Genomic DNA, 55,451 nt, shown 5'->3' on the forward strand with positions numbered 1-55,451 from the left:
ATGGCATGAAATAATAAGCATAATGTGACTTGACATAACATAGCATGAGTTGACATAATTTGAACTGAAACTGAAACTTAGCTTGATGTGACATAAACTTGAAACTTGACATGAACGTAAACTTGAACATAACATAACGTGAAATATGACTTGAACATGAAATACATGAATTTGAAATCTTATTCAATAGACTTAATCATAAAGTGTCCATACGAGTGCTACACGGGTCCCCTTGAGATGGGTACTACATGGGTCCCTTTGAACAGTGTGTCCCTGCCAATTACCGCATCACAACATAGGTGTCTATATCAGCTATGAGTGCGTTACTACGTAGTCTACAATTGCTGTGGCCCCACATATTCTACGTGTCACAATTGTTGTGTCTCATGTAGTGTATGCTCCACAATTATTGTGGCCCCGTGAATTGTTTGTGCCACACTTATTGTAGACACACGTAAAATAAAATGTGGCTCCATCGGCTTTAGTGTCTGGAGCGCTTCGGTGACCAGCTAGTTAGGTCTCATTCGCAACCTATTGACTGTACTTCGCCAACCCAAGGAATTTCACACCTATTTAGACACTCCAGCGTGAACAAAGAGTTCCACTAGGATATTACTTCATCCTAGTGCTTAGGGTCATGATTGACATGAATAACTTAACAAGACTGTTCTCGATACACAAACTGTATTTGAGACGGAATGACATGAATACAAAGAGACAGAAATCTTGATGTAGCATAACGTGACGTGAACGTAAGATGACAGACATGACATACTTTAAGACATGAATGTAACAGGAGACATTTCATAATATGGCATACATGTGACAGACAATATTTTGTAACATGGCATAACATGTAACAAACAACCTTTTGTAACATGGCATAACATGTGGTAGTGAATATTACGTCACATGACATACATGTAACAGATGACATACGTAATGTGACAGGATATATTGTATACTTGATAAGTATTTCGTGACAGAATAATTTGTTAAATAGATAAACATGTGATGACATGTCACGTCATGACATATATAACAACATACGAACATAAACTGTAGTTCGCTTACCCATCACACATATACAGTAAACTAATAATAAATTAAGAGCTAACTTACCTCGATAATCGCGTTCTACGAGAAAAAGTGCGAAACATGAAGAATTGTAAGAAAGTATTTTAAAAGTTAGAAATTTAATTATTAATAATTAGAAATGTGAAAAGAGACAACTTAGAGTAAAATTATCATTTTACCCCTAACTAAAGGATTTCACATCCTAACACCAAAAATTACAAAAATTTACATTCTTCATGTAAATTTTGTCCTAAACTCAAATATCAAATTATAAAAATTTAAAACCATTCACAACTATGAAAAACTCACTATGGCCAAAACCTACATAGGCCATTTGTCTTGATTTTGGTCGCAATTCTTTCAAGGTTCAAAACTTATGATTAAACCAAAATTTTGTAACAAAAATCTTCCTATCCTAAGTTTAAAAACACGCTTAAAATATCTATTAAGAAAAATCTAATCATCAACACCAAACTTTTTGCAAAAAGACCCAAACTTTTTAACAAAAAGTAAACCCTTAGATCACAAGTTTTGACCTTAATAAAAAAATCTCCAAGAATTCCAAAAAAATCAAATCTTATTTCTAACATATTCATAACATCATCCTAAGATCAACCATGTTTTTAAAACATCAAACAAAAGTCACAAAAAATCACAAAACAACACTAAGCTTTTGGTTTTAAACTTAGTCCAAAACAGAAACTTTTCTCTCAACTAACTTTGATCAATCTCTTGATCTATGGCTTAAAGACGTAATCTTCAAACTAAAACATCTCATGGTTTAAAAAATGTGTCCTAAAGAAGTCCAACCATAAAACTTAAAATCACATGGCTAAAATTCAATAAAACATGGATCTAACCCAAAAACATCAAATCTTAGGCATAATCGAAATCCTCTTGCATAGAAAATCATATCTTTAAAACTAATATTAAATATCTTCAAAATAATATCCTAAAATACTTAAAAGGGGTAAAAAAATGGCCACTCAAAAAGACCCAAAAATCTACCCGAGAGAGCTTTTTTGGGTTTTCTCTCTAAGAACGGGGGGACGACTATAGACTCCTGGAGGGGGAAGTTGTGGGTTTGAATGACCATTGATTGGAGTTAGCTATGTGACATAAAGTGGAGAATAGTGAGGGGCAAGGACTGCCTGCAGCAGCTGTGAGAGATGGAGGTTGATGGAGTGGATTTCTCCTTCACATCAAGGCACTATTGGGTACAGTCAATGGCTGTGGATGGTCTACCATATGGGGGTAGGAAACTTCTTCAAGAAGTTTTGCCAAGGTGGCCAATTTGGTCTTGGTGGGCCCCAACCAAGTGAGCTTCAATTTGGGGTTTAGAGGGGGTTTGGTTAGGGTTTGAGATGATATCAAGCCCAAAACTAATTTTTCTAGGCCCAATCAAATTTTCAAGGTTTAAAAAGTTGGATAATGATGTCATAATAAGAATTTAATTAATTAATATTATATGAAAGTGATTTAATCAAGTGATTAAACACAATGCTAGAAATCAGGTTAGAAAGGGTTTGGAGGCCAACTTTAAGGTTTGGGAAACCGTTTAAGGTTTCAATTTCAACCAAACTTTTGGGGTTTCAATTGGATTCCAACCATTTAGGATTTCGCTAGGATTGAAACCTTCTTTGGTCTGGCACAATTGGGTTGAATAGATGAAACAAAGTTTTGCTTAGATGGCATGATCTCGCACCTTGATTTTCTTCACAAATATATCTAATGGTTCCTCTTTGTGCTAAGTGTCTAATACCATTCACTATGTGTGGCTAAGATCTTGCTAAGTGTCCGAATAAAACTTCTCTAGTCTAATTTGGACATTCCACACTGTGATTTTGAAGACACTGTATTGGGTGCGCTTATCGAGGTTACTATTCACTCCAAAAAAATGCATTAAAAACTTAGTACTAAAAAATTCTAAATATTCATATTAACCTAGAGTGAAAATTGTTTACCGAAATTTAACCCCGAAGTGCCCCTAAAAATAATTTCACAATTTCCAACAAACGTTTTGTCCGGAATTATGAAAATGAGCTCTTACGCCGTAAAATCCTAGATAATCTATTGAGTCTAATGACTTAGACCATAACGCATTCTGACATTTCTAACTATTTCAAATAATTAAATTCATATTTCTAGCACCACAGTGAGTGATAACACTGATTATGTTGACAGATTAAAATCTGAGCGATTGGTCGATTCGTAAAAACTTATGAGATTTTCACGAAATTCCTAAGGTCAATAGAAATTCTACCAGTGAATTTCTAGTGGGCTGTTACATTATACATTAGTGTTACATAGTAGTAATAGTTAATAATATAGTGTTTACATATACAAAACTATTATTAGTCAATTTAGTCTATTTATATTATAGTATAAACATATTATTTTATAATAATTTGCTTATACTAGTATATTATTGAATTTAATTAACTATATAAGTTATAGTTATATAAAATATATATGATTAATATATAAAAATACATATACTTTTATAAAATATGTACAATATTGGATTCGGAGTCAGCACATCGCCACCTTTGACTCTGACTTTTTTGGTTAAGAAAACTCCGACTCCGACTTCAACTTATCGAAGTCGGAACGGAGCTGGAGCGAAGTCGGTGTAGAGTCAGAGGCAGAGTCAGATTTTTGAATTTTTCCTCAACCTTGTATTAATAAGCAAATGGTTTTTACAAAAGATGCGTATATCTTTTCATCTCCAATAGTTATTCATCTAGAATGGTAAGTGATAGATTGCTTGTTGAGTTCTGAACTTAGTATCCACATATTTCACAAAGGTCAATAAAAGAATATATCTTAACAATTTTTCCAAACAATTTGTCATTCTATCTAATTTGAACAAATCTCATAAAAACATGTATGACAAAAAGGAAAAATGCTAAATATGTTTACGGCAAAATTATAAAAAATTTACTTCTTTACATGTTAATTATTAATACATTGACCACTGGGCATGCTCCTAGGTAAAATTTTCCTTTTTAATTTTTTCCATATTTCTTATTCATATTTCTTATTATTTTTTAAATATTTTAAATTAATAAAAAATATAATTATACTAATAGTCGTTTTAGTATGTAAAAAGAAAAAAAAATTAAATAGATGAACTATAAAAAATGAGACTGCATAATAACATTATTAAAAAAAAAAAAATTCTCAAAATTTATCGCTACACTTTTCTTGTACACACACGAGACAGAGAGAAGAAAAGACGGATGATTCTGAACTCAGCTATTGCCATTGCGATGGTTGTCCCTTGCAGGGCTCCATTTAGGCCCATGTGCTTAGCCTCCAATAGCAAGACAGATCAGCTACGTGCCCAGCTCGATCATCTTCACTCGGAGGCAGAGAGAACCAGAGTCAAAGGTACGCATCCCTGCACGTCTCTACTCTTTCATCTCTGATGAAAATAATCTATACCCACTTTCCTTTTGAATGTCGAGGCACTCTCTTCTGCTGTATTTTTTCGTATACTTGTTTTCTAATAACTGAGTGATTCCCTGAAACTGGTTTGGCCAGTCGACATCGAACATTGTGTTGGTTATTTGGTTTTGCCCCTTTTTATGAATTATTAGCCCTATTATGATTATTCTTTATTCCTTTTCAAGTCATAATCTTGCGTCTCTGACTCAAATCATGAAGAATGGCTTACAATTCTTCCTTCTCTGTTCTGGTTCTGCGTAATAGATTTCTGGCATTGTTGTCACATTGAAACAGTATATAGTGGCAGCCCAATCTTGCTTGACAACCAAGACTCCAACCCTTTGCTTTTGAGACTGGAAATCACCCAAATCAGCTCGGCATTCCAATCATGAATTGGTCTGTTAATCTTACATTTGTCAAAAACAATGTTCCACAATCGTCTAGCAAACGAAGTCAAAGAATAAATAATTAAAGATTTCCTTTTTTCTTCTACGGAACGCAAATAGCATTTCTTTTTTTTATATAAGGAAGAAAAATTTATTAATCCTCATAATTAGGCAAAGCCCTAGTACACAGGTAGTATACAAGAGTAATATACCTAATTACAGCCTACTAGCAAAGAAAGAAGCATACAGTCCTTAAAATTAGCCCCTGCTAATACAATGGCCTTAACCCAAAGTAACAAAGATTGATTAAAGAAATCTCTAATAGCCCCCAAGAGCATCTCTATTTTCAAAGCATCGTCAATTCCTCTCGTTCCATATACACCACATAAGACATACAGGCACCATCTTCCAAACTTCTGCTATTTGACAATTTCCCCGTACTCCAATCCAACAAGCCAAGAGATCCACCACCCTTTTAGGCATCACCCACGCAATGTCCAACCTTACAAATATATCATCCCAAAGAGCCTTCGCCTCGTCACAATGGAGAAGAAGATGGTCTGTTGATTCTCCATTCTTTTTGCACATAAAGCTCCAATCCATTATGAAAATACCACACTTCCTTAGCCTGTCTATGGTTAGAATTTTTCCATGAGAGGCCAACCAACCTAAAAAAGCAACTTTTAGAGGCACTTTGCTTTTCCAAATACGCTTCCAAGGGAAAACAGTAGAAGATTGAGAAGTCAAAGCATTATAAAAGGATCTTGCTGAGAAGTTCTTGTTCCCGGGATGAATCCACAACAGTTTGTACTGTACACCATGCTGCAAAGTCAATGCGTACAGGGTGCTGTATTAGTCAGAAATATCTCCCACTTCCCAATCATGAACTGCTCTTATAAATGGCACATTCCACTGCAGCAAGCCATTTGAAGTATCCATATGATCAGTAACTGAAGCTTCCTTATACAATGTTATTCTAAAAAGAGAAGGAAAAGCCTCCTTGTTATTCTGAAAAGAGAAGGAAAAGCCTCCTTAAGAGCAACCTCACCGCACCAGACGTCAAACCAAAACCTGACCCTAGTGCCTCGACCCACCATAATTCTGAAATTGCAAAAGAAATCCTCCCAGCCCTTCCTTATAAATTTCCAAAATCTGACACTCACACCATACGAACCACGCACTTCATTAGATATCCAGCTACCCCAAGTGCCCATTTCCCAAGTAAGGCCTTATTGAAAATACTCAGCTTTCTTATCCCCAAATTACCACAAGATAGGGGGGAACATTATCCCATTTAATCAAAATGGAACTTTTTCTCATCTTCAAGTCCACCCCACAAAAAATCACAGAAGATTTTTTCCATTATATCAGCCACACCAAGGGGAATCGGGAATAAAGAAAGAAAGTACGTAGGGAGGTTGGATAATGTACTCTTACGTAGGGAGATTGGATAACGTATAACGTACTCTTAATAAGAGTGATTCTACCCCCTTTGGGGGTACACAGGCTCTCTCATGACTTTCCTAAATTATTTTTTTAATGAAATTCATATCATGAAAATTATCTACATGTGAAAGACATTAGCATGGCTTTCATAACATAAGCATGTTGTCACTTACTAGGGGTGTAACCGGTCCAGTTCGGTCCGGTTTTGGATAAAATCTAAGACTGAACCGATATGTACCGGTTTTGTATTTTTCAAAACCAATTACGTCCCTGTTACCCTCCTAAACCGGTATCTCTGGTTTTACCGGTTTCCGGTCCGGTCCAGTTTTACGATTTTTTAAAAATGTAAAAAAACATATAATGAAGTGTTACTTCTTATGATAAAATGTTATTAATAATTTAATATATATATTATGTTTAAAGCATGTGATCAATTAAATTTTCATCTTTAAGATTTATTTATTTATTTATAAATTATAATAACATTATCTTATATATAATTATATTAATAACATATGATCAAATAAATTACAAATGTTCATATTTAAGATTAACATTTTATGTTATAATTTATAAATTATAATATGAAATTATTTCATATATGATATATAATTATATATATTATATATAAAAATTTAATATAAAATTATATATTATATATAAAACTTATATATATATAAATATTTTGTATAATATATAAAATTAATTTTTATATATATTTTTCCACTGGTCCGGTCCCGAAAACTACGGAACCAAAACCGGACTAGATCCGGCCGGTTTTCATGATATAGGAACCGGTTCCGGACTGGACCTGTTCAAAATTGGACCAACCGGTCCGGTTCGGTCCTGCCCGAACCGGTTTTCTGGTTTAAATTAACACCCCTATCACTTACTACAAAAGACTTTGCACGGAGCAATTTACTTGGAGGACTCAACTTGATGCTACAGCCTTTGAGTCCATTGATCATCCATGTGCCATTTGATTCGTTTGAGGCTGAAGAGCTTTATCATGTGATTAGTGGGATGGCTAAGGATAAAGCTTCTTGCCCCGATGGGTTCTCCATGGCTTTTTTCTATTCTTTTTGGGAGGATATCATGAAGGTTTTTCAAAAATAGCATTCTTATGCTATGGCATCCCACATTGATTTCTTTGGGGAGGAATTGGGGTTGAAGCCAAGTTTCATCTTGTTAGTTTGGACAAAGTTTGCTCCCCGATCTCTTGTGGTGGTTTGGGGTTTGAAACATGAAGATCTTTAATAAGGCCCTTCTTGGGAAGTGGTTGTCGTGGTATCATCAAGAGGAGGAGGCTTTGTGGAGGGTGGTTGTTGATTCGAAGTATGGGATTGTTATGGGGGATGGTGTTCTATTGAAGTTGGTGATGCTTATGGAGTGGGGGTGTGACAAAATATTTGAAAAGGATTTTTTTTTTTTTCGGGGGGGGGGGGGGGGGGGGGGGGGGGGGGGGTAGGGACCCTCCAATTACTTCAGATTTGAGGTAGGAATGGACTCTAGAGTTTGTTTCTGGCATGATGTTTGGTGTGGTGCTAGGGCTCTTAAGAGTGTTTTCCCCACTCTTTCAGATAGCAAGTGATAAGTAGGCTATGGTGGCAGATTTGATGGTTAGCTCTAATGCCTCAACATGGTGGAATATTTTTTTACTTAGAAAACTAAGGATTGGGAACTGGGAATCATTGCTGATTTTTCAGTTTTGCATGCTACAAATATTGGTAATGTTGTGGAAGATAGGATGATATGGACTCATATTGGGAGTAAGAGATTGACAGTTTGATCTTTTTACAAGGCTCTTTCAGCTCAACATAGTAACCATTTTCCTTGGAAGAGCATTTGGAGATGCGGGGTACCTCCCAAGGTAGCTCTCTTTGGTTGGACTGCTTCCCTTGGGAAAATCCTCCCCACTGACAACTTGAGGAAATGTGGCCTTGTCATTACAACTGGTTTTACATATGTAAGAAAAATGGGGAAACTGTGGATCATTTATATATACGAAGGTGGCTAGGCTTTTGTGGTATGATATTTTCAGCACGACTGGAGTGGCATGGGTAATGCATAGATTGGTAATGGATATTTTTGAGTGTTGGAGAGGTCTTCGGGGTAACATCCATATTGTTGCTGTGTGGAAGATGATTCCTCTTTATATTATGTGGTGCCTCTGGATGGAGATGGTGTTTCGAAGATTTTTCTAGCTCTTAGTTGTTGCTAGGTGTACTCTGTGTATACTTCATGTGTACTTAAGCTAAGCCTACTTTTCAATCAATAAAATTATATCTTATAAAAAAAACATAAAACGCGTTATTTTTAAATGGCACATGGATCTCATTAAATCGTCTACAAACTAGATTTTCATGACATATTATATAGAAGTTTCACAAAAAAGGGCTTAAATGAGTGGTCAGTATCATAATATATAACTTATACAACACTTCTAAAACACAGTACATTTTACAGTACTCGTTAATGGCATGATTATACCACTTACCTTGTTTTCTACCTTGCAAAATGTCAATCCTTCTGTTGAAACCTAACTAAAACACCCATAATCATTACTATCAAATCCTTTGTACTTATGCTTTGGTTTGAATCCCTTTTCATATATGGTTTTCCAAATGAAAACGGGTCTCGTTGCCTTTGTCTGACAATTTTTTTGTCAAAGAAAATAACTTTTTTGTTCACGGATAATCACATCACACCAAGTAGGATGATTTGCTTCAGATCTAGTGAGCATATGACTTGCTTTTATGCAAATTAGTGTGCTAAATCGAATTTTTCTCTTTCCCAATCTTACTATGATTGACTAGTCTCAGGAAAGATCACTTAGGGTCACTGACTCGAGCCAACAAGGCTATTGTCCATTTCTGTACATTCAGTCGTATATAATTTTTTTTGATAAGTCATTCAGTTGTATATAATGCCGAATGATGTAGGGGCAGGTACAGGATTTTCCAGCAAACATGAACTTGGTTTTCTGTTGACTTTGTGGGCCCTCTAGTCCAGGGTTTATGTGTATTCTATCCAGGGCTTAATTCCATTTTAGGGCCCTGTGGTCAAAAGTCTGAAATTTGGCCTTAATGGGGGAACCTTCAGTGTCTTAGAATGTCTCTAAGTTCTTTTTTGTCCTGTATATATGCATGTTGGCTGTGTAACCAGCTTAGTGCTGGTAACGTTTCACTTCTTGTAACTCCAAGGTATTTTTCATATTTAGGAATTGTATCATTATAAGGATTACTTTATATTTATAATATATATATATATATACACATATATATAAGGATGACCTTTTGGGGGTTAAAAACATGGCAATAAAAATCCCAAAACATCCCTTTAGCATGGTCCAAACAGCAACTCTTAGGAGCTGTCACAGTGCTTCGGTGGTCCGGATCTCACCTTAGGACAGCCAAACAGCCGGTGAACTCGGGGATCACATTACTGCTTTTCTTTTTGCTCTGATTACATTATAAAAGCTCAACATGTCTAAATTATTGCTTATTTTGGTGTGAATCTAGACTCAAGGGTAACCTTTCCAAGTGGGATGAGATACAAAATTCTCATTTTATCTCATCTTATCATTACAACTTTTTCAAATTCACAGACAAAATATAATAAACAATTCAACTTTTTCAAATCCCAAAACAATAATAATATTAAAAAATAATATTTTAAACTTTCATCTAAAACCAAAAGTTCTTATCTCACTATCCAAACCTACCTATTCTTGGATATCTGTTGAAGATTTTCTTTTGTAAAATTCAAGTTCAGTAATTCATTTAGTTTTGCTTTGCCAAAATCTTCTTCAGGCAATTTGAAATTTTTTCATATTATGACAATAGCGACATTGCTCTTAGCGCCAAATATCTAAGACTCACATTGCTTATACTTGGTGACATCATTTTAAAAAAAAGTCATGATGGTTGATTCAGCGAATAGTGCAAGGTTGAGGCTTCTGCGATTATCAGAGGCAGCTGAGAAGCTTCGACGACAGGCAGCTATTAGTGTGCAAACTGGGAAGGAAAATGATGCAAGGGAAGCACTCTTTCAGAAAAAGAAGGTCATGCTAGCCTTGGAGAAGTCAAAGAGCCGAATTGAATTGCTTGATGAGCTTTCCACAAAGCTTAATGAGGTGAATGAAGTGGTGGTTATTATAGAAGATCTTACTGAGCTTTTTATATTGAAGTATTTCCTTATATACCTTTTAACATTGAGTGGGATTATGCTATTAGTTTTGTTATACATAATTCCCCTCTGGCAGAGATGTTATCTAAAATTGAAAGTTTGTGACTTGTTTACTATTGAAGTGGTGGAGCGTATCATACATTAGGCAGAGGGATCCTATCGTGAACCATCTATTTATGATAATATATTTAAAGAGGAAGGATCATGAAAGTACCTATAACTTATGCATTTACTCTACAAGAGATGCGTACCTTTTTCAAATCCTCCATGTTAAAGGAAAATATTTTAAAGGGGCAAAAGAATGCTATAGTTATCAAGCTAAGTTCTAATGATCATGGAGTGTTTGCCTTTCTAAGAAGATTAATTAAGGTGCCTTCAATATGGAGAGTTTCTTGATTGCTTTTAAACCCAGTTTCTGATTTGGAAGGTGATTTTCTGTCAGGTAAAATAGTGTCTATTGCAATGTATTACAATTTCTGTTGTAGATAATGGCTGTATATCTATTGAAATCAAGCCATACAAACTGTTAGCAATTTAGAAAGTGAAAAGAGAAATAGAGAGAGAGAGGGAGAGAGTATGCCATCCAATTTGGTGCCTACAAGGAAAATGGAAAATTCTATATACGTTGCACCTTTATCTAAAAAGAAAAAAGAAACTGATTGATAAATTACGCATGCAGTCAGTGGATCTTGAACCCATGTTCTTACCCTCTTGTCTTAGGCCCCGTTTGGATGTTGAGATGAGTTGAGTTATTTATGAATAGTAGTGAGTTGAGATGCTAGAGTGAATTTTGTGGGGCCCACCTAAGATGAGTTTAGATGTTTTTCGATGTTAAGATGATGTTAGATGTATTTGTTGGAAGTTGAAAAAGGTTATGGGTCCCGCGTGTAAAGAGTTGAAAAAGGTTGTGGGTCCCACTTGTAAAGAGGTTTTGAGTTGAGATGAGTTTAGTAATTTGAGAGTTAGGTGTTTGGATGTTATACTCAGTTTAAAATTAGACTGAACTAAGTTGATCTTAGTTCAAACCAAGTTCCAAACGGGGCCTTAATCTTTTAATAGGAGGTGTCATGAGCTAGAGTTTGCTTATGTAAACTTCCAACCCATCCAACAAGTCATTCTATTTTCTTACTCGCATTTTAAAGCCAAATAATCGGAGGACAACAGTAGAAAGTGAAGGTTAAATATGTCTGAATTAACCTGTTTCACAGAGAATTGTCAGAAACAGCATGTCTTAGTATGACAGCGAGACAGTGGAATTGTACACAAATGCTTTCAATGTCAGCATGTTTATTTAGTGGAAAATCTTCACAATCTATTAAAGTTTTTCCCGAGCTTCTACCTCACACTATGCGGCCATTTCATAGCATGTTTATTAATCCAAAACTCTGGATAAGCCTTAGGCTTGTAACAACTGTTGCCAGAATGGTGTTTGGCTGGTGACACTATGTCACACATGCTATGTGAAATGGGGATTTCATTTGACCTTAGGTTAGAGAGGAAGAGGTATAGGACAGTTCACCAATCCATTGTTGTTCAATTATCCTCCAGGTTAGACCAATCTGGCTTATTTAGATATTAGCACTTATATGTTGACCCAGGTCAATGCAAGTAAAATTCCCTCTAGAGGGTTTCTGCCAGATTTCTGGCCAACGTAAAGAGATTGTTGATGTTGTGAAATAAATGCATTCCGGTATTACTTGGACATGATTGTACACCCAAATAAGATACCTTATCTCTTGGTTTAGATACCACTCCGTACGCTCCCGAAAGTTTAAGTTTTGGGGATCAGATTAGGTTGACACCAGACTGTTTATGATAAATTCTAAATGCTTTTGTACCCTTTTTCGTGTCACAGGTTTTCTTTTATTTTCAGTCTGTATATCTTGGTTTGATCTCTTTCAAGGACATAAACTTTCAGCCTACCATATGATCCAAAGAAGCCTAATTTGGTTTCAGGCGATATCTCTGAAAGAAAATAAGCTGGTTAGAAGTGTTGCCGTGGATCTTGACGATGTTGAAGAAACTTCATCCAATCTTGTTCGGATTATATCACTAAAGCAGGAAAATACAGATCTAAATGAGATCAAAGAATTTGAACATAGTGCTCTGGAGTTTGGTGGTAGAAAAGATTTGCAGCTCTCCTCACAGAGTCAAGAAATCCTACCAGTCGATAACGATCCAGAGGATCTTCAAGCTTCTTCGAGTGTGGGCATTTGGAAAGATGACATCATGGCTGGATTGAGTGGAGTATCCTCTTATAAGGATTTCTTGGAACATCTGGATCAAGAGCTTGGCAGTATTGAAGCAGAACTTCTGACCATTTTGAGGGTCTCAACATTGGTGCTAGATGACAACGATACAACAAAAAATTTCAAGGTGCAGCAAACACGGGAACTTCTTCAGGACATCCGTGGCATGAGAAAGAGGTATGCTTATGACCCTAGAAAACGGTAGTTGGTGTTCAAATATTATGGACATGATGCTTGGACATATTACACCTTGGGAATATTGTTTTCTTTTTGATATATTGGTTATTGATAAATCATTGAGAAACCGAGATTTTTTGCTTACAGAATTGAATGTATCAAATTGACAAGGGTCGAGGCCGCATGATATTTTCATTTCGTTGTACTCAGTTTTCTTCAAGCAGGTGAGTATCAACATAATGTACGAGAAAGTAGCATTTCCAGATAGGAGTATGGCGTGGAAGATGGTGCCATTATTTATTTATTTATTTTATGTGGGTGATAGTGTGAAAGAAACGGATGGACACTTGAGGATGTAGACTCTCAAAATTTCCTGAAGCTTCTGTTCGTTAGACCTCTTTCCCACTAGATGTAACGGATAATACCTCCATCTTGTATCTTGGTATGCTTTGGATTCGTTATCATTCAATTTTGTAGATGGGTGTGCTTCTGGCTTTTGACTACTTTTTAGTTTAGCTCTATTACTTATCCGAAACGCACACAAAAAGAAAAGAAAAAAAGAGAGTAATAATTCCAGATTTATTTGGAGAACAGGAAAAGGACGAGCAAAGATCCATTTGCAATAATAAACATCTCCCAATCTAAGACTTTATTAATCCATTAAATATTATGCATATTGTTAACGCCTAAAATTAGGGCTAAGCAAAAATCCGACAATCCGAATCCAACTCCGCACAGGCTTTGCTCCGACTCCGACTGTCGGAGTCGGAGGTTTTTTCCTCTTGGAAGTCGGAGTCGGAGTCATTGATGAACCGACTTTGGCTCTGCTCTGATCCGACTCCAACCCTCTGACTCTGCCTTTGCCTCTGATTTTATACATATTTTATAAAAAGATCTGTTTTTCTATATATTAATTATTTAAATTTTATACAACTATATCTTATATAGTTAGTTAAACTCAATAATATACTAGTTAAATAATATATTTATACTATAATATATAGACTAAATTGACTAATAATAGTTTAGTATATGACTATATGTAAATATCTAACACTAAACTACTAATGTATAAATATAATAGCATGTAATGCTAATGTATATATAATATACTATAAACACTAAGATGCATAATAACATCATGTAATATTGTAATACTAATGGATAAACACTAATCTATAAATTTATAATAACATATAATACTAATGTATAATAACTAAAGTATTATTCATATAAATTACTAATAGTATTAATTACTATATATAAATTAGTAAACCATTTTAAGCCTATATATTACTATATGATACTATCAACTATTGTGATATACTAGTATTAGACATTAGTGTACTAATACAATCAGTGATATAGTTAGTATAATATTTATACTAATACTATTATATAGTTATACTAAATTAAAATCACTATAACAAATACTAATATATAATTATGCTAATCACTATAACTTATACTAATATAGTTATACTAAAATTTAAATCACTATAACTAATACTAATATAGTTATATTACTATAGGGTACTATTAACTATAGTGATATACTAGTATTAGTATACTAATACTATTAGTGATATAGTTAGTATAATATTTATACTAATACTATTATATAGTTATAATAAATTAAAATCACTATAGCAAAAGTTTAATCAAAAGTTAGTATGTTACTTGTTTTATTTAGTTGTATTTTTTTTTATAATCAAAAGTTTAATTAGTTTAGATTGGAATGTTGAGAAAATTGAAATTTGAAAGCCCACAATTTTTTTTTTTTTTTAAAAAGTGGGTCAAATATGAAGTTAAAAAAGACAAAAAAATAAAAAAATAAAAAAATCTGACTCCGCTCCAACAAGTCAAAGTCGGAGTCGGAGCGGATTCTGTACGTCTCGGAGTCTCGGAGTCAGAGGTCGAATTCGACCTCCGACAAAGTATGCGTCGGAGTCGGAGGTTGGACCCTCTGACTCCGAAATGGTCGGTGCTCAGCCCTACCTAAAATTGTACAACAGTTTGGAAGGGAGGAAGGAGTTATCCCCGGTCCGATGGTGATTCGGGCTTTCATGCGGTGCTCTTCACGTTCATCCATAAAATAATAATAAATAACTAAATAAATAAAGAGAGACAGATATTTATATGGTTTGACATAAAAATTTACGTCTACGAGTTGTTTGGAGGTAAAATTCATTATGATAGATGATTTTACAATCTCTAATGGCTTCACATATCGTTCAATATAGTGGGGAAATGTAAGGTTTTATGAGGTCGAAGACGATACCTCCCTTGAGAGAAGATCATTTTAGAGTCACTATGTATGGTAGAGTTTGTAAGTAGAAAAGTTGTGGAAAGAATCCCCTCATTTGTAGATATCTCTTCCTCTTATAGAGATCTATTTTCTTCTTTGGAGTGATTGACCAAATGTTTGGGTACTAAAATATTTTGAAAATACTCCACTACTATTTATTATTTTTCACTACTATTTACAAAATATCTGACATAGATATCTAGATGTAAATTTCTTTTTCTTTTTTTTTGTTGATAAGTATATCCAGTTGTAAATTTCTTTAAGAAGGTATAAACCTAAACCGTTGGTTTGTAACTATCAGCTTTTTAAAAATGGGATAAAAGGGACAGGTTCATGGAGTACATGCCGAATCGAAGCGTGAACCTGTGGGAATGAAATCCCTTAAACCCACAATCAATTTGAAAACTCACCTAAGAAAGTCAAAATCAAGCTAATGGAAAATTTAGACCTGTTGAGGAACTTGTTTCAAGAATCTAGATTATATGAAAATCTAGACCCGTTAAATAACCTATCTCAAGAACTTAAATTATAAGAAAGAACGTCACAAAGGTTGTGATTTGTCTTTAATAAGTTCAAAAGTTCATTTAAGAACAAGAGGAGATAAACTCAACTCACAATGAATAAATTCATCAAATTTCATAAATTTCTTAAAATGAGGTTATAAAGAGTATTTAAACCAAAATCTAATTAAAACCCTAACCAAAATAAAGTCATTTCTTCCAAAAATACCCCTGGATGAATAGTGACGCAGCTACAGTACCTCTTTAAACCCTAGTTCTTAAAAAGTAACTTTCTAAATAAGCCATTGGCCAAAATACAAGGCATTTTCAAAAACTTTAGTTCATAAAAAATAAGATATATGTGGACCAAGTATCCTCAAGCCCGATTATTCTGGACTAATTCTTATAACTAATAAAATAAATAATTTAAATGAAATAAACAAATCTAAGGCCTTCAATCACATAAACATAATAATAGGCCCTAATTTATATTGCACTCTTCCACAGCTTGTATCACATGGATGATCACTGGGTCTCCTTCTCTCAAGCCTATCTTGAATATTCGGCTCTTGCTAGACTCGTCCCAAGTGGATTGCACCAATCATTGCATTGTTTTCTTGCACTTCCTACCTCTTGATCTTGTGATTGCTCTATCTGAAACTTGCGAAGGATCTTTAAGACTTAGTCCACCTTGGTGTCCATCACTCATTCTCTCAAACCCATCTTGAATATTCGGCTCTTGCTAGACTCGTCCCAAGTAGATTACACCAATCATTACATTACTTCCTTACATTTCCTAGCTCTTGATCTTGTGATTGCTCTATCTGAAACTTGCAAATGATCTTTAAAACTTGGTCCACATTGATGTCCATCACCTGTGATATAGTTGGACCTATTAAATGAACCAACGCTTTTGTTAGAGCCCAAATAAGAACCATAGAGAAAACCTTAGGACCCTCTAGGTCAAGCCCATAAGATTGGACCAAAGCCATATATGCGTTTGATGAACCAAACCAAGACCCAAACCCGATTAAAACCTACACCCATGACTCAACAACCAAATAATAGCCATGACCCGTAGAAGCAACTTGATCAGAGGGAGATCCGAAACACTATATAAGCATGTACTTTGTTCATGCAATTTTTAGTATGTCTGCAGTGCGCCCTAACAACCTATTACCAGAAAAAATAACTTGCCCCCAATGTGGGATGTCTAGTCAACACTTGGTTATGATATATAGTAATCACTCTAGAATCTTTCCAGAAGAGTACCTACCTAGGGGAATATTTATAAGGGTTGGACTGACCTATTATGGCTAGACTTCTCCATGGATACGTCACTTAGTGCCTAGTTCTGGTATGTTTCCTTTTTTGTCATGATACGTCACTCAGTGCCTAGTTAACGTCACTTATGCAATGCAGATATCCAGCTTAGATTTATATTCTCGTATCTAGATCTCATCGTGATATTGTTTGTTAGGTTTTCCTATCAATTACACCTCTCTAGGGCATATTTTTGTGAACGGATCCCGATATTATAAGGGATATGACAACTGACATTCATTCTAAATCTTTACGATGCGTTTAACATAATTATTTCCTTCAATTTCTTTCGGTCACGTGAACTTTGCGTAACCATGGTTATTAGCCGCTTGCGACTACTTCCTCGCCTATTGAATATAATTGGGCTCAACATACTCCATACATTACATGATGAGCACAGTTTTTTTGCAACAGGTTGAAGGTCCTTGGTTCGTTCCCTCCTAGCCGATCGACCACTGATGCCGCCACCCACTCCTTCGTACACAGCCACTGGGGATAGGTGGATATTCACCCAGTCCGCATCGCATCCACGCATTAGGATCCCATCTCAGTTCTTTTTCCATTAGCAACCACTCCCTGAACTGGGCATCCCTCCTCCACAGCATTGCCCAACTCCTTTGTAAACCACCAGAAACCGCCAGGTAAGGCCCTTGCCCCCATACACAACCCCCAAATGTTCCACACTATAAACCGCCACATTCAGTCTAGAAACATTTGGTTTTGACCCAACCACCATGACAAGTGTACCTGAACCTTACCCTCCATTGTAGCTCCGCTGAGCACCACCTTGCAGGACCACTCTCTGAACTAGGCCGAGAGATAAGGGTTGGAAGCCACTAATGTACACACGAGTGCTCTCAGATGCACACGGAGTGCATTGGAACCCCCATTGCTCTCGGCACCTCCGACCCCGAGAAGACGACTTCCAACCACCACGTGAGACCCCGAACTCTTCCCACCTCTGACCCAACTTCCACCTTATCGCATATGCCAACTCCACAAGAATGATATGACCTTGTTTTTGTTCACCAAGACAAGGGAAGGAAAAGCCGACCACCATGCCTATTGTCGCCACTTGGAACCACTTCCCCTAGGTATAGACACCTTTCTTCTACTCTCTTGTACGTGCTCAAACCTAACTAAGGGTTATTAGAATGTTTAAGCCGTAGGTAAGGTGGGTTGTACGTACGTGTATGAAGCCAAACCTTAGAATAAGGTCCCAACAGAAGGCTCAAACCACATGGCCTATACTTCAAAATAACTAGTCAATTATACAATTGAAACCCCCATTGGAACATTATCATGAGCAAAAACTTCTCATTTCCAAGCAATGTAAGATCATGTACACTACCTACCCTTATGACTTATCAAAATGAGGTATCACAATCTCCCCCCTTATATGTTCAGAGTCCTCCTTGGGCTAGTCCGTCGTAGGTGGTATGGTAAAGTCTCACATTTCTGATTAGGATAGACTCTTATACCATTTGTAACACCCTAATGGAAGATCTAAGACACATGGTGTATACTTCAAAATGACTAGTCAGTGATACAATTGGAGCCCTATTGGAAGCATTATAAAGAGCAAGAACTTTTCATTCTCAAGTAATGTGGGATCTCATACACTACCTACCCTAATAACTTATCACTCAACATGGGGTATCACAGTCTCCCCCCTTACATTCTAATGTCCTTGTCAGGCCTTTCTGTTGTAGGTGACACGACTCAAGTTTCATATTTTGGTTGGGATAAGCTCTAATACTATTTGTAATGCCCCAATAGAAAGTCTAAACAACATGGCTTATACTTCAAAAGTATTAGTCAATGATACAATTAGAGACCCATTAGAACATTGTAAAGAGCAATAACTTCTCATTCCAAACATGTGAGATTTTATAACACCACCTACTCTTATCACTTATCAGAATTGGGTATCACACTAGAACTATGGGTGAGATGCAATCGGTGGGGATCCTTCCAAGTGTGAGGTGTGTACATAGGTGAATCAAGAACCAGCCAGCATGGTGTGTGACTCAAGTGCAAGGGAGTGAGTTGAGTTTGGTGAATTTTGGTTGTACTTATATGTTATGGGTTATCCAATTTTAAATAGGTCATGGGCTTGGGTTGTAGGTGCTATGGGTTTGAGTGTGTATATGGAGTTACGTGAGTTCAGGCGCATGGAAGGTTAGACTATTTTAAGTGTAATTGATAGGACATTGGGAAACCATTTTAGCTTTTTAACGTGGATATTGCATAGAAACCATTTTAGTGTTTATTATTTTATGATGCTATGCTGACGATAAATTAGATTGGGCGTGGAAAATATTCTTAGGGTTTAATTGTGTAATTATTTGGAAAAATTACGTGGATGTCAATTATTTTGGGAGTAATGATAATTTTGGGTTACGAGACTTGATGAATTAAATATTATTTAAGTGTTTTGGGTTTTAATTTTCAAGTACGTATTTAATTATAAATATATGTGAGATTATAAATTGATGCAAGTTATATGCCTATTTTATAGGTGACTGATTATGCATTGAAAATATTTGATTTGCACTACAAGGTAAGTAACATGATCATACATTTACACAGTTATACGCTAAACGGCATATTTTTTTTAAAATTATTATGTATGTATGCCCTTCACTGGAAGCCTCTTTTTATAAACCCAAGTCATGATAAATGTATAAATATAACTTACCAATATAAATTTGATTGAGTAATTTCTTTACCCTTAGAAATGCCATGAAATCTCGAAAGGATTTCATGAATCGAGCAAACAATTAGGTTTTTGTACGTTAGCTAATCGAATCCCGATCCACTACAGAGACGAAATTGCCTTTTCATTAATTTGAGATACTTATGAATACAATTTTATGAAATGAACAACACCATTAGGATTGTATGAAGATTTAGGATTTTATGGTGCAATAAAAAGTTTCAAGTTTTTCGAGTGAATAGTAACCCTTCGAGAGAGCGCACATGGCATCTAGTTCAAACAGCTGCCAAATCGTCATGTATGTTGTCCAAATCTACCTATAATCACTAAAAAACCTTTTTGGACACATGAAACAATCTTAGCCATCGATTTGGAAACCTACTAGACACTTGTTAAGAGGAGTACAAGTGTACAAGTGATGGAGTGTAAACCAAGTATGTGAATAAGTTTTTACACAATTCACTAGTCCATCCACTCAATCACTTTTTGACCAACCAAAAAGAGGATTTCAATGTAATGCCCTAAACCCGGGTGGTTTGGAGAATTACTACTTGTCACTTATAAACATGTTTCCCAACACAACTAAAATAAATCTCCAAAAAACTTTATTAGCAAACCTCAATCTCATGTCTTCTAAATAAACAAATTGAAAATTCCACAAAGTCATTACCACAACAAAAGAAAATAAATTAAGGAGTCCACAATCTCTCGGTAGTCATAACAAACCAAACTGATAATTTCATAAGTCTTACTAAACTCAAGATATAATTAAATCTAAGAGACATTAAATCTAAAGGATATCAGAATTCCTTCTTTTAACATCTTCTCTTCAGCTTAATCATGCTCACCAATATAATCCAGGTCCTCAGTTGGACTCTCCATATCATTTGTAAATATTATGAAGATAGGGGGTGAGTTATCAACAACTCAGTAAGCAGAGGACATATGCTAGCGTGCAAACATGAGCATTTACAAAGTACAGTATGCAGAACAAAATATTTTACAGAGTTATCATGCAGAACAAAACATGTTTTCAAAAGTAACAGAGCGATGGTTTTAAGACAAGTAAAGCCCGTAGTACTTTGGCATAACATAAACTGAGTATCATCATCACATCAAAACAGAGCATCACACAGAGCAGAGACTATGTTTCAACTCTGTGGTAGGGTTGTGCTAACCCCAGTGGCCAAACCAGGCAGAGACAGAGGTGAAATCTTTCCTTTATTCTTCTCGAAGTCCCGAGTGTGCACACAGGAAATACCACAATAAAACCACTTTGTTTCCAAAGTGGGTGCACTCAGAGACAGAGAAGTTGGTACCAACCCAAACAGAGCAGAGCAGAGACAAAGTCAGATACAAAATCAGTACACCATGCCAAATGTTTTCAGATGCCATATCAAAATAGAAAAAAGTACCAAAACATAATCAGATCATTTTCACATACTGAAAACAAAAGTCGGAGCATCTTTCTAAATCAATGCACAATTTTTCAGATTCTCAATATCGCTCTTTTTCAGATTTCAGAGACAACATGACAAAATTTAGCTCATGTCTACACAATGCATGTCAGAAAATATTTTTCCTTGTTTCACACAGATTTCATAAGTAAAGCAAATAAGCGACCGAGGTTGGTTTTATTTACCCAAATTCTCATTTCATCACAAAATATGCAAGTTTTTAAAAAGTCAACCTCAGTCTTATTAACTCGTATAAAATCTAGCATAGAAACCCCGCTTACCTGACTCTTGCAGCATATTATCTATGCCTTGAATTCAACCTCTAATAATCTCGTCACCTATTGATAGAAACAAAATATACACTAAGTGTTAAAAGGCCATTGACGCAACCTCAATCCAAAATAATTAAAATTCATGATTCCAACCCTCATTTCAGCAAAATAACCCCACTCAAACAACCAAATACTAAACTGAACAGCTCACACTTCTGTCCAAAATACCGTATTTCAATTTCAAAAATGACCAATACATCCACCAAACCATAATCAAGCACACCTCGTCACGCGCAACCAGCCATAAGAACAATCTTAACTGTCAATATCAACTCAGACCGCAACTTATAACCCACAAGAAAATCACATCAATCCAATTGTCTATATAAACACTCAGAACAGCCAACACAACCCCGAACAGTTACAAAACTCCTCCCACACAACCACGTCAAACCCAACAGCCACCCTTTATAATCCTTTATCAAAAACAAAACACCATCAGATTACAAAGCCCTCAAATTCGATTATAAACAATAGAAATCTTCCAACGATCAAAATATTAAAAGCCACTAATTTACACCATGAAAAAAAAATGTAAAACGGCACTCTGTTTCCTTACCCGTTCGATAGAGCTCAGCGTCAACACCACGACAAGGAGACTAACCACTTCACAGATGGAAGAGAACAAAAGAGAAGCGAGAGTGGGTGAGCGTCTTAAAGCTAAACAACCAATAAAGGAGAAACGCAGCAACACCACCTGGAAAAACCCAACGCAGGCAACACATTGAAACAGAGAATAAAATGAAGTAAAACTCATAAAAAGGAAATGCGTCTACTTGAGAGAGAGAGGAGAGATACCTGAAGACGAAGACACTGTGCAAGAGGGAGAGAAGAGCCGAGTCTGAAGAGAGAACACCAACTACAGAAATAGAGGGACGCGAGAGATAGAGAAACCGATTTTGAGGGAAAAACCGAATGTGAGGGAAAAGAAAATGGAGAAAATGCTAGGGCATTAAATTCAGACTCACGAACAACCCAACAAAAAGAAAAGAAACATCGAGAAAGGGAAGGTGGGTAACGGGTGAGAGAGACGTCTGGAAGTGGGGAAACCAGAAAAACTGAAAGAGAAAGAGAGGGAAAAAGAATCGGGGAAGCTGAGGATGAAGGAGAACTTACCCCAAAATGACGTCGTTTCAAACTCTTCCAAGAAAAGGCTGGGCCTTACATCCTCCTCCCCTTACAAAAATTCCATCCTCAGAATTTGCTACAAGCTATAAAAATTCTCTTCGAACAAGTGAGAATACTTAACTCTCATCTCTTCCTCGAATTCCCCAGATGCTTTGTTGATAACATGATTATTCCACAATACTTTAACCAAAGGGATAGTTCAAGTCCGTAACACTTGCTCTTTCCTGTCCAAAATCAACACTGGTTCCTCGGTGTAGGTCATATTCTCTTGAATCTGAAGGGGCTCATGATCTATAATGTGGGTGGGGTCATGGATGTACTTTCTCAACATAGACACATGAAACACGTTATGCACTCCCGAGAATGCCAGTGGTAGAGCCACCCCGTACGCCACTGGTCCAATCTGATCAAAAATCTCAAACGATCCAATATATCTTGGGCTCAACTTACCCTTCCTTCCGAATTTCATAACTCCTTTCATCGGTGTAATCCTCAAAAATACCTTATCTCCAACCTCAAACTCTAATTGGCGGCGGCGTTTATCTGCTTAACTCTTTTGTCAACTTTTAGCTGCTTTCATTCTAGCCTGAATGGTATCTATCTTCTCTATGGTCTGCTGAATAATCTGTGGCCCTAGAAGTTTCCTTTCACCTACTTCATCCCAATACAATGGAGACTATACCTTCTGCCATACAAAACCTCAAAGAGTGCCATCCCAATGCTAGCCTAGAAACTATTATTATAAGCAAACTCAACCAATGGTAAATGTCACATCCAAGTTCCCTTAAATCCATCACACACGCCCTCAACATGTCTTCTAAGATCTGAATAGTCCTTTCTAACTACCCATCTGTCTGAGGGTGAAAAGCAGTATTGGAACTTAACTTAGTACCCATTGCCTCTTGTAAGCTTCGCCAGAACTTAGAAGTGAAACGAGGGTCTCTATCCGACACAATGGATACCGATACTTCCTGCAACCTCACTATCTCCCGCACATACAAGTCAACTAGTTTCTCCAGTTTCTAAGAAACTTTAATGGGCACAAAACGAGTGGTCTTCGTTAAGCGATCCACGATCACCCATATAGCATCTTGTCCGCTTAAAGTCCTTGATAGACTTGTCACGAAGTCCATGGAGATATGCTCCCACTTCCACTCTGGAATCTGGAGTGGTTGCAATAATCCTGCAGGTCTCTGATGCTCTGCCTTCACCTGTTGGCAAGTTAGGCATTGTTCCACAAATTTAGCAATTTCTCTTTTCATGCCATTCCACCAAAAAGACTCTCTCAAGTCCCGATACATCTTGGTACTCCCTGGGTGAACTGTATACAAAGAATGGTGTGCTTCTTCAAATTACCATTTTTAGTTCATCATTAGCAGGTACACATACTCTACCTCTAAACCTCAAAACTCCATCCTCGGAAACGCTAAAATCAAGTTTGTCCCCATTCCCGACTTCTTCCACTAGCTTCACTAATCCTGAGTCCACTTTCTGAGCAGCTTTAATTCTATCTATCAAGGCAGGTTGAACTATTACACTGGCCATGAAAGCTTTTCTATCACTAGCGATGACCTCAATACCAGCTCTTTCTAAGTCTATTAACAACTTATGTTGAGTGGTAAGGGCTGCAACTGTTGGTCCCATTGACTTCCTACTTAGGGCGTTGGCTACCACATTAGTCTTGCCTGGGTGATAATTAATGGTGCAATCATAATCCTTGATCAACTCAAGCCATCTCCTTTTCCTCATATTTAATTCCTTTTGGGTAAAGAAATATTTCAAACTCTTGTGATTAGTATAAATTTTGCACTTTTTCCCATACAGATAGTGTCTCCAAATCTTAAGTACAGAAATGACTATCATGAGTTCCAGATCATGTGTGGGATAATTCTGCTCATACCCTTTCAGTTGGCGTGAGGTGTAAGCTATAACCTTCCCATGTTGCATCAGTACGCACCCCAATCCAAGCCTTGATGCATCGCTATAGACAACAAATCCACCTCTAGCCGTGGGGATTGTCAACACTGGAGCTGTCACCAATCTCTATTTCAACTCCTAGAAGCTTTCTTTACACTTTGCTATCCATTCAAACTTATTATTTTTCCTAGTGAGTGCAGTGAGAGGAACTGCCATCCTGGAGAAACCATCAATGAATCGACGGTAATAATCCACCAATCCCAAGAAACTTCTAACCTCATGAACATTCTTTGGCGCCGACCAATTAACCACTGCTTCCACTTTTCCTGGGTCCACTGAAATGCCATCTTTCGAAACTTCATGCCCCAGAAACATGATTGAATCAAGCCAAAATTCACACTTCTTCAACTTAGCAAACAACTTTTTTATCTATGAGTGTCCCAAGTACCAACTTCAAATGCTCTTCATGCTCGGTCTTGCTTTTGGAGTATATCAGTATATCATTAATAAAAACAACCACAAACTTATCTAAAAATTTATGAAATACCCTGTTCATCAAATCAAATCCATGAATAATGTTGGGGCGTTAGTCAGGCCAAAAGGCATGACCAAAAACTCATAATGGCCATATCGGGTCCTGAAAGCCATCTTGGCCACATTTTCCACCCTGATCTTCAATTGATGGTAACCCAATCGAAGATCAATCTTTGAAAATACCTGATCACCCTGAAGCTGATCAAACAAATCTTCTATACGGGGTAGCGGGTACTTATTCTTTATGGTCACCCGATTAAGTTCCTTGTAATACTGCTGGGGCATTAGTCAGGCCAAAAGGCATGACCAAAAACTCATAATGGCCATATCGGGTCCTGAAAGCTGTCTTAGCCACATCTTCCGCCCTGGTCTTCAATTGATGGTAACCCGATTGAAGATCAATCATTGAAAATACCTGAACACCCTGAAGCTGATCAAACAAATCTTTTATACGGGGTAACGGGTACTTATACTTTATGGTCACCCGATTAAGTTCTCTGTAATCAATACACATTCTCATCGATCCATCATTCTTCTTCACAAAGAGAACTGGAGCTCCCCAAGGTGATACACTGGGTCTGATGAAACCCTTGTCCAACAAATCTTGCAACTATTCCTCGAGTTCCACTAATTCAGACGGTGCCATTCGGTAGGGTGCTTTCAAAAGGGGTGTTGTGCCTGGGACTAGTTCCATAGCGAACTCTACCTCTCGCTTGGGTGGAAGTACAGATAAATATTTTGGGAAGACCTCTGGATATTCACTCACAACAAGTATTTGATCTAACTTCAACTCCTCTTTTGGTGCTTCTACCACACAGGCAAAGAATCCCTGACAACCATCACGTAACAATTTTCCAACCTGAATGGCAGATATGATGGGTGGAACCAACCTCACTTTCGACCCTGTGAACCGAAATTTACTTTCTTTTGGGAGTCTGAAAACCACTTCTTTTTTAAAACAATCAATACTGGCATGGTAGGAAGCCAGCCAATCCATACCCAAAATCACATCAAACCCAATCATGTGAAACACTATTCAATCTGCTGGCATTAGTCTTCCCTCTATAGATAGAGGGCACCTCAGTAGAATCTCACTATAGACTACCGAATTTCCTGTTGGGGTCGCGACCACTAACTTGTGCTTCAACCTTTCAGTTTCTAAAGTGCAAAATCTAGAGTAAGCCGTGGAAACAAAAGAATGTGTCACTCCCGAGTCAAATAACACAATAGCGTTATTAGAAAACAAAGAGAGAGTACCTGTGATCACAATCAACCTTATCCATGAACCAAAATATTCAAAGTCTTAACCAAAACCAACAAAAAGAATAATAATAAAATAAAATCCTTAAAGCAAAACAAAGGAGTCATACCAGTGATCACATCATTCCTACCCTCAACCTCTCCAGGTGTTAGCACAAAAACTCGTGCAGCGCGGTAGGACGTTGGTTGCTGCCTCGTGCTGGAACTTCATTTCTCTGAGGTGGCAGTATGGTCGCCTTGTTGCTACCCAATTGCATTGGGCAGTCCCTGATGTAGTGTCCTAATTTGCCGCAACGGAAACACAATCCTGCCCCTTTTCTGCACTCTCCGGAGTGCACTTGATTGAATGTCCTACACTGATAGGGCTGTTGGTTACCTTGAACCGGCCTTTTTTCCGAGCTACTACCTTCATTCCCCCTTCCATCTACCAGCAGCTTTAAATCTAATGAAAATTCACTGCACGTGTTGTTCATGTGCATAACATTCACTGCAAAGATGTAATTTTCATCTAATTTATTATCATTGACCATATAAAATACAAAATAATATATGATATCAATTAATAATAAATCATAAATCATTAAATAATTTTTTTTTATTAATTTATATATGGTTAATGATTAATAATTTATTATTATTTGATAGCCTATATTATTTTATATTTTAGCTGGTCAATGATAATAAATTAGATAAAATTATATTTTTTTAAGTGAATTTTCGTTAGATTTAACGTTGCGGTAGACGGAATGGGGGGATTGAGAAGTTTTGAAAGTTCGAGGGTCCACTTTGATGCAATTAGTAGTTTTGGAGGCACATTGTGAATTAAGTGAAAGTTCGAGGGATAAAAGTGTAATTACCCAAATATTTGTGAATCTTGGTTCTATAAAGTGTTCCGATGATTATTGTGTAAGTCATGGTTTGATTTATAGCATATTAGGTTTTTATAAAATCATTATGCATGATCTACCAAGTGCTTGGAATCGATTCTTCCAAATAAGTTTTTTTTTTTTTTTTAGATTGTTATTTTAGCCTTAGGATCTTGAATCTATGGTTTTTATTTTTATAAATCTTGTTCTTATATCTATGGATTTAGTTGGTTTTCCTACATCTTTATGACTTAGGTCTTTGATAGGTTTTTGACAAACATGCAAAGAGTATGATTTTAAGCATGATTTAGAGGCTCCCAGATCTAGTGATGTTTTGGTGTGATCATTTGCTATGATATGCTAGTTTTGATTTTTAGATCAAATTAGAACTTGCATGTGAGGTATATGGATGTATTGTTTCAAGATTTATTTCACGTAAATCAAGGATTTAATCTATATGATTCAAGTCAAAAGTATGTAAGTTTCGGTTTCTATGATTTTCTTGTAAACTGAATTTCATTTGTTGAGTTTTGCGATTTTTGTTGTTAGTCAAACATTCTATCAACTAAGTTTGACTAATGAACATGTTCAAAGTGAAGTACGACAAGTATCATGCGAGAGATTGTCGTTACACAGTCGGGGTCTATCTCATGTGCGACAGCCCGACCATATGATTAGAGAGTGCCCCAACGTAGCTCAGGGCAGTGGAGCCACTTCCAACATAGACAACAAGCCAAAGTCGCAATCCCACATATAAGCACGAGTGTACGATGTCACCCTGGGAGATGTAGATGTTGACACTCCAATAATGGAAGAAGTTGGAGTCATTCCCGATATTTCTCTAAGACCTTTTGTGTCATTAAGCTAGATGAGATTGGTAGAATTACTGTTAATAGTAGTACTACTCTATTGTCAATGTTAGGGAATGTCAATCTGTTGAGATTCATAACTTGTGCACTATTCGATTCAGGCGCATGCAGTATTTTGTGTCTACAATGTTTGCATAGATATCTAGTTTGCAAACCGAGTTGTTACCCTATAAAGTAGTAGTGATGATTTCAGATGGGAATATGTAGCTTGTAACCAAGTAGTTAAGGAGTTGCGATTTTGGGGATGGATTGTCAGTTCAACACAATGCTAAGATAGATTGTCAGAAGAGGAAAGTTGTGTTTGAACTCCCAAATGAGGGTAGGGTTAGTTATGTGGGGACTTTGATTAAAGCCACCTCTCTAGTGATGTCAGCTTTACAAGCCATAAGGTGTATCGAAAATGGTTGTGATGCCCCCAAACCTTCCTTGGGGTGTAACGGAGACTTAGAGTGTCAGGACATGTAACACAATGTTAAATACCCTCATACCTAATAGCTAACATGCAATGCATCCTAGATATGCAACTAGCAGTATGCAATAATCGCAACGAAAAATAAAGGTGGTAATGAACTTATGCTAGAATAACTAAATTATCCTAATAATAGAGATTGAACCATAAGTTTCAAAAAGTAAGAAATATTTAGTTCTCCAAATGGATCTAAACTAGTCGCTTCATACGTTCTATAGCACGAACGGTTAGGCCTAGAAATATCATAATAAGATCAAGTCTCTTGTCGACATCTGATTCCTCCTCAATCCTCTTGATCCACTAGTCCATTGGGTCCATCTGCATCTACAACTTTTATCATTTCAAATGAAATGACAGTGGATCCATATGGGGTGGGATTTACTTAAAATCTAAGCTAGTTAAACTACCAACTTGCACAAAGATAGACTATGCATGAAGAATGATAAACATGAAATGCATGCAAATGCAGAAAAAAATTGTACTTGACTCCCATTTAGATTTTTTTGGGAAATAGAATTTTGATGCACATTTTCTTATAGAGAACATAATTTCATTTTCGTCATAAAACTTAATAAAAATCGTGGATAACGTAACGTGTGGTATTGTCACAGTTCCCCATATGCACTGTGAGTACATACCGGTGACCGTAGTACAACTCATGTTGAAACTACATTGTGTATAGACTCGTTCTAAATGCATTGGTAATATAACATAATTTAACATCTTAAAAATTATAACATGTACACCCACCAGCATTAGGTATCGTAACATCTGACTTTACTCTAGCATTGTTTAAAAAGAACCCATTCGAGGTTTGTTGACTGTTCTTCGTCAACTCAGGGGTTGCCACTACATATTTAATCACTCCAAAGTGGACAACGGAGTTCCACTATAATACTTCCCTATCCTAACCTTTGGGGTTGTGATAAAATAATTTTCTTGTAAAGGCTTTCGAAAAAGAATGATTTTCATGAAATGCATGAGTGGCACAAAAATTATGTTTGGATGCAAACAATGATATATTAATTAATGTAAAGATGACAATTATAAAAATGACATTTATTAATAATTCATAAATAATAGATCAAGATGTATGTAAGAGGCCAACTTACAGACTACTGGAGTTGTAAGCGAAGTACTCGCTGTGAAATAAATTATGCTAAGTTAGAATCTAACTAACTTGAGGAAAATAAATACTGACATTAAAAGGAAAGTTACGAAAATGCCCTTAGACGTCTAAATTGTGACGCCCCTAGATTCCGCTTGGGATCGGACGAACATCCGAAATGTCGGGACATGCAACACAAGATTACTTGCCCTGTTCATGACATATAAGATGTAATGTTCCTAACATGCATATAATATTATGCAATATTTGCAGTGGATAATTTTTTTTTTAGCAATATTATGCACCAAATTTATAATATCCCAAATAGTTAAAACATAAATCATGCATACTTAAAACATCCACGATTACAACATGGGTATCAAAAGACTGTAATCTCAAAATAACGGAGACCTAGCTCCATAATTACATTGCCAAAATGCACTATTGGGCTAGTTCGTTGAGTAACTCGCGTAACTCGACTAATGATGCCGGAATACTATCCAAAGACCTAACTATGGAGGCTGCAAGCTCCATGTTACGTCTACGGCGTCTAGTCAACCTCCTCCAGACTGCCAGTGTCTGCTCCTTACTCTGATCCTGACACATTGCCTACCATTCGAGAGAATGTAGTTGGAACTACTATGGTGAGATTTGATTACAAATCTCATCAAGTTAACAGGAAACTTCCACACAGGTTAATGATACATGCATGGTAGTAAAAGCATGAATGCATAATCAAAGTCATAAGTAAGCATAGTATAACTTGATATATAGCATGGCATAAATGACATAACTTGAACTAAAACTGAAACTTAGCTTGACGTGACATGACATCTACGTGAACTTAAAACATAACATAGACTAGCAACATAACATGAATGTGAACTAAAACATAACATGGACTTGAAACATAGCATGAACGTAAACATACATAATTTGGACATGAACTTGAACATAACATGAACCTGAGCATAACATAATATAAACGTGAACTTGAAACATGACATAACATGAACATGACATAACATGAACATGAACTTGAACATAATATGAACATGAACATAACATGACATAAATATGAACTTAAAACATATTCTTGTCTCATGAGGTCACCATGATTGAGTAATCTTATCTCATGGGGTTACCATGCTTGCGTATTCTTATCTCATGGGGTTACCATGATTGACATAAACTTGAAACTTGACATGAACGTAAACTTGAACATAACATAACATGAAACATGACTTGAATGTGAAATACATGAACTTGGAATCTTATTCAATATACTTAATTAATAAAAGTGACCATCGGGTGCTACATGGGTCCCCTTGAGTTATGTGTCTCTGCCGATTACCGCATCACAACACAGGTGTCTATACCAGTTGTGAGTGCGTTAATACGTACTCCATAGTTATTGTGGCCCCACGTATTCTACATGTCACAATTGTTGTATCTCACGTAGTGTATGCTCCACAGTTGTTGTGGCCCCATGAATTGTTTGTGCCACACTTGCTGTGGACACACGTAACATAAAGTGTGGCTCCATTGGCGTTAGTGTCTGGCGAGCTCCGGTGACCAGCTAGTTAGGCACCATTCGCAACTTGTTGACTGTACTTCATAAACCCAGAAAATTTTACACCTATTTAGACACTCCAGTGTGAACAAAGGAGTTCTAATAGGATATTACCCTATCCTAACACTTAGGATCATGATTGACATGAATAACTTAACTGCCATACATGACATCTCGTAACGTGATATGACATGAACGTGACATAAAAGACAAAAGTCTTGACGTAGCGTAATGTGACATGAACGTAAGATGACAGACATGACATACTTCGAGACATAAATGTAACAGAAAATATTTCATAACATGGCATACATGTAATAAACAATATTTCGTGACATGGCATAACATGTAACAAACAATATTTTGTAACATGGCATAATATGTGACAGTGAATATTATGTGACATGATATACATGTAACAAATGGAATACGTAATGTGACATACATGCAACATATAGTAACATGTGACAAAATAATTCGTGTAATAGATAAACATGTGATGATATGGCATGGCATGGCATATATAACAACATACGAACATAAACTGTAGTTCCCTTACCTATCACACATACACAGTAAACTGAAAGTAAGTTAAGAGCTAACTTACCTCGATCGTCGCGTTCTACGAGAATAAAGTGCAAAACATGAGGAACTGTAAGAGGGTATTCTAAAAGTTGGAACTATAATTACTAACAATTAGAAATGTGAAAAGAGACAACTTAGACTAAAATTACCATTTTACCCTCTACATGTGAGAAAATGACAATTTTACCCATAACTTAAGGATTTCACATCCTAACTCAAAAAATTACCAAAATTTACATTCCTCATGTAAATTTCGTCCTAGACTCAAATATCAACTCAGAAAAATTTAAAACTATTCACAACTATAGAAAACTCACAATGGCCGAAACATTCATAGGCCATTTCTCTAGATTTTGGTTGCAATTTCTTCTATCATCAAAACCCTTGATTAAACCAAAGTTTTGTAACAAAAAACTTCCTATTCTAAGTTTAAAAACACACTTAAAATATCCATTAAGAAAAAAACTAATCATCAACACCAAACTTTTTGTAAAAGGACCTAAACCTTTTTAACAAAAAGTAAACACCTTAAGTCACAAGTTTTGACCTTAATAAAAACATCTCCAAGAATTCCAAAAAAACAAATCTTACTTCTAACACACTCATAACATCATCTTAAGGTCAAACATGCTTTAAATCATCAAACAAAAGCCACCAAAAATCACAAAACAACACTTGGAGTTTTTGGTTTTAAACTTAGTCCAAAACAGAAAATTTTCTCCCCACTAACTTTGATCAATCTCTTGATCCATGGCTTAAACACATGTGATCTTCAAACTAAAACATCTCATAGTTTAAAAATGTGTCCTAAAGAAGATCCAACCATCAAACTTAAAATCACATGGCTAAAACTCAATAAAACATAGATCTTACCCAAACACATCAAATCTTAGGCCTAACCGAAATCCTCTTGCATAGAAAACTCATACCTTTAAAACTAATACTAAATATCTTAAAAATAACATCCTAACATGTATATAGGAGGCTTAGGGTCATCATATGAAAATATCAAAGCCTTTGGAATAAGATCAAACCACGAAATATTCCAACTTTCACAAAACAAAAACTGCTCTTCCACTTCCAGTTTTCAAGTTTCTAAATCTAAGGAAATATGTCATCAAAAGTTTTATTTATGCAACAAAACCTCAATGAAAATTCATAAAGACATGCTAACAACACTCCATAAAAGTTTCGGACCAAGATATATCCATTAGCTTAGTCAAAAATTCCAAAACATAACATACTCTCCAATTTCACCCCAGAATGACCTTTCCATGGTTAAAAATATTTTTGACCGACCAAATGAGCATGTAATGAGACTAATAAGATATCCATGGAAACAGACTCAAATATGAACAATTTTTATGAGGATTCATCGTGAGAAAACACATACGAAGAGTCGAAAATGGCCACGCAAAAAGACCTAAAAATCTGCCCGAGAGAGCTCTTTTGGGTTTCTCTCTAAGAAAGGGGGGAAGAAGTGATAAAATGGAGAGAAGTGTACCTTGCACGACTTTAGACTCCTGGAGGGGGAAGTTATAGGCTTGAAAGACCCTTGATTGGAGTTGGCTATGTGACATAAAGTGGAGAGTAATGAGGGCAAAGTACTGTCTGCAGCAGTTGTGAGAAATGGAGGTTGATGGAATGAACTTCTCCTTCACATCAAGGCACTAATGGGTGCAGCCAATGGCAGTGGATGGTCTGCCACGTGGGGGAGGAAATTTCTTCAAGAAGCTTTACCAAGGTGGCCAAATTCGTGGGCCTTGGTGGACCCCACCCAAGTGGCTTCAATTTGGGGTTTAAAGGGGGTTTGGTTAGGGTTTGAGATGCTATTAACCCCAAAACCAATTTTTCTTGGCCCAATCAAAATTCCAAGGTTTAAAAGGTTGGATAATGATGTCATAGCAAGGATTTGATTAATAGCATGTGGAAGTGATTTAATCAAATGATTAAACACAATGCTAGAAATCGGATTAAAAAGGGTTTGGAGGCCAACTTTCGGGTTTGGGAAAACCGTTTAGGGTTTTGGTTTCAATCAAGTTTTTGGGATTTCAATTGGATTCCAACCATTTAGGGTTTTGCTAGGGTTGAAACCCTCTTTGGTCTGGCACAATTTGGTTGATCAGATGAAACAAAGTTTTGCTTAGGTTGCATGATCTCACACCTTGACTTCCTTCACAAATCCATCTAATGGTTCCTCATGGTGCCAAGTGTCTAATATTATTCACTATGTGTGGCTAAGATCTTGCCAATTGTCCAAATAAAACTTTTCTAATCTAATTTGGACATTCCACACTGTGATTTTGAAAATACTGCGCTGGGTGTGCTTATCGAGGTTACTATTCACTCTGAAGAAATGCATAATAAAGTTAGTACTGAGAAATCCTAAATATTCAGATTAACCTGTAGTGAAAATCGTTTACCTAAATTCAACCCCGAAGTGCCCCTAAAAATAATTTCACAATTTCGAACAACCGTTTCATTTGAAATTATGAAAATTGGCTATTGCGCCATAAAATCTTAAATAATCAAATGAGTCTAATGGCGTAGACCAAAACACATTCTGACACTTCTAACGATCTCAAATAATTAAACTCATATTTCTAGCATCATAGTGAGTGATAACACTGACTATGTTGACAGACTAAAACCTGCACAATTGGTTAATTTGTAAAAACTTATGGAGTTTTCATGAGGTTACTAAAATCAATAGAAATTCCACTAGTGAATTTCTAGTGGGTTGTTACATAAATGATACATGCTATCTAAACCTTTGAAACTTCGATAACCTATCTCATGAAATGCATGGCATGCACTCTAGTCGATGCCTAAATAAACTCACTAATGGTCCTTATGAATGCATGCGAACCAAAAATCCTCAAAGGTATATTGTAACACCCCGCTCCTTCCTTCTGACGTACATTCTTTCTTTCTGACGTAAGGCTTCTTCTTTCTGACGTAAGTAAATTCTGAGGGCGGAAATTATGTAACATTATGCCCTTCTCTCTAACGACTGTGAGCCTCATCATGCGTGCCGAACATTGATGGTGTGTTTCAAAAGATATTAGGTGACTTCTAAGGCACGCCCAATGTTTTAAATGTACTGAAAATATTTATAAGGAGTATTTCCAGTATTATTAAACTAAGCTTGATTTTAAATACGACAATTATAATATTCTTGAAGAGTTCCAAAAATATTATAATTGTCAGGAATCATTTTAATATTATTATTAAAATGATTTCAGTTATTTAAAATATTATGAGATTTAAATTATGTTGAAAACTTTAATTAATTAAATGGTTTTATTCTTTCAAAGATATTAAATAAGACTTCATCATTTATTAATGATGAAGGAATATTATTTTATAAACTAAAGTTAATTTAAATAATATTTTACCTTAATTCCTCTAAGTGCTTTTAATTAAGTTACTGTTTATGTATTTTCAAATAAGTGTTTTAATCTCTCATCGTTAGATCGTTGCGTAGATCTCCAGACGTTGGGTTTTAGGATAAAACCCCAGCCGCTCTCTCTTTCTCCCTCACTTTTCCCTTCCCCCTCTCTCTCCTTCGGCTTGCACTGCATGACACCTCCCATGCCCGATTCCTCCACTGCCTAGCCTAGCTCCACCGTGCACCGATGAGCCTCACCGCCCCTTCCATTGGCACCTCCACCCTTCGATGAGTTCTCCCATGCCGGCCTTTCTCTCTCACGCTCTCTCTTCCTCTCCCTCGACAGTGCATAGCCCGAATGGGCTTGATATTGCTGTGCCGCCATGCGCTTTCCTTCGGGGCCACCACCTCCACGGTAGCTCCTCCTCCCACCGGCCATCACCATCCAGAGAGCTCGGCCTCCTCCATGCAGCCACCTTCTCCACCTGCACGTACACAACCTTACCCATGCACGGGTTCACTGTGCACATCCCTAGCACCACCATGCGCGACCACCTTGGCCACCGGACACCACCATGAGCTCCTCCTGGTCTCCCCCTTCCTCCTCCCTTCGACCCATGACTGATAGCCTCCCCTAGATCCACAACACGGGACTCCTCCACCACACGGGTTTCTCACCCTCCACCACCGTACGCCGCCACCCACGGCATGTGACCACCCTCTCCGGCATCCTCAGGCCACCTCTAACCCATCCCAACCACCTTTGGCCCCAATCTGCCACCCATGCATGCACACTTTCCCTCACTCTCTCACAGGATCTCTCCCTCTCATACGACCATTCCTCTCACCACCACCGTGGACCGCCATGCCACCACCACCGACCCTCCACAACTCCACCAATAGCCTTCCTTGACCTCCCTTAGCTGAACCCTAAGTCCAAACCACCACTTTATGTGGTGGGTAGCCACTGCACTTGATGGACAGCCACTGCGCGTGGCTGACCTTCACTGTACACGGCTAGATCCACCGTGTTACACTCCTTGCCACCATCACAAGGCCACCACAAGCCCTTCCAAGACCACACTTAGCTATCTAAACGCCCAAACAGCCACCGTACGTGGGTTAGCTGCCACGTACGACCCTTCTGACATCATCGATTGTGATGATCAGCAAGCAACGCACGAGTTATCATATCAATGGTATAACCCTATATCTCTCGTTATTCATGTTAGATGTTAATTAGCTGATTAGGTTGTGGATTGTGCTGTTAGTATTGTGGAGTTCGCTGTATTGGGATGTTCTGTGTAGTGAAGTGTTGGGCATATTTGTGTAGTGCGCTGTGAAGTATTGGGGGTAGTTGGAAAGTGTGCTATGAAGTGTTGTGGACTGTGTTGTTGTGGTTGTGAAGTATGTGTTGTATTGGTGACGTGGCATGTGGAATGGGAACAGTACACGCTGAGTGTACTCTGTGTGTGGTGTAGTGTGGGATAAGGAGAGTATATGTAAAATATACCCTCTTGGCGTATTGTGGAATGGGAAGAGTACACGTAGAGTGTACTCCATGTTGTGGAGTGATGCACCATATGGCGGGTATGCCATAGTGGTGATGTGGCATAGCGTGTGTGAAGGGAGTACACGTGGAGTGCACTCCATGTGGTAGAGTGATGTACCATATGGTGGGTATGCCATAGTGGTGATGTGACGTAACGTGTATGAAGGGAGTACACGAGAAGTATACTCCATGTAGTGGAGCAATGCACCATGTGGCGCGTATGCCGTAATGGTGGTATGTGGTAGCGTGTGAAAATGGAGTATACATGGAGTGTACTCCACGAGGCAGCGACACTCCGTGTGGCGTGTCATAGAGATAAGGATGGTTGTGTGATTGATGGGCGTGGAACGTGATGAATAGTGTCAGGAACTATGGAATGGTGTGCCGAAGTAACTGTGATGTGGCCTATAGTCTGAGGTGACAGGTGTCACCGTAATTGACATATGGCTGGAAGTATGGGTGAAATAGTAGAACAAGTGTAAGAGTGGGCAGTGGAAGCATGACTGGGGAATGTCACGAAGTGACATGGTTACCAGCAATCGTGCTTATGACGGGTGAGGAGTTAGTGTAGGAATGACGCAGTGGGATCGTGACGAGATGTCACGATGTGATAGGAGTACGTGAGGAACCGTACTCATGATGAGTTAAGAGTTGGCATAAGAATGGCATAGTGGGATGTCAGGTGATGTGACAAGGTCACGGTGTAGCTTGTGAGTAGTCTCGAGCTATATGACATGACATAAGGCGTGGTTGTGAATGGAGTCTTGTTGCGTTAAGTGTTGGGATAAACTGTCAAAAGGGACGAGTAGCATGAAGAGTCATGCTAGCCGGGTTAAGAGAAGGTTGGTATCTGGTTAGACACATGTGCCGGATGGATTCACCATATGTAATGGATAATATGTCCTTAGCACAGTTACACGATGCTTAAACCTTAGAGTTAGCTTAGAACCGTGTGGCTTGTATGGATGGGAATGAAGATTTAGTGTGAGCTAAGGTGCATGGAGATAGTGATGGGTGTATTATCTAGGATTGGGATGCATGATTCCATCGGTCGGAATCATGCGTCGGAATGTGGCAAGTAAGAAGAGTAAGACGAAGGTCTTAGTGTCTTAATCCTAAGGTGAATCATGGGTTCACTTTAGTAGATGAGCACTCAAGGCAAGACCTTGAGTTGTAAGATGTGGTGACCGTAAGTGGTCCCCGAAGGGTTTAGCATAGTAAAGGGTATGTAAGAGCATGAGGTAGAAGGAGAGTGTTCCAAGTGAAGTGTAACTCTATTTATAATTTAAGTTGCTTATGCATTAGATAGAGAATGACGTTAAGGTTATGTGTATGCATGTAGGTTGTCATCTGACACGCACATGAATGGATTGCATGATATGCAAGTAGCATGGAGTCCAGGTAAGTATTGCGTTCATACTCTTCTAGAGTTTTCTAAAATATAAAGAAATGAAAATGAAACGCTTTTCTTTACGATGCTTTACAAAAAGACACGAAAAACGTTTTACAAAAGAAAATGCTGAGTGTTCAAAGGTATACGTATGTACGGCCCCTCCTCGGCAACTCCTGTTTACACACCCAAAGTATTAATTGTACGCATGTGAATGGATGACTATACGCTGTATCTATTGTATGTATTTTCTAAGAAAATCCATGAACTGTTGAAAATGCATGAAAGAAGATTTTCGGGCTTACGCCCCAAACGATGTTTTCTCATGAAAAAGAATGTTTTCCCATGAAAGGACTGTAAAATAAAAGAAAGAAAAGAATGAAAGCTCCAGCTCTTTAGAGCTGGCATGAATGAATAAATGAAAAGCAAAGAGATATATGAAAACGGATGCTTTTATGGATCCTACGAACCGATGCTTTTATGAATGCCATGAGGTGATGCTTATGGATGCCATGAAAGACGACGTTTAAGCCCATGTTTTAAACGATGTTTTTCCATGAACTGAACTGTTAAATGAAAAGGACTGAACGAATGAATGCTTTAATGTATGAAGATACGTAACAGCCACATGAATGAATGCAAAGGGTACCAATGAATGGGCAGATTGCAATGACGGGTAAGTAGTACCGGAAGTGCACCCAGTGCTGCCCCCTGACTGAAAATGGATTCCCAACCCGTTGCCACGAGCGGAGTCCGGGTCCAAACGAAGACCGCTAACCCCAACACACAGGGCGTAACAGTGTGTACTGGCTTATGAAAGTGATAAGAAAGTATGTATGAACGTATGAACGCATAAACGCATGAATGCACCGCACTCTTGAAGAAATGAAGGCACTGACGGGGGACACATTTTACGAAAGAAAAGCCCCTTTTTAAAAGAAAACTCCGTCCAATGATGTTTTCAAAAGAACGCATGTATGCAAGCCCGCATGTACGTATAGTATGTATGAATGATGAATGCATGAATGAAAACCTATGTTGTTATATTTTAATTGTATGAAGTAATGCTTACGAGTCATCGACTCATTTTAGTTTTTATACATGTCCCTTCCCCTCGCCCCACAGGAACTGAATGATCAGGACGGACACGGCCCATGGGGAAGAGCACAGAAGTCTAGGCATGAGTTTTAATTGTACGAGAGACCTTTTTATTGTAAGATTAATGTTTTCCGCTGTAAACCTCTTTTATTCTAAAAGCACATTTTATTTTATAAACGTAGAGTCTTGCACCCTGGGTATGCAAGTAAAAAGTTTTAAATCGAACGGTAATTCCCCTCGTCCTTTCTGAAATCATTTTATAAAAAGTCTCACCACAAGGACGGGCGTTACATATATGCTCACTAAAACCCTCAATGACATGCTTAAGACCTAACTTTGAGCAAGTTCATCCCGACACTTAGTCATGCCTAAATGAAATCCTTCAATGCTAACTAAACCTCAATGATGCATGGTATGATCCTACCACTGACATGCTAATTATCATGCATTCCTCTTATCCCAATCAGAAGGCTTTCTAAATGCTCACATTTCAAGCCTAAGTAAAATAAGCTAATTTCCTCAAATGAAGCATGATTAAAAGTCGAACCATACATGCTTTGATGATCAAAACACGATAGAACTTAAAAATAGTCATGGCATGTTTTTCATCTTAATCTAAACCTCCATAAATAATCCTATGATCAAACTATACCATAATTAATCATGCTATAGCTAATTTCCTCAAAAAATGCATTTAATGTTAACCCATGCAACTCGACTACTAAGGATCCTCATGATAAAAACAAAATAACTACTAAGACCTTAAACATAAAAATAATAAGGAAACTAAGATCAAGAGAGGGAATACTCACAAAGATTGGAGCCCATGAAGCTTCCCACTCAAACTCTAAGAACACTCAAGAACACTCAAGAACACTTAGAGAGAAGAGAGGAAGTGAAGTGAAGTGAGGTGAAGAGGGGTTTATATAGCCCAAGAAGTGAAGGTGGCGCTGGGCATGGGTGCTTCCTCATTGGGAGGTTTGGGTGGTGTCTCATGATGCCTCTCAAGCTTAGGTCCTCCATGTAGGTTAGCATGATGGTGTCTAGATTGTAAGAGAACCAACCAAAGGAAAAGAGAGAGAGAGAGTTTTTGTGTGGGTGGTGGAGAGAGAAAAGGTGGTGTAATTAATACCAGTGCTTAAGCCCTTAATGATCAGCAGTTAGGGTTCGGGCAAGGGTTAGCCAATTTTGTCTTATTCTCTTGTCTTATTCCCTTGGTTTCTAATGGCTAGGAAAAGTGTAGTCAAGTGCCCTCTATGGTGGCTCAAATAGTGGTGATTGGGCGGTTGAGAGGTTACCCAATATAGAGAAAATAAAATAAATAAGGGTTGGCCGAAATTCCAAAGGGCAAAATCGGCATGTTGAAAATATTTAAGGTTTTGGCTAGGGTTTTCCAAAATCAACCGTAAGGATTTTCACAGATAATTCATAGGACTAAAGATAGAATTATCCTTAAAAATAATCTGGGCTAAGGGTATTTTGGTCCATTGCACACAAAGTACACATGGTTGCCAAATGAAACGGTTTTAGGGTTTGACATGTCCCCACACAAAAGTGACATGTACTAAGGCTCAATAAAAATGCAAGTATGGCTAATAAATACTAGAAATGAATGATCAAAGACGGAAAATTTGAAACAAAACTCGAAGAAAGAATTCAAACTACGCTTGCCTAATGAAGGTCAGCATTCTTCGAATTAAGTGAGCTATCCTTCTAAAATATAGGGTTAACCTAAGAGTTAACCTAATATGGTAAGGAAGTGTGGTGTTACAATGGTGCATCAGCATTTCTGGCAATGGTAGTAGATAAGTTAGTAGGGAACGAAGTTTTGTTGACAAGTTACCCAGATTGGCACCCAGTAGAAAGATTGAATTTGGAATAGAGTTGGAAACTGTGACCTCCCCGGGGAACAAGGCACCTTATAGTATGGCTACCATGGAGTTAAGGGAGCTAAAAGCGTAGTTGGAAGAGCTATTAGAGAAGGCATTCATTCATCTGAGTTCTTTGCCTTTGCGGTGTACTCGTGCTGTTCGTGAAGAAGTAAGATGGTTCGTTGAGGATGTACATTAACTATGGGGTGTTAAACAAGGTTAGCAGCATACTTGTTGAGATTTGTAAAAACCTCACTTGGTTGTCCCAACTACCATTCTGGGGGAATGGTAGACGATGTATCAACAATTGGAGAATCCACGCCCAACAACCTGGACAAGGTTGAATAGACGACAAAGAGATGATGAGGAGCTAATTGTGTCAATGCTCCATTTCCTGGATATGACTGTAGATATTATAGCCGAGCTGCGTTAGCGGCTCAACGACTTAATTTAGTAGTTTGGGATCCTTTCTGTAGTTATGGAGCACTATCTCCAGTACTTATTTTGGTGTAGGCTGGTTGAAACTATGTTATGACTTTTGATTATGTAAATTATGAAATATGATTATATTTTTGGATATAGTAAATTCTGGTGCATTGTGTATTCCTAAAAAAAATTATCCCCTAGGAATATTGCATACTGTTAGATTAATGCTAAGTGCACTGCATCTTTAACTATTATGAACAGGGGTATGTGACCTTGTGTTGTATGTCACGATGCTTCACAAGGTGGTATCAGAGCAATACAAGATGGTATCAAAGCAATACATCTCTCGGTAAACCCACATGTCCCTAGGAATTAGATCAGAATATAGGATTGGAATTTTAGTCTTTTATTAGGCTTGAATTCATTTTGAAGTATAATAGTAAGTACTTGAATCTCATTCATGTAAGCATGTGTTTTAGGAAGCAACACATGGTGTGTGGCAGAGCACCTAGGAACCCTGTTGGAGACAACAACAAGGAGGAACAGATGTAACACCCAAGTCTATCAACAAGTCGTTTTATAAAAGTTTTGTTTTTGGATTTATATGTATGAAGAGCCTAGTTAATTTTTTTCTAGTATTTTCTTTTATTAGACTACGGGCCTAAAATCTTTATTTTGGCAGATTAAAATTTTATTGGGCTTGATAATATGATTATTTTTCTAAAGGGCCACGGTGAGAATTGAGCCAAGAATTTTCTAGGACAAGTTGGATTATTTTTGGAAATTGAGTCGAGCCCCATGACTCAAGAAAATGCACAAGACCCAATCCCTCACCCGTTTGTTTTAAACCATGAAAACCAACTATTCGTTTATGATCAATTTCGCCGCCATGCTTGATTCCACTCCCATGCACGTCTCTTTTTATCTAGATTTTATTTTGGGTTCTCAATTGCCTATTTATAATAAGCGCACCCCCTGCATGAAACGAAATCCCTAAGCCACACCCCCTTTGAAGCCATCCCTTCCATGCACACAACCCTTGTGTGACCGTCCACCAGGAAAATCTAACAGTCCACCGCTACCTCTCCACATTCCCGGCTCAACCCTCGTTCAGCGTTGCGTTGTACACCGTGAGCCACCTCCACTTGACCACCACAGAAGCTCCAGCTCTCCCTCTCCCCGTCGTCACTAGCCATTGCCTAGCCCTTGAAAAATCGTAAGTCCTCCTCTGTTTTTACAACCCAAAAATAGAGCAAACGGTTGCTCCTCCAAGCATGGTAAATAGCCACTGCAGACCCTTCTCGACGCCCCCACCAGCAACGCAGGCCACCTCTATTGGCCATTTCGAGAGCATCCCATTGCAAGCCAAGGTGTCGGTAGGGTGTAATACCACAGGTCTCCACGCGAGCGCAGCCCAGTCCACTCAGTTGTACTCCTGACCACCGCCGCCCACCGCACCCAATTCCATCATAGCTCCACTCTCCATGGTGAACCTCCACCGCATACATAGCATCTGTTTTCATTCAAAGAATTTGGTTTTTACGTGAGTGTAATTGCATGCTTCTCAGCCATATTTTTACACTAATATCGTTAATTACTTTTTTTTTACCCTTTGAACTGCAAGTTGTGTTAATGTGTTTTAACATTTTTTATATGTGTTAGTAAACTTTATTTTAATTATGATTATAGATATCATTTAAGTAATTTTAACATGTTATTAAGTAAAGAATTATTTTAAGAGAAAAACGATAATGGTGTAATGTTATTTTTACACTTCAGATATGATTTAGTCTATTAAAAAATAATTATGGTTCATTTTAAAATATTTGGGGATAATTATATTATCTAGTATTAAACTTTATAGTTTGTTTTCTATAGTAGATAAGTTAGGTTTTAATATTTTAGTCTAAGAAATTAAGTGAATATTGATGAATTTGGGAAGTGATGGTATTTTTAGAGTTAAAAGAATTTTAAACATTTAAGAAAAATAGGTTATTTTAGTATTTCAAGTTTAAGAATCAAAATACTTGTTTGATTGAAATTTATGGGAGTTACATGACATTTTTATAGGTGACGTTGATTTTCATTTAGTACTGTGGAGAATTTCTAATAAGCTAAGAAGTTCAGGTAAGCGGATTTCCTATGCTAGACTTTACATAAAAATAAAATGGACCGAGCTTGATTTTTGAAAAATATTCATGTTTTGTTATGGAAATAAATTTGACTACCTTAGTTAATTGTTCTGCATTACTCATGAGATTCTGTTTAAGAATAAAGTATTTTCTAGCATGACTGGTGTAGACATGGGCTTATTTTTGGTATTTTATTTCTAAACTATGCATAAATTATGTTTTATGATCTGATTCTGTTCAGTGCTCTAATTTGATAAGATGTGATTTTTGAAAACCTTTAGCATGGCTATCTGATTCTATATCGGATTTTGTTTCTGCTCTGTTCAATTAGAGACCCTACCACGGGGGTTTTACATGGCTTTTGTTCTGATATGATATGGCCCTGCCACGGGAAATAATAGTGGTAGTCTATTTCAGTTCTGACATGCATCTGCTTGGTTATCCACAGATGCACAACCCTACCATGAGGGTTAAACATGACCTCTGTTCTGATATGATGCTCTGATTTGATGATGATAATGAATCATATATGTTATGCCAAAGTACTTTGAAAGATTCACATTTTGTTTATGCTCGATTGGCCACTGGGGTTTGCACAACCCTACCACAGGAGTTAAACATGGTCTCTATTATTATATGATAAGATAAGATGTGATGTTTCAGTTTATGCTATGCCAAAGGGATTTTGATTATGAATATTTTCGAACTTTCGCTCTGATATTTTGATAACATGTTCTGACTCTGCATTCTGAAAATAAAATTGTTTTGTTCTGCATTCCGAACTTTATAAATGCTCATGTTTGCATACTAGCATATGTTCTCTGCTTACTGAGTTGTTGATAACTCATCCTTTATTTCCAAACATTTTTCAGATGGTCTTGATAGATTCACTGGAGAACAAGAGTAAACAGTGTTAGAGAGGTTTGATGATTGTAGAGGAATAAGTGCCCGAGAGTACAAGTGTTTTTTTGAGAGTCATAGTTAGAAAATTGATTCTTTTCGGTTATTTTGATATGATGAGTTAAGGATATTATTGAGTCTTTAGGGAGTTTTTAATTTATTTTATTGAGAATTTCTTTGTTGTCTCTATGAAGGAACATGGATATTTGAATTGAGCAAATGACTTAATATTTTATTGAATTTTTTGGATTTTATAGTTGTGGTATTGGAATTGATATTAAGTATTAAGAGCTAACTCTCTGGACCTCTAAGATCGAGGCGTTACAACAGAATCCTTCAATGGGCGATGGACAAGGAATACTTGAAGCCCTTTGTCTACAAATACACTTGCTCAAACAACAACAACAACAACAAGTGCCTGTCCATAGACCTGAATTAGGGGTGTCCCTATGAATAGTTTTTGTTGTACCATTACCTAAACGTTTTTAGTAATGAAGGGATCATGAGGGTGGACAAGTGGATGATTGATCTCGATTGGACATTCGAGATTTGTGGTTGGTTTGAAGACCAGAAAGTGTTGCACACCGAATATTTGCTTCAAGGAGAAGCTGACATATGGTGGGATACACGAAGGAGGCTTCTAGCAAAGGAGTTTAGAACCACGGTTGCTTTTAGTTGGGGAAGGTTCGGGGAAGAGTTTCACAACAGATTCTTCCCAGATCAAGTAAAACAATAGAAGGCACAAGAGTTTGCATCTCTGGTATAAGACAAACAGATTGTGGAGCTTGCCAACTTCATGAATTGGGGAGGTTTTCACCTCATGTGATTTCAACTGAGAGGCTGCAAGCGCATGAGTTCCAAGGAGGAATACAACCGAGTGCAGCCAATGGCATGTTTTGGAATCGATAATTACCAAGAGTTGGCAAATGATGCTGCCATTTCTAAGGTTGAACAGAGAGGCTTTTCTGCTCAAATTAATTCTAAATGGAAAAGAGCCATGCCTTTTGTCCAAGCGAAAGTGCGGAAAAGAAAAGGCCATTTTTTGGTCCACTTAAGGGCAAGAGTGTAGTGATTGGAAGGCAGATGTCACTCTGAAGCCCTAAATGTGCAAAGTGCAGCAAGTTTCACTCTAGAAAATAAATCTGGACTTTGAAGTTAGAGATTGGCTATGTGAAGGTGTTTCCCATGAGGGGAGTGACTCGATTTGGCGTAAAGGAGAAATGAGTCCAAGGTACGTTCACCGTACAAAATATTGGAGAAAGTGGGAGTAGTTGCATACCATTTGGATTTACCAATTGAGTTCCATGGAATCCACAATACATTCCACGTGTCCTCTTTGAAGAAAAGCTCTAGGGAGTAGACTCCAGCAGTCGTCAATCCCGAGAGCATACCATTGCAACCGAACTTGACATATGAGGAAAAACCAGTATAGATTATTGATTAGAAAGAGAAGGAATTGCATAATTGCAAGATTTCACCAGTCAAAATACTGTGGCAGAATCATAATGTTCAGGAAGCAACTTGGGAGAAAGAAGTTGATAAGAAAGCCAAGTACCCTCATATGTTTGGGGTATATAGTAGCTTTTTTTTTTTTTTGTCTGTGAACACGGCTTAGCCGACTTTGTATTCACCTTTTTTGTACAAGGATTGCATTGCATCAGAAGATTGCTACCTACTAATAGGAGATGGAGAAGTGGAAGCACCATTGAATCCATGTCATGAATATACACAATGACGAGAAGAGCTATGAGAAGAAGGCGCTACCCCACAAGGAGTGATTTCCACCGCGCCACCCCTCGAGGCACTTGGATAACTAGAGACAGTTTCATTCGAGGAGGCCACTTGATAAGGCAAAGTCGAGTCTTGCTACTGAGGAGCGTGCTACTATCCCTAAGCCCAAGACATCCGGGTCATTGATATCATCGAAGCACCAAGGATGATTTCTCAAGCAAGGACATATGCCCAGCAATGACGACGAAGATGAGGTTGAGCAGGAAGTTGATCCTGCACATTGCGTACTATGATTATGATGACGATGCATTGTATTATCAACCTCAGGATAACACTTCAATGGATTCTGACGTTCCTCCACCTGCATCACTTTGTGAATCTACGGCTAGCGTCGTGCAATAGTGATGTGAGTATCTTCTCCTTTTGGTCATGGTAGTTAGTTATTTTGTATGTACACTTAGATTTCGAGGATGAAATCTTCTTTTTAGGATAGGAGGATGTAACATCTCGAAATAAGTTTGATAGAATTAATTTCTTTAGACCTTAGAAATGCCATGAAATCTCAAAAGGATTTCATGAATCGAGCAATCAATTAGGTACTAGTCTATTAGAGTAATTGGATCCCAATCCACTACGGAGACGAAATTACGTTTCATATATTTGAGTCACTTAGGAGTATAATTTTACAAAATTAATTGCACTATTTGACTCATATAAATATTTAAGATTTTATAGCGTAATAAAAACTTTTGAGTTTTATGGGTGAAAAGTAATCCTTTGGGAGAGCGCCACGTGGCATCTAGTAGAATGATAATGGGTCCACAATGGGTGAGATTTACTTGAAATCTTAGTAAGTTATGCATAAAAATAAATTATGCATGAAGAATGATAAATATGAAATGCGAAAAATCAATGTGTGTCTCACATCGAAATTCCTTAACATTTTCAGAAAACTGAGATACATATTTTTGTACAGAGAACATTTTCATTTTACTGGTAAAGATAATCATAATGTTTCATCAATATTAGCAATTCATAGTTAATCGTAATATCATAACATGTGGTATCGTCACAGTTCCCCATATGCACTGTGAGTAAGTGACATTAGTACAACTCACGTTGAAACTACGTTGTCTGTAGACTCATTCTCAATGCATTGGTAATTTAAGGTAACATCATAATTTCATAACGTGTACACTCACCAGCCTTAGGTGTCATAACATTTGATTTCACTCCAACATTTTTTAAAAAGAACCTATTCGAAGCCTGTTGACTGTTCTTCGTCAACCAAGGGGTTACCACTGTAATGCCCCATACCTAGATGGGTTGGAGAATTACTATATGTACTAATAAACATGTCTCCCAACACATCTAAAAACTCCAGAGATTTCATGAACAGTAAACAATCTCATATTTTCCAAATAGACACATTATAAACTCCACAAAGTCATCACTACAATAATAACATAAACGAAGGGGTCCACAATCTCCCAGTAGTTTCAACAAAATAAACTGATAAATCCTTAAGTCCTACTAAACCAAATACATAAATATATCTAAAAAACATCAAAATTCTTTCTTTTAACAGTAGTACCCTAAGGTACTCGACACCCTCTCCTCAGCATAGTCATGCTCACATTTCCTATTCTTAATCCTCAGTTGCCCTCCACATCATCTCAAAAATATTATGAAGATAAGGGGTGAGTTATCAACAACTCAGTAAACAGAAGATATATACTAGAGTGCAAACATGAGCATTTATAAAGTACAGTGTGCAGAACAAAATATTTTCCAGAGTTATCATGCAGAGCAAAACATGTTTTCAACTGTAACAGAGCGATGGTTTTAAGACACATAAAACCCAGAATACTTTGATATAACATAACCTAAGCATCATTATTAAATCAAAACAGAGTTTCTCACAAAGCACAGACCACGTTTAACCCTTGTGATAGGGTTGTGCTATCCCTGGTGGCCAAACCGGACAAAGACAAAGGTGAATCTTTCCCTTATTATTCTCGGAGCCCCAAGTGTGCATACAGGGAAGTCCACATAAAAACCACTTTGCTTTCAAAGTGGGTGCACTCAGAGACAGAGAATTTGGTACCAACCCAAACATAGCAGAACAGAACAATGCAGAGTAGAGCAGAGACAGAGTCAGATACAAAATCAGTACACCATGCCAAAGGTTTTTATCTGCCATATCAAAACAAAATAGAGTATCAAAACATATTCAGATGATTCTCACATATTGAAAACAAAAGTCAAAGCATCTTTCTAACCAACACACAAATTTTTAGATTTTGAATATTGCCCTTTTTCTCATTTCAAAGAAAGCATGACAAAATAAAGCTCATGTCTACACAATGCATGTCAGAAAACATTTTCCCTCTTTCATATAGATTTCATGAGTAATGCAAATAAACGACTGATGTTGTTTTTCCCAAGTTCTCATTTCATAACAAAACATGCAAAATCTTCAGAAAGTCAACATCAGTCTAAACAATTCTTGTAAGGCCTAGCATAGGAATGCCGCTTACCTGACTTCCGTGTATTATCTATGCCTTGAGTCTGAACTCTAACAGTATCACCACCTAGTTAAAACATATACCAAACATTTAATAAACCAACCCAGTAAGCTATTATTTATTGAATAACAACCCAAACCAGCCCTTTTTAACTCAATACCTATCATAAGATTTAACCCGAACAGTCCATTCCTCAAACCATTAGCATTTAAGCCCCAACACAGCCACTAAAATCTCAACCCAACAGCCAAACACAACCCATACAACTTACCTCTTACCAACATGCATTTAATCAAAGACAACCAACACCAATACACCGCTCCACCCTTGGTCTCCACCATTCCCAACTAGCCATGCAATTATAAATCCCACACAGCCACCACATCAACTACACATTACCCACATTTCAGTCCAACCACGTAATTCCAATTATACCACACTCACTATACAACTAAAACATAAAAGTTTTCAAATAAAAATTAAAAATATAGATCATAACATCAAGAATAAAAAAAATGATACCATCGCTATAGATTAACTTACCTAAATTTGTGAGTTTAGTACGATGAAAATGAAAGCGAGCGGACATTGCCTAAAGATTATGCCAATGCCCTATTGTAACACCCCGGTCCCGCACGGGTCGGAGAGTTACTTCCTAACACTTAAACTCACCTTTCAACAATATAATAAAATAGAATCCAAATTTCCAATATCATATAGAAAATTTGATTCAAGCTACTATACTTAAATTATCTCACCCAAAGCCTCAAAATCTTGATCCTCAGCTGAACCATCAAAATATCTGAAAAATATTATGGAGATAAGGGGTGAGTTATCAACAACTCAGTAAGTAGAGAGCATATACTAGCATGTAAACATAAGCAATTATAAAATTCGATATGCAGAACAAGACATTTACTTTCAGAATGGAGAAACAACATATTTTCTTTCAGAATATATAAACAAAACTTGTTACAAGACATCAGAGCGAAATTTTCAGAAAACAAACTTGTTCCCAAAAAGAAAGTCCTTTGGCATATCCAAACTGAAACATTATATTCATATCATCTCATAGCATCACATTAGGACAAATACCATGTTTCACCCCCATGGTAGGGTTATAAACCACCATTATACCCGTGGCTGGGCTGTATACCATGTTTCACCCCCGTGGTAGGGTTATAAACCACCATTATACCCGTGGCTGAGCCGTATTCCATGTTTCACCCCGTGGTAGGGTTATAAACCACCATTATACCCGTGGCTGGGCCTTAACAGAAACAGAACGGAATATCATCGGAACCAGATCACATTCAAATACAGAATCAGAACTTCATGCCAAGGTTTTCAGATGACACATCATATCAAAACAAAATACTGAATAGCTTCAGATCATTTCACATGTTCGAAATAAACAGAATCCAAAACATTTTCATTTATTCATAGCAAAAACTTTTATATTTTCATATTCGCTCTTTTTGCATAGTTCAGAAACAGAATGCACAAAATTAGCTCATGTCTACATCAGTCATGACAGAAAATAATTTCTCTTATATAGAATTTATGCATGTGCAGAACAAACATTTGAGGTCGTTTCATATTTCTTTTCAAACAAACATGCATATTTTCAAAGTCAACCTCATTTCATTTCTTTTATGCAAAAACTAGTATATGAACCCCGCTTACTTGGACTTCATAGCTTTTCAGAAATTTCCTCAAAATGTCAAACAATTAACAATCGTCATCTATAAAATAATCAAGTATTTCTCGTAAATTTCCAGTCAACCACTTATTTCGATATTTAATCCTAAACTTCTAAAATAACCTATTTAATTCCTCAAAACCTAAAATTCTCATAATGTCCAAAATACCCTCATTTTCCCAAAACCATCAATATCCACTAAAACGTATTCGTACTGAATAAGAATTTAATCAAGCAAGTATTAAAATAACTATAAAACTCAATAAAAAATAATATTCAAAATATTTAAAATACCAGCAACATTTTATAAATACAAAGAATACATTGGTTACTAACAAATTTTCAAAAAATAAGTCATCAAAAACTCTCTTAAATAAAAATGGGCTTACTTCCTTTAATTAAAATATTATTAAAATATAAATATAATATTTATTGAAACTTAATGCAAAACTCATTTAAACATAAACTCCAAAAAATAAAACTGAAGACTTCTCAACCGAAGAACACTAGGTTAAAACTGAGAGAACAGGTTAAAAACTAGAAAGTACCCGTTAAAACTTTACACATATATATATATATATATATATATACGTACATATATATATATATGTAAATAAAAATACACCTAAAGAAGAAAAACTAGTGATGAACATACACATGAATAAAAGTAAACAGCGGTGGCAGGGACTCACCGAGAAGGAAGGGAACGTGCGACAGCGCTCGGAGTTAGCTGAGGTCGGCGGTGGTGGGTGCGGCGCTTGAGCAGTTGAAAAAAAATGATAGAGAGCGAGAGAGAGAGGAACGAGAGAAACACACGGTGAGAGAGTGAGGGAGAGACGGAGAGAAACCGAGAGAAAAGAGGAAAACAAAAATAAAAGAAACGGCGTGTGCTTACTGGGGCCCGAGGCGGCTTGCGGCGGACTGGGGTGACGGGAAGTCCTCGTCGGTAGTTTCTGTATACACTTGCCGTGGTTGATGGCAGCGGGAAAGTGCTGGAGATAGCTGCAAGTGGTGGCTCTGTTTCGGGAAGCAAAAACAGAGGTCCCGCGGCTTGGTAAGGCTGCGCTTCTGTATTGAATGGCTGAGGGATATGGGTCAACGGACGGAACTGGCGGCTTGTGGTGGCCTGGCCGAGGAAGGGCATGGCAGTGGCTGGTGGTACTGCACGGCTGGGCTGCGTCAAACGGCAGCAAGCAGAGAAAAACCTGCTCTGTTTTCGGGGACTAAAATAGAGGCATCTTCGGTGTTTGTTTGACCGAGGAGGAGACAGGGTGGCTGGGCAGTGGGAGTTGTACCACGGTGGTTGAGAAGGGGGCAACGGCGAAGTGGAGCACGACGAAGTGGAGCTGCGATCCGAGGAGATATTGTGCATGCACGGGTTGCGCCGATACTAAATGGGGAGGCGGCTTGAGTTCTGGAAGGTGTAGTGGGACTCTAGTCCAAGTTATAGATCATTTCCATCATCGACGTTCGAGGTCTGTCTATATGTGTGAGCGGTTGTCATAAATGGAAATGTGTGTGAACCGAAGTTAACGTGTGAAAACGTGGGTGATTGGAAACACAAAAAAAATAAATAAATACAAAGCCCTAAAGTTGAGGAGAAGAGAAGCGTACGTGCGCGGGAGTGCTAGAGTCGTGCGTGTGAGGAACATATTCATAAACCGAAAGTTTTTTCCAAAGTAAAAAAAAAAAATAACGGCCAAAATCTCCAAATAAAAAGGAAAAAAAAAATCACTACTCAAGTTCGTAATATAAAAACCTAAAATATCAAGCTCAAAAATAAATAAATAAATAAATAAAATCCATAGTCCAACTATTAAAAAAAAAAAAAAAAAAAAAAAAAAAAGGTCCGGGTGTTACACCTATGACACAACGTTGCAGTGTTACTTGTGATTTACACTTGCAGTTAATGAACATCACTATCTAATGTTTCACAAGGGCATTACCTAATAATGTCTCAAATAGCTTCGCACAACCCAATTCAAAGCAACCCCAAAACTCACTGAAATCTAGTGAATGACATGGGCTTGAGGAAACCCATGGTATGGTGTATTGGGCTTTCAAATTAAAGAGTGAAATAGAAGCAAAATAAGGTTTTGGTCCTTGTGGGCTTAAAATGGCCATGAGTGTGGGTTCATGGTTCATGGTTCATGGGCTTTTGAATTTGAGTGAATGGGGGCATTGTTTCCAGATTTTGAGGGATTAAGAGAAGTCTCAAGATCCACAAATATGGGGCTTAAAAAGCTTACCTTGACCTAATTGGGCCATGAGTCAAATCTATACAAAGCTTAGCCCAAAGGCCTTATGCCTTCCTCATACTTGGGCGAAGGCTATCCTACCAAGTCTTGCACTCGGTTTAAGGCTTCTAAGGATTGGCCCATAAAAGTCCTAAGGTTCTAAAGGCCTTAATAAGATTAGTAATAGGCTTGCTTCTCTAATCCTTCATGCTTAATAATTATTAACACTAAGTGTCATGATCTAAATAAATCTAACTATCAGCATTGAAGTAAATAAATAAAATAAGCAAACAAAATACTATAATAATAATAGTAATAATTAAATAATTAAAAAAATATTTAAAGCCCAAAATCATAAGCTAAATCTAAGTGCGTTTAAATATTAATCCTAATGGTTAATTAGGCGGGGTGTTAGATCCTCCCCCCTTAAAAAAAGATTTCGTACTCAAAATTATGGTCAAAGCAAGACATGCGATAAACAAAAGTTAAGCATAACTCACCAACCATGCTATAGCTCAAGGCTCGATGGGGGTCACTCATCACCATCCTCCAACATCTCATCTTGAGTGTGGTAATAATACTCATCATCTTCTGAATCATAAAAAGTGTTAACTCTCTCCTCATGGCATCTCCATTGCCTAAGTTCCTCGTCCTCAAGCCAAGGGTTTCCCTACTCACGAAAACGAATATGACTCAAGGAAGAGTTAGAAAGATCTGTTGCATCGAAGGGAGTGGAATTAGGAAAATGCGGCTCCTGCTCGTCCTAACACTGTTTGACTGCCTGGCTCGACTCAGGCTGATCTGGCGTAACTGAGAGAGTCGATCTTATACAACGTCTAAGCCATTTGATCCTAGTCTTTCCTATCCATCGAATGGGGTCTTAAGGTTGACACTCCTCATGCGGCAATGCTCTTCTCAAATGGATGTTACCTCTCCCATCATAGTTGAGGATGTGAATCCTATGGTACTCTAGCCTCTCCTGTTGAGTCCAAAATGTGTCGACCATATGGTCTAGCCGTCTCCATCGCTACTCAGCTCTCAGTATCCGAAGTTGATTAGAGCTCATATAAGTTCGGCAGGCAATCCTACCATTACCGGCCATTGTGCAACTAAAAATGACGAGAAAGAATGTGGATCACACAGCGAAATTACAATGGATGCCATGCATTCATGAATGGATGTGAATGCCATAATGTGATGTCAAACAGTTCACATGCCAAACAAATAGGGGTATTTGTTTCACGTATCGACTTCTTTTTCCCACATAGCTTGGTCAATATCATGATTCCGCCAAAAATCCTTAACCAAAGGAATTTTTCTATTCCAAAGTTCCATATCCTTCCAATCTGTGATCTGAACAGGAACTTCTTTGTAAGTTAGGTCAGATTGGAGTGAAATATCCCTCGTATCTACAACTGTTGGTATCTATCTCTCGAAGCTCTTCTTGAGGGAAGATACATGGAAGACATTGTGGATTCCTTGAAAGTCAGTAGGAAGGTCCAATCTATACGCGACTGCTCCTACTCTTTCCAATATTTCATAAGGTCCTACATATCTTGGACTTAGCTTCCCCTTCTTTCCAAACCGAAAGACTCCTTTCATGAGCGATACTTTGAAGTAGACCCAATCGCCAACTTCGAACTCTAGGTTCCTTCTTCGACGTTTGGCATAGTTCTTCTGTCTATCTTAGGCATCCTTCATCCTTTCCCTTATTAATTAGATTTGATCCTTCATTTCTTGAAGAATCTCAACACCATAAATCTTTCCTTCTCCTACTTCATCCCAATATAAAGGAAACCTACATTTCTGCCATTATAAAGCTTTGTATGGTGCCATGTCACTATATGTTTATCTGTTACACATATTATATTCTGTCATAAAATATTTATTTGTTACACATATTATATTCTGTCATGAAATAGTTATTTGTTATACATTATGCCATATCACGTAATGTTATTTGTTACATGTTATGTAATATCAAGTAGTGTTATCTATTACATGTTTGGCCATATCACATAATGTTGTTTGTTTCATATTATGCCATGTTACGTACTATTTGTTTGTTTCATGCTATGCCAACTCATTTATCTCACGTACATGTCATGCTACGTTACGTCAACCTATTTGTCCTTTCAATTTATGTCACGTCATGTCTCGAGTATGGAATATGTCTCCAAAATAATATTTTTCAAGTCTGGTCATGTTACGTCCACGTATAGTTAAGTTATTATTTAGTTCATTGTTATTCTGAAACATTGTGCTAACCATATGAAACAAGATTACTCTATTATGGTAACCCCATGAGACAAAAGATAAGATTACTTTATTATGGTAACTCCATGAGACAAGATTACTCTATTATGGTAACCACATGAGACAAGATTACTCTATTATGGTAACCACATGAGACAAGATTACTCTATCATTATGATAACCTCATGAGACAAGAATATCATTATGGTAATCCCATGAGACAAGAACATCGTGGTAACTCCATGAGACAATAATATATTTCAAGCTTAAGTATACTTTCAGTTCATGTTTCAAGTTCACGTTCAGTTCATATTTC

The 55,451-nt window shown here is 37.3% G+C and overlaps 2 protein-coding genes and 1 long non-coding RNA gene across 4 annotated transcripts; 1 reads left to right on the forward strand and 2 right to left on the reverse strand.

The window, feature by feature from the left end:
• The first annotated feature begins 4,268 nt into the window (after positions 1-4,268).
• Positions 4,269-13,451, forward strand: LOC121249843. Of its 2 annotated transcripts, none has more exons than XM_041148658.1 (4): positions 4,269-4,470; positions 10,295-10,494; positions 12,504-12,973; positions 13,121-13,451. In XM_041148658.1, exons 1-4 carry the CDS (start codon positions 4,320-4,322, stop codon positions 13,158-13,160), a joined length of 861 nt encoding a protein of 286 aa, XP_041004592.1. In that variant the 5' UTR covers positions 4,269-4,319; the 3' UTR covers positions 13,161-13,451. The 2 variants fall into 2 exon arrangements, with proteins under 2 accessions (XP_041004592.1, XP_041004593.1); XM_041148659.1 differs by having other exon boundaries at positions 4,333-4,470; positions 10,172-10,494.
• An 18,880-nt stretch (positions 13,452-32,331) lies between these two features.
• Positions 32,332-49,954, reverse strand: LOC121249844. The gene is made up of 3 exons (XR_005937656.1): positions 49,680-49,954; positions 46,764-46,773; positions 32,332-32,344 (listed from the first exon to the last, which is right to left on the reverse strand). It is a non-coding gene; the product is annotated as an uncharacterized LOC121249844 (long non-coding RNA).
• A 1,323-nt stretch (positions 49,955-51,277) lies between these two features.
• On the reverse strand, positions 51,278-52,146 carry LOC121250482. Its single transcript, XM_041149616.1, has 2 exons — positions 51,536-52,146; positions 51,278-51,403 (listed from the first exon to the last, which is right to left on the reverse strand). The coding sequence occupies exons 1-2, from the start codon at positions 52,012-52,014 to the stop codon at positions 51,331-51,333; spliced, it is 552 nt and encodes a 183-aa protein (XP_041005550.1). The 5' UTR covers positions 52,015-52,146; the 3' UTR covers positions 51,278-51,330.
• Between the last annotated feature and the right edge of the window lie 3,305 nt (positions 52,147-55,451).

Source organism: Juglans microcarpa x Juglans regia, chromosome 2D (genome assembly GCF_004785595.1).
Source record: "Juglans microcarpa x Juglans regia isolate MS1-56 chromosome 2D, Jm3101_v1.0, whole genome shotgun sequence".
NCBI classification, from domain to species: Eukaryota; Viridiplantae; Streptophyta; class Magnoliopsida; order Fagales; family Juglandaceae; genus Juglans; species Juglans microcarpa x Juglans regia.

Bases quoted from the DNA above. Each gene is read 5' to 3' on its own strand.
- LOC121249843 (XM_041148658.1), top strand. From the start codon at position 4,320: ATGATTCTGAACTCAGCTATTGCCATTGCGATGGTTGTCCCTTGCAGG. The intron at 10,495-12,503 runs GTGAATGAAGTG...ATTTGGTTTCAG, and splicing joins TTTCCACAAAGCTTAATGAG to GCGATATCTCTGAAAGAAAA. The intron at 12,974-13,120 runs GTATGCTTATGA...TTTTGCTTACAG, and splicing joins ATCCGTGGCATGAGAAAGAG to AATTGAATGTATCAAATTGA.
- LOC121250482 (XM_041149616.1), bottom strand. From the start codon at position 52,014: ATGCACAATATCTCCTCGGATCGCAGCTCCACTTCGTCGTGCTCCACT. The intron at 51,404-51,535 runs AAGCACACGCCG...TTTTCAACTGCT, and splicing joins AAGCCGCCTCGGGCCCCAGT to CAAGCGCCGCACCCACCACC.